Below are 72,089 nucleotides of genomic sequence, written 5' to 3'. Positions count from 1 at the left end.
GAGGATGGAAAGCCTCTAGTCGAAAGATGACATAAATAGATCCATTATCTATAGAGATACAATATCAAGTGTCTCATTTGTGCTTGAATTTTATTTCTATTCTTCAATCTAACTTCCATTTTTGTGTCTATGATTGGATCTAATTAGTATTCTGCTAATACTTTGGTTGTAGTTTTCATTTAGAAACAATCATTTTATTGTTATTTATTTTGTATGAAATATTGAAAATAGAATCAAATATGAATTCTAAGATTTTCTTTTGTTGATGATTTTAATTGTTTATCTTTATCTTATAAGTATTCATAAATTATTATTTTAAATTTATTAGAATACTTGTGTCAGAAATTGGAAAAAAAAAAATCCAATTGGGATATTACAATTGTATCAAAGTTACTTTTCCTACCATCCTATGAGATTTTATCAGAGAAAAATTTACATAGATCCATCATTGTGTTGGTTGAAAATATCACATTAATAATGTTGAGGAAAAATTAAATATCATTTGTTATAGAACTTAATATTATATTCTGAATATTTTTATTGCGTACAAGTTCTTAGAGAAGCTATATTATTTTCTTAGTATGAAATCTTACAAATGAATTGTTGGCCCATATGTGGTTGGAAGGAGATTATATTATATTCTAACAAGACAAATTTTTTTTGCCAAAGTTATTATCCCAAAAACTATTCATCTCTTTAAAGTTTGAGTTCAAATTTTCAATAAATATTTCTTTATCAAAGATAAGGAAATATTTTTTCTTGGTTGTCTTGAATGATATAATTATTATCCCTTGTCAATTATTAATAATTGTAGGAACAAGGATAGGTTTATCTTTTAAAATAGTTTTGTATCATACAAGCCAAACTCAAAAATGTGTTGTGTGGGGTAAAATATTTCATATTGGACAAAAATTATATATGATATTTTTATTATTGGCAGTTCATCTTATTTTATAAGACTATGGAATATCCACAAGAAAATTATTAGAAAAATATTTGCAAATGGACCTGATTTGTCAATAAGCTGAAGAATTTTTTTATGATTTTAACCCTAGATTTTAAAAGGATGGTCTTATTGAATATGTATTTTTCCCCCAAACATTTGAAACTAAGGTATGCATTCGAGTTTTTAATTGAGAAGTAGGGTGTGATTAATAACTGTACTCATATACTATTAAACATTAGAATATGATTAATAACTTTACTCATATAATGTGTCATCAAAATTACAATCAAGAGATCCTATAAAGCTAGTGATGGAAAATGAACACCTAAAATTAATTGACTACAAAATTGCCTTAGAGTTTAATGAAATTTGTGTGTATTTTCCTAGGTTGTAATATTTGAACACCACTTGAAGGATTTGCAAGAAGGTGGTGTTAATCTGAACCTACCATCATAAGAAGAAGGAATTTATTTAGAATTTTATGTTCTAATGCAAGTGTCATTTTTAGAGAGGTCCTAGGTTTTAGTAAAGAATATAACCAATCATCAAATTTTACTAATTCTAAAAAGCTCATAGAGGCTTCACTATATTTTCCATCTCATTCAATTATATGTTATTGGTACCTAATCCTAATCAATAATTATGTTTTTTTTTTTAAAGACCAATGATAGGATTTTTTGTATAATTTATTGAGTGTTTCTTATGTATATTCCTGATGACATGCATTTTTAGAATAATACAATCTTTAGATATGTAAAAAAAAAAAAATTACAATATCAATTTGGTGTTCCCTATTTAAGTGTGGTGATAGTGTTGGTGGATCTCATTAAAGATTCAAGTTAGTCAATTGTCTCTTCAAGATTAAACTAAAACTTATGGTTTATTTTGAAAATTGAAATGCAAGTGAATTAGTTGTCTGACAGAGTTTCCTAGTATTCTATTTCAACTTAATTATCTTCTATATATTGTTGTAAATTATTAAAATATGTTATTTATACATAAATCAAGTATAATTAGTTTTGATAATTCAACCTACATTTCCATTGAGTATTCAAGTCACTAATGCATTTTTAAGGTGTAAAGAAACATACAATTAACAGTCCAAGCAATCTATTGAGAATAAATTCAAAGGAAATAGGTGATTTTTGTTAAAATATCAAGGATCCTATTATTGATATAGGATTAGGTATTGATTTCTTAAGGATAAGAAATATCAAGGAGGGGATACAATAATTTCCTCTTTTTGAGAAATTAGAAAATTTAAATCATCATAAAGTATTAAAAATGCCTTATGGGAGATTAATGTTGATTTATTAAAAGGGAAATCTAATATAATTAGGTTTTATAATTGAGAAAAAGTAAAAGAAGACAAGGAGATAGGTAGGGGAAGATGAAAAGTCATGATAATGGATATTAAAAGAAGGATATTTGGTTTCATTTGTGAATTCTTGGTTATTGGTTTGGATTTTTAGATTTATTCTCTTGAATAATTAGGAGCTCAACTTTAGCTAACATTTAGGATGAAAACCCTCTAGAGTCTAGCCTGAAGATGGTAGATGAAAACCCATTGTCCATGGAGATATCATATCAAGTGTCATACTTGTTCCTAAACTTTATTTCTATTCTTCAATTTGACTATTATTTTTGTGTTTATGATTGGATCTTATTAGTTTTATTATGAAAGTTTATATTTAGCTTTCATTTGCAAAATATCATATTGTTGATGGTTATTTTGTATGAACTGATAAAAATAAAATGAAATAGGAACTAAGATTTTCATATGATGGTGATTTTATTGGTTAATCATGTAAGTATTTTCATGAGTTGTTTGTTTAAAATTATGAGATTTCTTGTGTCATACATTCAGAAAATGTAAAACCAAGATATTATGTATTTCTTATACACATCCTATTCCCATCATTTTTTAACCTAGTGTGGCTCTTTCAATTCTTCCTCCTAAAGAATAAAAATACTTGATTTTTATTGATCATATCTCATCCCAAATATCTATCAAGGCCAAATGTTATTGTTATTCTCATAAAAAAAATTCCACAAGAATTGTTCTAGTGCATGTAAACATGCTTCTCAAAATGTTTTTTCACCGCATATAAACCTCCTCATACTTCACTTCCCTTTGAATAAACCATGCTTGACCCTCTAGAGAAAGTGAATTTAAATAAAGTAAAAATGAATAAACATGAAAATTTGATTTCTATATTATATTATATTATAGTTAATATATATGGTAAAGATATTGATCATGATTTACTAATTATGATTTCATAACAATTATCTACCACTCTTGGCAATGCACACAATTACCTATTTTTATAGCACGGTCCTTGTTTGGAACTAGTAATTGTTCTATTTGTTGTCTTTCAAGTTTATCCTCTTTCAATTTTCCCACCTTCGCTAAACACGATATATTGAGATAGGGGGTAGGAAATGTACTTTATTAACTCTTCTTGTGTGGTAGTTTTTGTATTTTTTTTTCTTGTATTGTGGTTCCCTCATGATGTGCTACTTGTTATATGTCTCATTTTGAGATATTTAAATGAGTCTACCACTTCTTCTAACTTGAATGCTATACGTTAGACCCAAAGTGATAAAGCTCATACATAAAGGAATAGAAGAAAAGTAAGATGTGATGCGGTAAATAAAATATAATGAATATAATAAAATATATGATAGAACTAAAATGTACATTAAAGAGATCTAACTACCAAATCAAAATGGGAAATGTCATAAGTTGGGATCACCAAAATGTGACTTATAAAATATGATCAATGGTAGACCACAAAATTATATATACATTTGGTAAAAGAGAGAGGTCCTCAAATGCAACCCCTTGGTGAAAAAAATAAGATTAGAACAACCCAAATGGATGTAAAGGTGCTAATGCAAAATTTAAGTCATTTTAGGTATTTGCATTTTTGAGGTCTATTTTTCTCATTTTTGTGTTGATATATAAAGGATGATGTGCAACTAAAGTAAGAAAACATAAAATGACAAAAAAAACAAGAGATACAATCTAATAAATAAAATAATTTATATGAAATTAAACAAGGTAAATGTACTTACCTTCAAGGTTAGTAGAAGATGCAAATTTAGATCTATAGAAGTCCTGAAAAATTGTATCAAAATTAGAAATGGAATAAGATCTAGACATTTGAGAGTTGAAAACTTATACTGTGACAATGTCAAAATGTCAAGAATTGATCAAATTGTGGTGACCTATATATAGGTCTCAGTACAATTACTAAAATTGTATCTTCATATGTTACACTCTCAAATCTAAAATTTTGTAATCCTACACCCACACACAAGAGAACGTTTTTTTTAACAAAATTTTTTGTGGAAAGGGGCTCACCTTGGTAATTACTATGCATATTAATTAACCTTAAAATAAAGTAAAGCTTCTAAAGAAAGATAAATGTTCATAGAATTTTTCTTGTCGAACCCTTGTAGATGGATCTAGATCTCTTACACCACAAAGATGTCCACTTTCTTTTTTGTGTTGAACATAGGAATATGGAATGTAGGATATCTTTACTTATTTAATAGATCAAACACTTGTCAAATTCATAGATCATTGTTGTATGAATGTTTAATATGAAGAAGGATGAAGAATGAGTGGTATAGATCTCCTCCCTTGATAGCCAGCTCCTTAGCTTCCTATCGAGAAACAAAATAGATCTATAGAGAAAAATGTTTCAATTCTTGATGGATGGATGGAATGAATGTTGTATTATTTAAATTACTTAAATATATAATAGCTTTCATGTACATGGTTTTCTTGCAATTCATGAATTTTGGATATCATGGAATTGATGGTTTTCCAAAATGTAGAGAGGAAGCCTCCTTTTATTGTGATTTTAGAGTTAATATCTTCAAAGGTTAATTGTGATAGGTGGTAAAATGAAAATACTCTATATCAAACCTTGAAACACTTAGAACTAATGCACAAGAGTTTAGGTCACCCCACTTGTATATGTACCTAGAAAGGATAATTTTGAGGTTAAGATATGGGGTTTCAAGAAGCATTTGAATTTCAAAGGAAAAATGGATAGATAAGAAAGAAAAACAAGTACAAATACACCAGAGATAATGAAGAACACTAAAATGAGGCCTAAGTTCTCCTATAACTTTCAAATTAACGGGTGTTAATATTTGAGGACTATACATCATATGATCATACTGATCAAATAATTAGTAGAAACCTTATCTATTATATTTTATCATGTGCTCAGTTCCCTTAATTTTTCTTTCTTTAGGGCATCTCATAGTTGAGAAATTTGGTATGCATGCATTTATGCTCTATAAATTCATTAGATCCCTTATAGAAATCCAACTCTTAAGTATGTATCACTCTTTGTTGGATCCCATATTTGAAAAATAATCCTTAAGGATAGGTCCTCAATGGATTAACTAGCATGACATAAAATGTACTAAAAATTTCAATGCCATCTTTTGTAGTGTTTTCTTTGTATCATTTACTCTAAGACAAAAAAATTATTGGGCATAATGATCACACTTCTCTGTCTTTCTCTTTTGAGAAATGTTTCTCTTATCTTAGTTTTAGATTTGATGAGGACTGAGCTTGATGTTTCCTCATCTAATTAACCTTGATAAGATTATCTTATGCATTTGATCTATATTTCCATGAGCATGATTTTCCTCATATTCCTACTAAAGTGGGGTATAAATATGAATTCCTAAAAAGGTAGCACCCATTAATTTGGAACCTCTAGAATATATTGGGCCCCATTTTAGTGATTTATCACATTTTTGATGCATTTATGCCTGATTTTCCCTTGTATATTTATACTTTTGTCTAAAATACTTAATGCATCTTGAACGTCACAAATTTACCTAAGAATTAATTCTCTCAAGGTAAGGGTCAGACCTATCTTGATTCATACTCAATATAGGTTGATCTTACCCATACCTCAAGGGTTTCATCTCGATGGGTTAAGCCACAATGTAACATATATTTTTTTCCCAAATAGTGTAGTTGGACTTCACAAATTTGGACTCTAAGAGAACTATAAAATGAGGCCTATTGGTGCAGAAGAACTCATACACTTCATGGAAGCCAAATGATGAATTGGGATAGGATAGATGCATCAAAGTTTTAATAAGACCCAACATGCAAGGCTATTGTCTAGATTGGTAGTTTATAAGCCAACTAGTCAAGTCTAATTAGTAGGGTCAATTTGAGTATAGGAGGATTAGAATGAAATTAAACAACTAAATAATTATTTTACATGGGTTAAAGCAATGACACTTTACGACTTCTTGTGTAAAATATTGCCACCAATGGTTGGAAGTTTAAAAGTTTGTTGATGAAAGTTGCACAACATTTATGAGGATGATTTAAGGTCCCATAAAGGATTTATAAAGGGGTTGAAGAATTGAATTTGAAAGCAATACAAATTATTATTTTCTTGGAAAATTAGGTTTTTTCTCTCTATAATTGTTCTCAGTTTGATTCATTCTTGAAGATGTTTGTCATGGAAATGTAGAGGAACAAGTTAAAAAAAAAATTTCTTTCTTTTGATTATCTTAAAATATTCTATAAGATAGATCATTTTACTAAAAATAGTCAAGAAACCATCTATAACCTAGAGTCCAACTAATTTAATTTGATTTAGGACACTTTCCAACATAGAAATATTATGGCCCTTAGTAGAAAGTGAGGCTTAAGGATGTAATATAGAATTTATGTGGTTATAGGCCATGATGATGAGGGGTTAAGGATAAATTTGAAGCCCTAGCCAAACATTCATGTGTGATTGGCTAATGAAATTGTGCAAATAGTGATAGCAATAAAGGAAATGTGTGTGTTGGTCATAACCAAAGGGTAGATTTAGTGGTTTGGAATAGGGGAAAAAGTGTTCCATATGTTGGATTAGTTAGGATAGTAAAACCAAGAATAGTTTCTTTGGGAAGAAGACCTAATAGGCCCTATTAGGCCTATTTGGACAAGTATATTTTGGAAGGTAGGATACAAGTTAAAGAGCCAATGCTTTGATTAGCTGTAAAGACCCTAAAAGAGTAGTAATTCAAAATTAGATTTATTTGATGGAATTCTAGGAAGAATCTAAATTTGTGGGGGAAAAACTAGGAAAGAAAACCTAATTGAGAATTAGGCCTAATTAATCCTATCATGCTAAACTATATAGATAGAAAGGTGAAAGGTTTGGGAACTATTGGGATGGGTCTTATATGCCTCAAAGGAGACAAATGTAACACATGCATAGGAATTGAGGAGATCCATTTATGACCTATTTTTATGCCATATTTTAATCCATTTCATGTACCTTCATACTCACTTCTGTAATTTATTTCCATCCTATTCTACCATTTTATGGTGCATATGATTTAATAAATATGTAAGTAGTATTTAATATAGTTTTGGGATTTAAATGTGGAAATTAATTATTGATTAATTTTACTAATCTTTATTATTTATGTCATGGCATACATAGCAATATTCTAGTGTTTTCAATTAGGTCTTAGAAGTTAGATTCACTTTTATGTTATCTCTAGTTCTTTGAGTAATTGGAAACAAAAAGGGAAATTTGAAGAAACAATGTTAAAAACAAAAATGTTTCAAGGTAATTCACACACATCAATTTTGGAAAAAAACTTCAAAAATATGAAATGTGAAGAGGATGCAAGAAGCAAGGGACATTTTTCCTTGACCCAACTATGGGTTTCTGTCCCTATACCCCTTCTTTCAAATTTGAAAACAAAAGAAGAAATTGGAGGGGGTTTCAAGTTGAGAAAAGGTGGTGTTTTTATACACCGTCTACCTAATGCATGCAACTTAAATGATCTTGATCTTACATTGTCATTGGCATGTCCAAATTTTATTTCTATGTTTGAACAAGAGCATATAATTGATGAAATTTTAGAACAATGTGATTTTTTGAATGATAATTTAATCATTTGTTATTCTATTTTTTATAGACAAGGTGATAAATCTATATGCTCAAATAGAAAAGAATATAAGGTAAATGAAGTACAATATCTTTGTAAGCTGCATTGTGCTAGGGATAGGATTGAACATGTATTATTTGTAACAGATGAATAATTTCAAACACTAAATCAAGAAGATCGAGGTATTAATCATAACTCTTCTACATTACAAAGACAACATTTTTCTTCAAAAGATAGCTTTCCACCTTATATACACAATGAATATAATCATGCATACTCACAACAACCAATATATCATCTTATATTCTACAATGTCCATTATTCCCATCGTACTCATATTTACCTACTATATATCCAATACAACCATTTCCATTATCTTATTCCATTAATTTCATCCATAATTGACTCCAACATATCCACCAAGAGAAATCAAAATTCCTCATAAAACATCACATAATAAGGCGGTTCAAAATTTATATAGCAATGAGACTTTAAACATCCTTTTACATCCTATTAATGTACATGAAATAGGTGATATGGGTAAAGAATGTGATTTTTTTTAAAGAACTAAAGGAAGATTATTTTTGAGATATTTCACACACATAAGGAAGCTAAGCATTTTGATTTCATCATTGAAGAGATATCTATGTGTGTTAGAACTAGTCATGCTCTAAGAGGTGATCTATTGTGTACCTTAATCATTCAACAATTGCATGTAATACCAAATGATATCTTAAAAGATCTATTCTTTAAAAATGTTTTAATATTCAAACATATAGATCTTGGAAGACCTATGAAAAAATGCATATTCCTCACACACATATTGATGTGGGTCCAATTGATCAAAAAGAACTTGAAGGATTTTAATGGACATTAATGACCAAACAAATTTTGTGCAAATGGATTATTATTCTTCCTCAATGTCAATTCTTTGCATTGTCCTAAGCTAACCAAATAAAGTATGGATGATTCATTTATTTAATAAGGATAAAGGTATTTATATCTATATATTTGTAATTCTTGGATCTTATATCTTAATATGATCATACATTGATAATAGGTTTTAAATCAATCTATTGATCTATTGGATGATTTGAATGTCTCATACTTTTGTAATGTGAAATTAATTTGGGATTACTGTTAGAATATATAGTCCACCAATATAACTAGGGGGGTGGGGTGGGGTGGCAGGGGGGCAGGGGGTGGGGGTGGGGGTGAATCAGTTATCCAACTAATATCACAAATATTAACCTTAACCATATGAGAAATGTAATCAGAAACAACAATAAGATACACATGCACAATAACACCATATATGTTAACTAGGGAAACCCTTGATGAGAGAGAAAACCTAGTGGGGATGATACCCACAAGATGATGTACTAATATAAATATTCCTTGTTAGAGGATGGACCCTATTAGGAGTCTATAACAACATTTAGTACATATCAACCCATGTTAGGAGACTTGGAATCCTTGTTAGGAGACTCCAACCCTGTTAGGAGTTGAAGAAGATATCTAGACCCACTGCCCAAAAAACTTCAGGGGAAAGACCAGTCAACCCACTATCCAAATGATCTATGTATTATTTCTTGCAAAATAATATAAATTATTACTATTGCTTCTTCCTCTTTCTCTTTCCTTTCAACCAGAATTCTTCTCCTTCTAATCTTGTAACCATATCACAAATCTTGCATCCAATAACCCCTTGGATCTCTTACTTGCATTTAGTAAACACTCTGCTCCTTTTTTCACTTTCTTAATTACTTTACATACAACTTACATTACAAAAAAGGAAAACATCTTTCCTTTATAACATATCTTTAAAATAATTCCTTGAGTCGGCCTTGAGGCTTTCCTAGTTAATTATAATAAGACAATTAATTAATTTACAATTATAATAGTATTGTCGACTCACAGTCTATAAAAATTCTCACACATGTGATACTAGGGCTTGTACATTCATTGATATCATCATCAGACTATCTTATGTCATTGGCTAACTAGGCATCATCAGATTATATCTTTGTTAGAAGATATAATGTAAACATTAGAAACCACTTCTTAGGTACTTTGTCTTTGTATTGCTCTCTGTAAATTAGGTACAACTTTCATATGATGTCAAATTATTTTTTGTGCATTGAACCACATCATTAGGATATATTGTATAACATGTCCATGACCACACATCATCAGATAAGAAAAACCTTGTCTGTACAAAAAAGGTCTATGTCTACTACTTTGTTAGTCTTCACAGATTTACTACTATGTTGACATCAATGACAAACATAGTCATGAATGCAACATGTCAATACTCTCCAATACTTAGGATACTCCTCCAAAAGAATATCATCAAAATTCATGTTAAAAATCTCTTATTTTGGCATTGATGGAAACATAGATGAAAAACATCTAAGTTCCAAGAGTACCAAATAGTACTTTGATGTTTCTAATGTTTTTCTCATCTTTTCAAATCCTCTTCATCAATCAAATCTAGAAACCTCTGGAACACTACTCTATTCTACATTATATTAGCATTGGCAATAGTTGTTCACTTTAAACAACTCACCATACATATCTCCCCCATAGAGATATTCTTGCTTTCTTCTCACATGAATCTTTCTAAATCTCCCTAATAAATATCTCTACCCTGTACATACTTAGGAGATGAACTTAGGAGATGTTTTTCATGCATTCTCTCCCCTACTGAAATCAATTTCAAAGGCCTCATTATGTTAATTCAATGCTCCAATGTATGACCAAATCGAGTGTCAAAAGACACTATTCAATTACCAAATACCAAATACTAAGAGTCCTCAATGCCTCGGCTCATCACAGATACTCCCCCACACAGGAAGCATCAACATTTAGTCTAGTCTAAGAATAGTGCTTTGTACCATCACAGATACTCCCCCACACAGGAAGCATCAACATTTAGTCTAGTCTAAGAATAGTGCTTTGTACCACTGAACTGATGCATTCTCTACATCATCTACTTAGAATTAGGCAAGGGAATCACCCAAAGTATACCTCTCAAGTACTCAAATGTATATTTAGGTAAGGGCTTCACAAAGATATCTGCAATCTGATCTTTAGTACTCACATATTCCAATCTAATCTCTTTTTATGTTGCCTTCTCTCTTAAGATGCGATACTTAATAGATATATGCTCCATTTTAGAATGAAATACAAGATTCTTAGACATACTTATTGTACTTGTGTTATCATAGTAAATGATAATAGGTTCAATAAACTCAATCCCAATATCTTATAGCATTTTCTTCATCCAATGAACTTGATTATAATGATTTGTTATTGCTACATACTCTACCTTAGTTGTACTCTATGAAATAAAATCTTGTTTCTTTCTCAACTGTACTCTTTGAAACCAATCTTCCTCTAAGGAAAAATACTCCACCATTGGTGCTCTTTAGGTCATCCATACTACCTTCCCAATCTACATTAGTATAAGAACATAGAGTGAAATCACTTGATCTATCATACCATGTTTTATAATCAGATATTCCTTACAAATATCTAAATATCCTCTTTACTATTGCATAATGATACTCCTTAGGACCATCTTGAAATCTAGGTACAATTGCAACTCTATTTTCTATATCTGGTCTAGTCTAAGTTAGATATTGCAAACCTCTAATCATGGATATATACTTCTGCTCAACTATAGGTGTCTCATTTGTGCTAGATAACTTGTGACCAATTATCATAGGTGTACCAACATACTTACAATTTTCCAATCCAAATCTCTTCAACAAATCTTTCAAGTACATAGCTTGTGAAATGAAAATACCATCACTATTTTGTATAGTCTGCAAACTTAGGAGAAACTTCGTTTCTCCTATCATGCTCATTTCAAACTCATTCTTCATCTCTTAATAAAATTTATCACTTTCTTCATCATTACCTCCAAGTATTATGTCATCAAAAAAATTACTATTATCAACAAACCATTTTTAATTTATCTCAAATATAAGTTACTATATGTCATATGTTTAATGAATCCAAGCTTTGTCAAATACTTATCAACCTTGCATACTAGGTTCTATGCACTTTCTTAAGACCATATAGGGCTTTCTTCAATCTGCATACCATATCTTTTTCTTCTATCAAAGGGAAACCTTCAAGCTACTCAATATACACCTCTTCTTCAAGTTCTCCATTTAGGAAAGTTGATTTAACATCCATCTGATATAATTTGAACTTCTCATTTTCTGCATATGCTAAGAAAATTCTTACCACTTTCATTCTGGCTATGGGGGCATATGTCTCCTCATAATCTATTCCTTCTTGATATGAATAACCTTTGCACACAAGTCTAGCCTTGCTTCTAACAACTTCACCTAGTTCATTCATCTTGGTTTTGAATACTCATTTGGTTCCTATCACATTCTTTTCTTTAGGTCTACGAACTAACTCCCATATTTCATTCTTCATAGTCTAATATAGTTCTTCCTTTGTTGCTTGAATTTGATGATCATCCTTGCATGCTTCATCTATACTTGTATGTTAAAATTGAGAAATCAAACATAATTCCTCATTAGTTCTATTTCTTGTCATCACACCTTTGTCTTTGCTTCCAATTATCTACTTTGGAGGGTGATTCTTTGTCATGTTCCTATTAGAGGTAGGAGTTTCCATCTCAAATCTTATCTCATCTCTAGGTCCAAACCTCTTTTCTCTATAATTTTTATATCATTTTGCAAATCATTGTCAGTCTCAAAGAAAATTTCAACATTCTTCCTAATAATTCTAGTGCTGTCTTCTTCATAATCATCAATGATAGTTATCAATTTTTTTCCTACTTTCTTAGCCAATTCAAATTCTTCACCTTTATCAGGAAGTGAACTCTTTCTAGATTTTCTTATTCTCTTAAGACATCTGGATGAAAAATGACCTAACTCTTTACATGTCCAACAAATGAAGAATTTCATACCTTCTAGTTCTCTTTTCATAAGAATATCAATACCTTCCTCAATCTTTTTGTTTTCTTCACATAAGGATTTGTCTTTGCTTCTATTCTTTTGTATGCAACAAAAGGATTCTAGATTAGGAAACTCAATGTCCAGATCTTTACACATATTTGATAATTCACCAAGAATCTCTATCTTCTATGAGGTGAAATTTCTTTCATTAGACTTAGGACTAATCTTTCTTTCCATGATCTCCCAAAGCTGTTAAGCTTATCCTTCAAGGACTTGATGCTGTCATACCAATTGTTAGAATATATAATCCACCAATATAATTGAGGATAGGGGGGTGGGGGTGGGGGGTTGAATCAGTTATCCAACTAATATCATAAATATCAACTTTAACAGGCTTTAACCATATGAGAAATGTAATCGAAAGCCACAACAAGATACTTATCCATAATAACACTAGATATGTTAACTAGGAAAACCCTTGATCAGAGGGGAAACCCTGATGAGGATGATATCCACAAGATGATGTACTAATATAAATATTATTTGTTAGAGGATGAACCTTATTAGGAGTCTATAACATCATTTAGTACATGTCAATCCCTATTAGGAGACTTTGAATCCATGTTAGGAGATTCCAACCCTATTAGGAGTTTTAAAAGATAATTAGACCCACTACCCAAAAAACTTTAGGGGAAAGACCAATGAACCCACTATCCAAATTATCTCTGTATTATTCCTTGTAGAATAATAGAAATGATTAGTATTGCTTCTTCCTCTTTCTCTGTCATGTCAACCAAACTTTTGCTCCTTCTGATCTTGTAACCATTGCATCCAATAATCCCTTAGATTGCTTACTCACATTCAGTAAACACTTTGATCCTTTTTGTACTTCTTTAATTACTTCACTTGCAACTTACATTACAAAAAAGGAAGCATCTTTCCTTTATACCATATCTTCAAAATAATTCCTTGAGTTGGCCTTGACACTTTCCCAATTAATTATAATAAGATAATTAATTAATTTACAATTATAATAGATCCATTGGCTCACAATCTATACAGCTTCTCACACGTATGATACTAGGGCTTGTGCATTCACTGACATCATCATCATACTATCTTATGTCACTAGTTGACTATGCATCACTAGATTATATCTTTGTTAGAAGATATAATGAAAATATTAGAAACTACTTCTTAGGTACTCTATCTCTATACTGCTCTCTGTAAATCAGGTACAACTTCTATACGACATCAACTTACTTGTTGCGCATAAAACCATGTCATCAAGATAGTGTAGAACATGTCCATGACTACACATCATTAGACAAGAAAAACCTTGTTGGTACAACAAAGATATTTGTCTACTACACTATTAGACTTCATAGATTTACTACTATGTTGACAACAATGACAAACGTAGTCATGAGGCAACATGTCAATACTCTCCAATGCTTAGGAGTATCCCCCAAAGGAATACCGTCAATGTTCATGCTAACAATTACATCCATTAAATTATTGAATATTATATTTATCAATCATTCAATAAGGATCAAAAAAATCTAATAATATGTTATTCACTTTATTTAACTATTTAGATTATATTAATGTTATCATAGAATTGCACTATGAAGTTAAGTTGGGAGAAATCCCTCCATTTTTGTTGATTCTTAGCTGATTTTAAATAAAGCCTCTTTAATTATTTCATTAGCCCTTCTAGTAAACCTTCACATGTGAGATCTCAACCAATTCAAGGTATTTGTTCTTATTTTTTTTGCACACAAGTATTTTTTGTCATTTTATTTATCTATTTTTATCAAGTATCTATTCATATTAATAACTTTACATATAATTTGTAAACATGAATTAGTTACATAAAGGTAGATTTATTGAATGGATGATACTTCTTTATTATAATTCATATGTTGTTAGCATGAATTCTAATGATACTACTTTGGGGGAGTATCCTGAGCATTGGAGAACATTGACATGTTGTATTTATGACTATGTTTGTCATTGATGACAACATACTATGGTTTTTGTAGAGACTGGAAGAGTAGTAGTCAGAGATCTTGTGTTGTGTAGTAACTGAGTAAGGGTTAAGTGATGCACACTTAAGGATATGTTCATGAGAGCATCCTAATGATGTGGTTAAGAGGAAAAAGTTTTGAGTCAAAGATGTAAGGTTGTTGTGTTTGATTTACTGAGAGTGGTGTAGAAATAGAGCATTTGTTTGGCAGTTTTTGATGTTTGCATTATATCTTTTAGCCAAAATATAATGAGGTGATGTGTAGTCAACTAGTGATAGAGGACAGTCAGGTGATAACATTAGCAAGTGCACAACCCTTACTATTGCACATGTAAATTTTTGTATAGATTGTGAGCCGACAGTACTATTGTAATTGTAATTAATTAATTATCTTATTTTAATTAATTGGAAAAGCCTCAAGAAATTCTCAAGAAATTATTATGAAGATATAGGATAAAGGAAATATTTTTTCCTTGATTGTAATAGGTATGATGTGTATTGAGATCATTTCTGAAGTGCAAAGTGTGAAAAGGAGCATAGTGCTTACTAAATGCCTGTAAGCAGTCCAAGGGATTATTGGATGTACAGTAGACTATATATTCTAAAAATTGGTATTAGAGCTTGGTCACAGGTTTGAATCCTTAGACCCTTGGGTAACACTGAAGAGGAGATTGTTAGAAATTTGTTTAGCACTGCCCTTAGGATTTGTGACAAGGGCATAACTGCCTCATGTGAACTATAAGTTGAGTGGTTGTATGGGGCATTGATAGATTGGTATTTTGGTGCAATGACAACCCCACTCTAACATATGCTTGGTCCTAAAATTTTGGTTATAGGCCTTTGAATATGGTGAGCTAATATTTTTACATTGATATCATTTGGTGATGCTTCTTTATGAGAGAATTTGATAATGTCTTTTCTAGATATATGGAGCATCTAAGTTTCCATTGTTCTTCCCTCTTGGAAAACTCAAGAATATTTTGGCATGATATGTTCACCACTTTCGTGTTAATTTTTAATCCATGTTTCCTATTAATGATAAACACTTAGTCATTTCCTAGGTAGAGTTGGTTCGTCATCACTACGATCAAGCCATTTAATGAAGGCCAAATGACTATGGACTTTTTTATGTTCAAGAGTGAGACAAGCAAGTCTTAGGTTGTTGAGCATTCTAGTTTGGATCGAGTGACAGTTTTTGTTGAGTCAGATAGTGGATGTTGAGCTAAAATAAGATAACTACATGCAGAGCCACATAGTATGTGTCAAGCATCAAGAAGTCGAGGGACATCATGAATATCAATATGGAATGAGCGTCAAGATATTCAAGTGCCAAGTATTTACCAATTTTGACACATGTATTTGTGATGGCACACACTTATGTAAATCATTTGTCATCAACTTCTACACGTAATTTACATATTGTAAAGATAACTAAGGAGGTAATTACGTGTTTGTTAGAGATCATTGATTCCTATGTGAGGTGATCAACCAATCAGAAAAATGGAAGGACTAAATGATAAAAGGGATGACTCTACATTTTTGATCTTGATCTAGAAGGTTCATCAATGGGTTATTTAGGGAGGGACCTAAACACTAAATCACAAGGATGTGAAGATAGATGAAGTGATATCAAAGGTGGCTATTTTTGTAGAAGCAAAGTGATCAGATAGAGTAGTTAAATAGTGAAATGAAGGGAAAAAAAAGTATATCAAATAAGGAGATAAAATTAGAATTGAAAAGAGAAGATTTGTAACCTAGCAATAAAGTTCTAATTGAAGGATCAAGTATTGAAACATTCTAACTAGTTTATCAAGGAAAATTTCTTTAAAAAGTGGTTTTAACAGGTATGTTCAAATATCCTAATATAGTTCTTACTTATTTGTAAGTTTAAATCCTTTAATCAAGGTAGACTTAATAAGTCTTGTAAGATCTTAATGGGGCATACCCCTCATAGGGAAGATCACCAGAAGTGATCAAAAATTGTAGCCTTAACAACACTTTATTACTGTAGTAGTGAAGATTTGTGGGTGTCATCTCCACCCCATTTTTATCTTCACCTTGAAGGGTTTTTGGGTAACCAAATATCTTGTGTTATTTGTTTAAATTTACTTTCATGTTTGTGGATGCGATGCATACTTGATCCATTAGTGAATAATAATTATATGGTTAGTGCTCTAGATTTGAGATGGGTTAGTGTTGAATGCATTTAATTTGTATGAAGAAACTAAAAGTTATAGATCCTGATTCACCCTCCTAGTATCTCACTTCCCTATAAGACTTCCAACAATTGGTATCAAAGATTTTTCCTCTTGGAAGAAGTCTAACAGCTTGAGAGTTAAAGATCTTGGAGATGTAGGCTTATAAGTTAGGAAAGATCATTGAGAATCAGAAGCTTGGCATCCAGATCATAATACAACATCTTGAAGCAAGAAGAGAGGATTTGAAGAGATCCTTAAAGAAAAGGAAAGATTTGGTTATTCAAAAAAATGATATACTTTATCAAGGAGAAGACATTGAAGGACTATTTGACAATGGAAATTCCAATGAAAGTGATGTAGCCATACTAGAGCTATTAGAAAAGAATAACATTTTGAATGAAGAAGTCAAAGAATTGCAAAGAGAACATGAAATCCAATCAGTAAACCTATGTGAAGTGATTAAATATAACATGAAAGATGAGGAATATAAATTCATGATAGGAAAAGACAAGAAAAGAATGGCTACCAAACTTGATGAAAGGACATAATGTGTAGAAGCTCACAAACAATCAACTAGACATGATGAATCAATTGCTACTTGTAAATCAGGAACTAAACAAAAAGGATATGGAAATTGCAAATTTGAGATCACAAAATGATCAACTCATGAGGAATAAGTTAAGATATGAGAAAGAAATAGTGGAAAGAATGAACAAACCTAATGAAGCTATACGATACATATAATAATTGGTGAGATCACCAAGAACACTTAGTGACACCTTTGGACTAGGATATTCCAAGCACGTATCATCTACTAAAGAAGAAGAATCATCAAAGAGTGGACAATAGAGGATTGCAAATCCAAAACACAACAAACCTACATGTCATCATTATGGAAAACTTAGACATATAGCCAATGTCTATAGAAGCAAGAAAGGTAAGAAATATTCTAAACCAAAATTCAATGGACACTATTTTAATTGCAAGAAATAAGGACACCAAGCTCATGAATACAAGTCAAAAGCTAGCTATACACAAGTTTTATCTAGATTTAAAAGTCATTGCTACATTGTTAGAAATATGGACATAGAGCTTAAGAATGCAAATTCAAGGCTAAATCCAATTAGACAACTAAAAGGCAAATAGATGCATCCAAAAAAAGTAACTAGTATAACTGGGATTACAATTCATGGTATAGTTTTCATTATTATGGAGAATATGGTCACATTGCAAAAAAAAATGCATTAGGGCACATTTCAGAGGCAAATCCAAGAGTTGGATGAATGGATGATTAGTTTTATATAGTTGTCACAAGATTGGACATGTAAGCAATAATTGTAGTACCCAAGCATCAACACCAAGTAATGAACACATCAAAGAAAAAGTCAAATTTGATGTTGAACAAACAAACAAAGAGATAAATCAAACTTGGAGAAAGAAGGTAGAAGCTAGGTTTACTTGAACCAATGAAGGTGAGGTCACCCAATCTAATGGATTAGGTGATCACATCACCTCAAACTAAGAAAAGTAGTTATGTAAGGAATTGTATATTTGAATGTTACATCCTACATTAGTTCCTAACATAAGATATGTTAAAATCCATATTTGCATGAATTAAGTTGCATTAAGACAGATTTGAGAAAAAGAATTTGATCAAATAAATAATATGCATAATAGATCTTGAATATCAGTATTAGTGTCTATAGTGGTTGAATATCACTATATGGAACAAGCTCCTATATAAAAAAAGTTGATATGTTGATCAAGCCAAGCATGAAAATGGTAATGGAGACAAGTGGTGGTTATGATAAAGTGATAAAAAGAAGGTATTGTGAACAATGTATTATATGATGACTGGGTTATTCGTAATGCACCTACCCATGTATGGAGCATTTATTGAAAACCTATTTCAACTTGAAGTCTATTTTTTCTCACCTACTGATCAGAGAACTTATAGGTGATTTGGGTGATTAACGAGAGTGATTTACATGAAGAAGTGTAAAGATTTATTAGTGTTTCCTTAGAAAATTTAGTAAAGTATTCAAGCTATTGTTGTTTTCAAAATAGTTCGAATCTATTTTTCGAACCTTGGTGAGAAGATATGGCAATGAGTACATCTATTGAGATGAAGGAAAGTAAGGGGATCAAGAATGTTTAATTGGTGACTAATGATGCTTGTCCGCTCCCAAAATTTTGAGCTTTACTAGAGATTGCATTAAAGGGAAATCCATCAGGCACCCTATCACTAACACCATCAAAGATACTCATGATTCATGGTGTAAGATCATGTTTTACATGCAAAGTGGTGAAATTGGAGATTGTGAGTTGAGGTAAGAATAGAAAAATTTATGCAAAAATGGAGTATTGAAGGATGAGTACAAAATTATTGCTGAAAAAGGGTTAGTCTATGCCCTAGATTTTCATCATGACTTCAAAATTGAGTGGATAAAGATAGTCTTAAGCCAAATTCACAACATGAAACTATGGTTGGAGAATGCACTAATTAAGATTACCAAGGAGATCATCCATCAAGTCACAAGGTATCCTACCCTAGATCGGGTGAATACCATGTGTTGCCAAGCCAAAAACCTCATTGAAGAACAAAGACCAAGTGAATGATTAAGGAATATTGTTTGACGGTATTGAAGATCATGTTATTAACTTGTAGTTCATGTGATAGCTCACAAATTCTACCAATTGAGTCAACTAAATAGTGTGTCATGTATAGAAGTGGGCCTAGGTTACAAGATTGTGAAGAAAGACCATAGCTATGACCTTTCCAAGTTACAACTACAATATTTATTTGAGAATCTTGGAGCAATTAAGAAGGCCAAAAATATTTCATGTAAGTTTGGCTCACTTCTTATGTGTGTATTCTTCTATGTGCAGAACACTTTTGCTACTTTTGAAGATTTTTTCTAGAGTATAACCCAACCTGTGATAGAACAAATAGGTGATTTTGTTCAACAACTAGGAGAAAACTCTAAGAGTGCAATGAGTAGTTGTTTTGATAAATTTAAGAAAAAGATGAGGAAGAAAAGCATAATTCATGTATCTCTCATAAGAAATATTATGATGGTTTTTTTTTTCTTATTAACACTAACTTTACTTATGTACAAGATATAATAATAAGGGTAGGATTGTTAAGGTCATTTCCCTATGAAGTAAACATTGATGAAGCATCTACAAATATTACAACAGTAGTGGTAGAAGAGGTAGATAAGAAACCCCAAAACATTTGGTAATTATGAAGAAGCCAAAAAAGAGTTGACCATTAGTTTGAAGACTACCACCTTAGAAAGGAAAAAGAAGAAAATGATAAAAAATCTTGAGAAGGCCTTAGGTTAGGGTGAAGAGAAGAATGCAACACTTCAAATTACATGAGTTCAAGGTGAGGACCAATCTAGTGATGAAGAGGACAATGAGGATGAAGAATAAGTTACATAAAAGAAGGGTAAGGAGATAGTAGTGGCTAAGTATAAGATAAAGAAACCAAAGCTTATTACTATTGTAGATTTATCAGTGAAGCTTGAAGAACGCTACCACTCCTATTACTATACCAAGAACAAGGGCTACAATGACTATAGATTTAGCCAAGCCACAAAAGAAGAAATAATAGGAAAAATGAGCTAGCTCAGGAAAAAGAAATCAAATACAAACAAAGACTGAGCCAAGTCGACTTGTTAAGAAGCTAAGGAGAAGAATAGTTTTGCAAAAAGAGGAAGAAGATAAAGACAATATTGACTCTTATTATGTTAGCCAATTCAAGGTTTCTACAGAAAAGAATCTAGCTAATGTGAATGAAATTTAAAAAATCATTAAAATAAGTACAGGTTTGTTAGGGTTCAAGTTCATAAAGTATGAGAAACTAACTCAGAATGGAAAAATACATATAAAAGAAACAATATTAGAAACAATGGGAACTTTCAAGATGACTCCAATCAAAATTGGAAATATCATATTTGAGGAGTTGTATAATAAAGATAATGAATGAGGTAAACCTACCATAGCCACTAAAAGGAAAATAAGGGAAAGGACTTTAGCCAAAGTAATGTTTGAACTAACACCAAAGAAAATGGAAAATTTTACTAAACAATATAGAAATAGATTTGTTCCCAAATATAGAGCATTCTCTATATTGAAAAATAAAATTGAAGAATTTGTTCAACAAAGCACTTTAATGTGGAAAGTGATTTGGACTTGTTAGAAACAATAGTCCACCAAGATAATTGGGGGGGTGGGTTGAATTAGTTATCCAATAATTAAAACATTTATCTTCTTTAAACAAACTTAACTATTCAACCAAAGAAAACAACAACCATAATAAGATGCACATAGAAAATTACACCAGATATGTTGACTAGCGAAACCCTTGATTAGAGGGAAAATCCGGTGGGAATTATGCCCACAAGATGATGTACTAATATAAATATTCCTTGTTAGAGGATGGACCCTGTTAGGAGTCTATTACAACATGTAATACATATGAGTCCCTATTAGGAGACTTTGAATCCCTATTAGGAGATTTTGACCCTATTAGGAGTTGTGCCAACCTTGTTAGAATTTGTAGTACAATGTATACAAGAAGAGCCCACTACCCAAACATACAATTTCAACTACAAGAAGACCTCACTACTCAAACATGCAATTTACTGCTATGTTCTTCTTTCCTTTGTTCTATCAACCAAATTAAACACTGTTAGACCTTTTAGAATAGGTCACAAACCTTAGATCCAAATATCAAACCTTAGATCAATCAAAAAAACCTCGGCAATGAAGTTTCCTTCACTTTCGCTCTACTCTGTTTAACTTCGCATTCTGCTCTTTCTATTGCTTATAATTCCATACAAAACCATACTCATCCATATCATGATAAAGTAAAATTTCCTTCCTTTATACCAAGTCCATAAAATAATTCCTTGAGTTAGTTGTTAGACCTTAATTTATCATTATAGGACCACATTAAGAACATGTTACACTTAGCGATAACATAAATCTTCTACCTTGCAACTTGAATATCTTTCTATACATGTAATATTATGATGAGTGAACTTAGCCATGTCATTACCAACATGTCTTCTTTACATCCTCAACCTTGATTCTCAAAATTACAATTTTACTAAGAGATATAACAAGTTTATGAGAACATGCCTCTATAAACTCTACCTCAGAACAAACATCACCAAAACTTACATAACTTCTTCCAGATTTATCAATTCTTCTTTCAACATTAACTACATATACTAGATACTTAGAAGTATCTCCCATAGCCTTGAATAGTTAGAATACTCAACTAGCTATCCATACCAATTTGATCTTTCTGTTGTTCTTCTGTCAAATACCATAGAAAACTACTATGCTAGCATCAATGAAAAACTCAATCATGAATGTAACAAATCATCATAATAACATATCTACAATACTCCCTCATAGTAATATCATCAACATTCATACTTCCAACAATCTCTCAACAATCTCTCTCTTTGGCATTGATGACAATATAGATAAAAAATATCTAGTTCCAAGAATACCAACAAAAGCCTATTCATCTTTCTTCAAATCCTCTTCACCAATCATTCTCCCTCATTGATATACCTCAATGTACTTTTTGTCAAACTATCATTCCATGATTTACTTCTTTTAAATATATTGTTCTTCCTCATGATGTTTTTCATGCCAAACTTCTCTCCATTGGCATCAATGTTAAAGGTTTCAACAACCATCAAACTCAACAATTGATTCTTACTAGCTCAAGTATCCAAAGACACTATTCAAAACAACATCCAACAAGAGTCCTAGATGACTCTATCCATCCCAAATACTCCCCCATACAAGAAACATCAATATCGAGTCCAGACAAACAATGGTGCTTTGTTACACTAGATGATGCACTCTTGCATCTTCTACACTGATGTAGGAAGGGCATAACCCCTAGCATACCTCACACATACTTAAAAGTCTCTTTGGGAAGAGGCTTAGTGAATATATCTACAATCTTCTCTTTAGTGCTCACATACTCCAATCTAATTTCCTTTTTTGCAACTTTCTCTCTCAACATGTGATACTTAATAGAAATGTGCTTGGTCTTTGAATGAAACACTAGATTCTAGAGATATTTATCGTGCTTGTGTTGTCATATTCTATGACAACAGGTTCATTAATTTTTATCCTTATATCCTTCAACATTTGCTTCATCCAAATAACTTGATTGCAATTGTTTACTGCTACAAAATATTCTACTTCTGCTATACTTTTGAATGTACAATCATGTTTCTTTCTTAGCCATGAAACCAATCTTCCTCCAAGAAAGAAGGCTCCACCATTGGTGCTCTTTCTATCATCCATATTGCCTGCCCAATCAACATCAGTATAAGCACTTAGAGTAAAATCATTATATCTATCATATCACAATCCAAACTCTGATGTTCCTTTTAGATATCTAAATATCATTTTGACTATTGCATAATGTGCTTCTCTGGGATCATCTTGAAATATTGCAACAATTCCAACTGCATTTTCTATATCCAACCTTGTGTGAGTCATAATTTTTTGCAATCCTCTAATCATAGATCTGTACTTCTTTTTCCAAACAATAGGTGTTTCATCCTTTCTAGATAACTTGTGACTAGTTACCATAGGTGTTCAAATAGATTTGCATGTTTCCAATCCAAACCAAACCTTTTTAATAAATCCTTCAAATACTTAGTCTGAGAAATATAGATTCCTTCTTTATTTTGTACAATCTGTAGACCTAGAAAATATTTCATTTCTCCTATCATACTCATTTCAAATTATTTTTTCATCTCTTCAACAAATTTCTCACTTTCCTCATCATTTCCTCCAAATGTGATAGCATCAACAAATATTACCAAAATTATCAAACCATCATCAATGTCTTTCCATTATAGATTACTATCTACCATACCTTTGTTATATCCAAGCTTTGTTAAGTGTTTTTCCAACCTTGCATACCAAGTTTTGGGTGCTTGTTTCAAGCCATACAATGCTTTCTTTAGTCTACATACTATGTCCTTGTCAGCTATCAAAGGACAACCTTCAGGCTATTCAATGTATACCTCTTCTTCAATTTCTCAATTTAGAAATGTTGATCTGACATCCATCTGATATACTTTGAATTTCTTTGTGTTGCGTAGGCTAAGAATAATCTTATTGATTCTATTCTAGCCATAGGAGCATAGGTCTAATCATAATTCATTCCTTCTTGTTGTGAGTAACCTTTACATACCAATCTTTCCTTGTTCCTTACAACTTCACCATGTTCATTCATCTTGTTCTTCAATACCTATTTAGTTCCTATCACATTTTTGTCTACTAGTCTGGGGACCAATTCCCATGTCTCATTCTTTACTATCTAATCCAATTCCTCTTTTATAGCTTGTTTCCAATAATCATCTTTACGTGCTTCATTTTCATTCTTAGGTTTAACTTGAGATATCAAGCATAGTTATTCATTGACTTTGCTTCTTGTCATCACACCTTTATCTTTACTTCTGATGATCTACTCGGATGAGTGATTCTTTATCATATTCTTTCCTAAAGTAGGAGTTTCTATATCAACTCTTGGCTATACTAAAGGTTCCAAGCTTTGTTCCTGCCTTAGCTATCCTTCATTCTGCAAATCATTGTTAGTCTCAAGAAATACTTCATTATTCCTTGGCTTAGTAACAACATCATCATCTAAATTATAATCAACTATTCTCTCTTATATCTTGAATTTCTCATCAATTCTCACATTTGCACTTTCCATAATAGTCTTAGTTCTCAGATTATAACATCTATAAGCCTTGATTTACAATGAATAACCAAGAATCATACCTTCATCAGTTTTAGCATCAAACTTACTAATATCATCATCTCTTTTGATATAGCACTTACTTCCAAAAATTCTGAAATACTTAATTGTAGGTGAGTCACCAAACCATAGCTCATAAGGGCTCTTGTTTGTGTCTTTCCTAAATTGTACTATGTTCATAGTATAGATTGTTGTGTTCAAAGCTTCTCTCCCAAAGATCTTGGATGCATCATTCTCAGCTAACATAGCTCTTGTTGCTTCTATAACTGACCTATTCCTTCTCTCTTTAATACCATTTTTTTTAGGGGTTCTCAGAGTTGATAACTATCTTTTGATTCCATTTTCTTCACAAAACATGTTAAACTAATTTGAAGTAAATTCTCCTCCTCTATCTGATCTTAAACATTTAATCTTCATACTTGATTTATTCTCAACTCTATTCTTGAATATCTTAAACTTATCAAATGCCTCAAATTTCTCTTTGAAAAGTGCAACCTATGTCATTCTAAAAAGGTCATCAACTAGAATAATAAAATACCTTTCACCATAGAATCCTTTAGTCTTCATAGGACCATTGATATCTGTGTGTACAATCTTTGACTTTTTTGTATTAGTAAAATTCTTGCAGTGAAAATAAGTTATGTTATGCTTAGCCAACACACATTCTTTGCAAATTGTGTCAGTAGGCTTTACAATCTTAGGCAAATCTCTTACTACAAACATACTACTAGTCTTCACAATACTGTCAAAGTTTATATGACAAAACCTCTTATTCCATAACCAACTATCATCTACCTTTGCAACCAAACATGTGATTTTAGTAGGATTTAACTCAAATACATTACCTCTAGATATGGTTCCTATTCTAGTTACCTTTCCATCTTTGTCTCTAATTATGCATATCTTCTTTGTGAACTGCAACTAATAACCTCTATCCACTGGTTGTCCAACACTCAAAATATTATGCTTCAAACCATCAACAAAATATACATCCTCAGTGTTGGTTTTACCATCAAGAGTTATAGATCCAATACCTTTAACTGGGCATGCTGCATTGTTTCCAACTTTGACAATGCCTCCATCCTAAATATTGAAGTCAACAAACTTGTTCATATCACTAGTCATATGATTTGAACAACCACTATCAATTATCCAATCAAATTTCTTTTCAACCTGTGACACCAATGCTACTTTTTCTAGACTTTCTTCTTTAATTGCCACAAATCCTATTTCATCATCACTAGCACTCACTAATTGTTCATTGGAATCATTTTCTTCCTTTGCATACAAACACTCTCTGTCTTTTCTAGGTTTGTAATTTCCTATATATTGTTTCTCTCTTTTGGGATACTTAGATGCATAATAACCATATTCATCACAAGTCCAACATTTAAAGCTTTTCTTACCTCCTTTTTCTCTTCTCACCAGAAGGGCTACTCCATCAATCTTCTTGCCCTCCTCAAATATGTTGCTACTAGAAAAATCTCCTCTAGCACTTGTGCTACTTGATAAACTAGGTCAAATATTCAAGGCACTAAAATTTGTCTCTATTCTGGTCAATTCTTCAGACTTTCTAAGCTCATTCTCAAATACTACAATTTTTCCAAGCAATGTTTCCTTTGTGAATCTTTGGTACAAGATATCAACAACTATATCATTTGAACTGCTAGCATAAATGATGGTGTTAATCTCTTCAATATCTTCCATATAACCTCATCATCTTCTTTGGTTCCTCCTTGAGATCTAATGCCTATAGTAATTTCTAATATTCTACCTAAAAATGCTCTTATAGATTCATCTTCCATCTTTTGAGCATCTTGAAATGCACGAATCCAACTTCGTAGCCTTACTTTCTTAGGATGTCCATCACCTTCAAAACTATTTTCCAAAGCTTTCCAAATCAAATGAGAAGTACCAAGTGACTTTACATTATTTTATTCAATTTTAGGAAGTTCAATCAATAGGGCTTCTCTAGTTCTCATGTCAAACATAAAAAGTTATCTTTCTACCTCGGTACAAGTTTCCAAATCCTTTTTAGCAATGATTTCCTTTGCTGATTTTGTCAAGATCTAATATCCCAAACCCAAACACAACACATGTGTCTTTATATTTTTTTTCTAGCTATCATAATTTTTTCCATCAAACTTTGGACTATCTTTCTTAAACATGCTCACCATGGACCTCCCAAAGTTGTTAAACTTTATCCTCAAGGACTTGATTCTTTGATACCAATTGTTAGAAACAATAGTCCACCAAGATAACTGAGAGGGGGGTGAATTAGTTATCCAATAATTAAAACATTTATCTTCTTTAAAAAAACTTAACCATTCAACCAAAGTAAAAAACAACCATAATAAGATGCACATAGACAATTACACTAGATATGTTGACTAGGGAAACCCTTGATTAGAGGGAACACCCTAGTGAGAATGATTCCCACAAGATGATGTACTAATTTAAATATTCCTTGTTTGAGGATGGACCCTGTTAGGAGTCTATTACAACATTTAGTACATATGAGTCCTTGTTAGGAGACTTTGAATCCCTGTTAGGAGATTCCAACCCTATTAGGAGTTGTGCCAACCTTATTAGGAGTTGTAGTACAATGTATGCAAGAAGAACCCACTGCCCAAACATGCAATTTCAACTACAAGAAGAGTTCACTACTTAAACATGAAATTTACTATTATGTTCTTCTTTCCTTTGTTCTATCAACCAACTCAAATACTATCATACCTTGTAGACCAAGTCACAAACCTTGGATCCAAATATCAAACCTCGTATCACTCAACAAAACCTTGGCAATGAAGTTTCCTTCACTTCTGCTCTTCTTTGTTCAACTTTTCATTTTGCTCTCTTTGCTACTTACAATTCCATATGATACCATACTCATCCATATCATGATAAAAAAAAATGTCCTTCCTTTATACTAAGTCCATAAAACAATTCCTTGAGTTAGTTATTAGACCTTCTCAATTAATCATCGTACGACCACATTAAGAACATGTTACACTAAGCGATAACATTAATCTTTCACCTTGCAACTTGAATATTTTTTCGTACACATAATATTATGACAAGTGAACTTAGCCACATCATTATCAACATGTCTTATTCACATCCTCAACTTCAATTCTCAAAATAACAATTCTAATAAGAGATATAACAAGTTTACTAGAACATGCCTCTGTAAACTCTATCTTAGAAAAGACATCATCAAAACTTACATAAATTCTTCCAGAATTATCATTTCTTATTTTGATGTTAATTGCATATAATAGATACTTAGAAGTATCTCCCATAACCTCAGATAGTTAGAATACTCAACTAGTCATCCACACTAATTTGATCTTTCCACTATTCTTCTATTAGATACCATAGAAAATTGCTATGTTGACATTAATGACAAACTCAATCATGAATCTAACATATCATCATAGTAACATATCTACAATACTCTCCCATAGGAATATCAATAGCATTCATGCTTCCAACAATCTCTCAATAAGACTAATGCCAAAAAAAGACACAAACAAAGATGAAGCCAAATCAGGCTAGATAGAACTAGACAATACATGAGACATGGATGAGCCTAAAAGTTTGGAAGAGACAATGAGAAAGAAGGTTGGGGAGAGTGAACAATAGGATGTTGTCCTCATTGAGGATATTCTAGAAGACAATCAAAAGAATGTTAATTTTTTAATAGAGAAAGAGCTTAAAAGTGAAGCACTCACTAAGGGAACCTCTTATTCACCTCTTCCATGCACTCATCATGTACTTATTCAAATTCAAGAATATCCAGAGCTAGAGAGTTTTTCAATTGAGTACTATATCAGATAGTTCCACCATGCCTACGTTAATAGTTGAGATGAAAGAAAAGGAAGGGAATCCAATGATTACAATTCATAATTCTCCTATTGAGGCCATGACTATCATTGACAAGGAAGGAGGAGTAGAGAAAGATCAATTAGATACATATGTACATGAGACCTCATGACCTCACATTGAGGAAACAAAGGAGGTCGAGAAACAAAAAAATGAAGAGTCTCATAAGTAGTAGGAGACAATTCAAGCCTTAGTACAATTATTGAGTGTTGTGGTAGAATCCACTAAAAAATCAAAGGCCATAACTAGTCAAGAGATGCAAAGACCAAGTACCAAAGAAATAGCTTTGTAAATATCATTGTTGAGTACTAGTACACCAAGGTCTAGGAAGATGAAGAAAAAGGCTAAGCCACCTAGAAATCCAGTGACATTAGATAAGGTCATTTTTATTTCAAAATATGGCCCATACATAATCACTTCTGATAAAATATTAACTTTGCAAGATTTATTGAAAAGAAAGACAAAATAGGAAGAATTAAGAAGATAGCATCAACAAAGACATGTATTACATGAGAATAAAGACATTTTCGTAGAGCATTTGATATTCATATTTTGAATGAGAAAATGCTAATAATAGACCAACTAGTTCATATTGTTGAGAGAATCAATAATGAGGATATTGAGGCCAATGAGACATTGATAAAAATAGTCTGAAAAGAAATTTGAGCACAAATTTTTGGAGAAAGTTTCAATAGAGATAGAAATCAAGAAGGTTGAACTTTCAAATTTTAAAAATATTTTAGAAGCAGTTTTGAAGAATATGTATTCTTTGTATAGAAAGCTTTGTCATATTGAGTTCTTCACATTAGAGAATTAACAATCTATTGATAAACTTCAAGAATTTTTGAAGTGATCAGGACATTCTTTGATCATGGATGTAAGTTCAATCTCTATTTATTTTAATAGATTAACTTTTTCTCAAGGGAAGTTAGCCAAGTTATAGGCTAAAGATTACAACATAAGAGACAAATTTTGGTGGAATTCTTTATAATAACTAGGAGGGGGTGAATTATTATATAAGGTCCAGATGTACAAATAAGACTTTTTAGTACTAATTAGATCCATATCCATAAAACCTTAACATGCATGCATCCATTAGATCATACAATACTTTAACTTTGTAGGTTACTATCCTAGGTCAAAATAACTTTGCAGAAATGTAAACATGAAATACCATAAGAACATTCATGCAATTTGACACAATTATTTTACATGAAAACCCAATTTGGGAAAAACCACTAGTAACATGCTACTAATTCTCACTCTTCTAAAGTGATTCCCTATGAAAGGCCAACCCTATTAGAGGTTACAATATACACTATTAAATGTGACCTAGTTAAAGGATTTCAATCACCCTATTAGGAGTGAGCCTTGTTAGAGGACTTTAGACCATTCTATTAGAATGACACTTGGTTATAGGATTTACAAATGACTATTAGGTCAACCTTAATCCAAAGGATTTTATCCACATTGGTACAGTTATTAGAAAGTAATAGTAGGACTTGATCTGATAAAAACTTACAACTCACTTGCAAATTATAAATCTCTATTTTAGTCCTTCATTCTACTTGACATTCATACACTTCAACTCTGATAGCATGTTCACCCTTCAAGTATTCATCCCCGTAAGCCATTTTTCTTTGTATGCCAATTGTAGTCTCTTCTGTTTGGCCACTAGATGAAGCAATACCCTAGACTCCTTGTCTTCCTTAGGTTCTTGCACATGACAACCTTTGTTTCTGACTAGCTATCTCTATAAATAGATAATTTAGACCTTTTTCCACTTAACCACAATTTTTCCTTTTAGGGTTAGGTAGGATTCAATGAATCTACCCATTTTTCCATTTGGTTCTTCTAGAAATTTCCTCTACAATCTTCCTTGACAACTGTACCACCAGATCATCATAGTTATCTTCCACATGCTTCACATAATTCAAGAAATCAAATTAGTTAGCTTAGATTCATCAAATATTTGATTTAACATTGTTTGTTGTCACTCAAAATCTATACTATTATGTCACTCAGCCAACACTAGTTCACTCAAAAAACACTAAAGTTTATTGATACTCAGAACCAACTAAACTTTACTTGGCATATACTAACATTCACTTGGCTTGCACTTTTTGTCTTCTTTGCTTGGCACCTCTTGATCTTTACTTGGCTTCCACTAATTTCTATTCAGCTTAAACTAACTACTCGGCAAGGCTTGGAAGACACTTTTCCTATTTGATCTTCTTTCATTCTTAACTTGAATAATCTTCCAATTCAGACTTTAAGTAGATAAGTAATAAACTATAGTAGTAATATCTTACTTGGTCTTAGTGCTCCTTCTATACACCAAATAACTCAACATTTCTCTAGGTTCTCTTGTTATCTCCTCCTTTCAAATCCTCTTCATCAATCAACCACATTATAGCATGTAGACCAAAAATAAATTATCTCATGAGCAGGTAGTAGGTTGGACATCATTGAAAAAATAATGATTGTTCCATTACAGGTTCTTCACTTCAAAATAATATTTTTTCAAAAAATCTCTCTCTATTTAGTCCATGTTGCTACCTCATGTGGAGGTAATGTAAAAAGAAATTTTCAGATGCAAAGTATTTGGTTAAGAGAGATCCTTATCTCTCTATAATAGATAGTTTGATTGATCTAGCTACTCAACTAGAAATAAAGATACAACTTTTAGAATATGTCATATCTAGTTGGAATCATGCACTGGCAATGATTTTTAGATTCGTAACACATTTTTGGACAAGTATAACTTGACCCCTACAACCCTAAAGACATTAGTGGAAAAAAAAGAGGGGGAAATAACGATCATGTCATATATTCCAAGGGGAAATTAGAAGACCATAGCTAGATCAAAGGTGTGATAATTTGATATTCATACATTTTTGGAGATGTGTATATTTGATGTATATAGACCAAGTCACAGTCTAAGAAAGAGTGCTATTTTGTAATTTTGAAAAGAATGATAAGTCATGAAAAAGTGCTTTTGTCACTAATGTCAAAGAGGGTGATTGTTGATCTCTAATCCATGTTGCATATTAGTGTTAAACACTTAATCATTTCCTAGGTAGAGTTATTTTGTCATCACTATGACTGAACCATCTAATGAAAGCTCAATTATTATGGAGTTGTTTATATTCAAGTTTATGTTGAGTAAGTCTTAGGTTTCTGAGCATTCCAATTTGGACCATGTGATAGTTTTTTTTCAAGTGAAACAGTGGACATCAAGTTAAAAAATGATAAGTTCATGTCAAGTCACAGAATATGTGTTGAGAATTTAGTAGCTGATAGATAACATGAATTTCAATATGGATTGAGCATTGGGATATTCAATTGTTGAGTAAACTAGTTTTGACATATGTATTTATAGTGGCACAAACACTTATGTAAATAATTTTTGGTGGACTTATACACTTTATTTATGGATTAAAGTGACAACTTAGGAGGTAATTGTGTATTTTGTCAAAGATCATTGATCCCTATGTGAGGTGATCAACTAATCAGAAAAATGGATGAATCTAGATCAATGATCTTGATATAGAAGGTTCATCAATTGGTTATTTAAGAAGGGACTAAACCCTCAATCACAAGGATGTGAAGATAGATGAAGTGATAACAAAGGAATCTATGTTTGTAGAAGAAAAGTGATCAGAAAGAGCAACTAAATAGAGTAGTGAAGGGTAGAACAGAGTATATCAGATAAGTAGATCAAATCAAAATTGGAAAGAGAAGATTTGTAACCTAGTAATAGAGTATGAACTAAAGGATTGGGTACTGAAACATTCTAACCAGTGTATCAAGAAAAATCTCTTAACAAAGTGGTTTTAATAGGGCCTATTCAAATATCCTAACATAGTGCTTACTTTGTTGTAAGTTTAAATCATTTAATCAAGGTAGGATGAGTAATTATTAATAAGCTCTTAACAGAGTAGACCCCTCATAGGGTAGATCACTAGAAGTGATACAACATTATATCCTTAACAAGCATACTTTATTACTATAGTAGTGAAGATTTGTGAATGTCATCCTCACCCCATTTTTACCATCACCTTGGAAGTTTTCTAGGTAATCAAATATCTTGTGTTATGTGTTTACATTTACTTTCATGTTTATGGATGTGATGCATACTTATGAAGGGTACTTCCCTTAATACATTAACCACATAATAGAAATAAAGAAATAAAAATAATTTATGAGAACAAAATATAGGCTTCTTATTATTACTGCAAATGCGAAATAATAGAATCCATAATTACAATAAGCTAACCCACATGGGCACCTTCATTACAGTAATATGCAAGAAAAAGCTTTGAATTATCACCTAGAGTTATCCTAGATAATGTTTAGGAATTTCTTAAATAGGAAATTTTATGCCACCCAGGAAGTTCTAGACACTCAAACTTAATATCTAGGGCTGAAAAACCCTAACAATACATGTATAGTCAACCAAATACATTTTTGACATTTACTTTGGAAGTTTTGGTCAGCCCAACTTTGGAAAGCCACAACTCTTGAATTGTTGCTCCAACTGGCTATTATAACCACTTATCAAAATCCTCAACTTCTGATCTATAGGCTCGGATCTAAGAAAGTACCCATCAATCAAGTTTTTGGACCTCATCTGGGCACATGTAGTCCTTCAACAATAATCCTGAAGTTTTTATACCAAAATTGCACAACAAAAATCTATAATAAATCCATGAATATGCATGATATGGAACTAATCCTAAACTAGTAGGTTGATATATCTAAGATGAGCATCCACCTCTGAAATTAGGAAATTATGAGCTCATGTGACTAACTTACTAAGTAGTAAGCCTCCAGAAACAACAACTCTACACTAAGACAATCCTTATTCAAGAAACAAAAAGAAAATATTTTTTGGGTGATGCAAGATTACTCTTACACCTAAGAAGCTCATGCATCACATACATAGATCTATTACTATATAATAGTTATATGTTTAGTGATCTAGATTTCCGATGGGTTAATGGTAAATGCATTTTATTTGTTTGAAGAAGTTGAAAGTTTTATAAAGCCTAGTCACCCCCCTCCCCCCCAACATATCACTTCCCAATAAGACTTCCAACATCATGAATATGAATTCTCTTATTATATGTTATATCATGAAAAGGATGATACAACTTTTTCAATGAGATCTATGAATCTTAGAGTACAATTTTCTAGATCTATACATCTATCTCTTTTGAGGATTGTCATCATTATGAGTAATTCTTGTATCCAAGTGTGCTAGTCTTTATTCCAAAGTTCTACAAGAATATTCCAAAATTAGTGGCATGAGATACATGGATCAAGATTTTTTCTATGAGAAAATGGTTTTATACTCATGTTACTCTTGGTTATCATTTCAAGTTCATTATGAAATTCAATTTCAATAGTGGTTTTTGACAAGACATAGAAAGAAATTAGGTTTTTGATGATATAATTCTTCCTCATCCATATCAAGATTTATTGTTATTCAATCATTCCATGTAGCTATTCAAAAAATTGAAAAAATATACAGTAATGAAAACCTTCATGCATTATTGCCTGGTTAATATCTAAAAACTAGTTTTTAGTTAATACTAACTGCAAAATTAATTCTTAGTGGTGAAAAATATTTTTGCAGTGTCATTTGATGGTAAGTGATTGAAAACTGGCTTGCTGGTGGTCATTTGTCATTAAAAAAAATACAAATGAAAAAATAAAAGAGAAAAAAATCAATAATTGGGTTGAGCTAACCATTTTTTAGGGATACTAAGTTGCTTCTTTGGCTCTTTCTCCCTCATTTTTCTTGCATCTCCTATTGTTGTGCTTTAGTTTCTATTGATTTTTATGACTTTGACCACCTCTACTACATGTTACACATTCAATCAAGATGTTGAAGAAAATAGATTCAACTCCCTTGAGTGTGCTCTATATCTCTTCCTTCAAATGGTGAGCTTTTATGTTGCAACAATTCTAGTCATTTTTTCTTGTTCCTTCTTTGTTTGTGCTTCACAATTGCTGAGATCTTTTGGATTCTAGCCTTTGCCTCCTTGGATATGCATGTTGTTAAAATAATCAAATTATATTTTCATTTTTTTATCTCTTAACTTTATTAATATTTCTTGTTATATTTATCATCGTGCAACACCCTAGCCTCTCCCTATTTCCTAAGGATCATCAACCATTTATGTTCAAGGGATGTATATCATGTTTATTATATATTTTTTTACCAATTATCCTTTATCCTTGATCATCCCATCTTAAAACCAACTATTTCCTACTTTGTATTTTCCATACCATCCTTCATGAACCCTATTATTTCCCCATTGCTAATTGTTTGTATTGCCTACCATTTTTACTCATGTTGACCAAGCTCATGTGTACTCATTCCTATACATCTACCATTGTATAAATATAATACTATGCAAAATGAAAGAAAAATAGATCATATTGAAGCTATAATTTTGGAGTTATGCATATTAAAATAAAAGTCACAAAATGCAATGAATTCAACATGAGCTATATAAGTTAAAAGTGAAGAAGAAAATTTCTATAAATCTAAGGTTCCATTTCAAAAAAAAGATTGCACAAGGACACATGGAATGTTAAGTTGGGGGGAACAATGAGAGCCATTTATGACCTATTTTAATGCCATATTTTAATCTATTTCATGTACCTCCATACTCACATTTTAATTGTATTTCCATTCCATTTCATCCCATTTTACCATTTTATGTTGTATGTGTGTGTGTGTGTGTGTGTGTGTATTATTTAATATAGTTTTGGGATTAAAATGTGGAAATTAATTATTGATTTCTTTACTATATTTATTGTTTTATGTTGTGACATGTGTAGCTTGCAACATGCATATTTATTAGTGCAGATCTTCTTATTGCCATACACAATTTTTGTCACCTTCAGACAAGACTTAGCCTTCTTTTCACCAGTCAAACAGGACGCATATCTCTTTACACCAACCAGATTTTCCTTATGCCTATTTTACAGGAACTGCTATATGTGATTGGTTAATACATATTATTTGGTAAAAGTTTGTTGGAGAAGATTTGAACACACAACCTCCCTCATTCTATTTTATACCTTCACCGCTCAACCAAGAAATTATTTTGGTAACAAACCCACATCACTTCCTATTTAATAAGATTGACACCCATTAAAGTAAAGTGGAAGGTCTAGAGGCGTTTGAATCCATGACCTTCCATTCGTAAGAGTTTCTCCTCCACCACTATTCTATGCATATTTTTTAGGAGTTGTTATAACAACACATTTTCATAGATGGGAATGTTAAAAATAGAGAATTTAAGATCTCTTATATTTGAGAAGGATATGTAAGAAGGAAATATCAAATATACAGACTGATGCATGTGATCTTCCTATAGAATAATTAAGTGTGAATTCTATATTATTTATGGATGAATAAAATATTTCCATTTTGATTACAAAAGAGTATAAAAAAGAGTATAAAGTTGTTTAATTTTTTATCACCAGACATACTAGAGAGCCAAGATCCACTTCTTGGATGACTAGTGACTTAGTTTAAATTATTTGTGTGTTTTTATTTTATGTGCCTTATTATTTTTATTTGATTTTATACATATTATTAGTGTGTGATTTTTGTACTTTAATTTATGTAATCATATTGTTGATTTTTTTTAGATGTATTTTTTATTATTCATGTGTTGTTATTTTAATTCATACATATAATTATTAAATTAGTTTAAATATTTTAATTGATTCATCTTTTGTTTAGATTTAATTGTGAATTCATATTTGTGTGGTCTGCTATTTAATTTATACAATATTGTGTTCTAGCTTAAAATTTCATCCTTTATGTTTCCTTTATATTTTTGGAATAGTTTTAGTTTAGCTCCCGATGCGAGGAAGTGACGGTTAATGCTGCCAATTTTGTTTTAGTTTGTTGTAAGTTTTTGTTGGTGAAAAAATTTTTCTTTTAGATTAAAGAAAAAGAATAAAATATTCTATTCCCAAGTTCATAATACAAATACAATTTCCCAACAGTTGAGGAATTTTCAAATTCACAATTTTTCTCTGAATTTTAGTAAGATTTAGCTTCCTTATTGGATTTTCAATCAAAACCACTTTTCAAAAGAAGATTACTTTTAACCCCAAAGTAATAAGGCTTCCCATCTATTCTTGGATAAGAGGAACAATCTAATTAATAACAATATGATTAAAATAAATGCATACACAAGAGACAACACATAGTTTCTCTATCAATCACATTCCAGAAAATAAACAAAGTTGAAATCACCATGAGGGAAGAAATATCCAACACATAAGGAATCATTCAATAATCCATTACTAATTCAATACTAAACCAATAATGAACTAATTCAAATCATACATCTTTGAACATTCAATCATTTCCTTTCAAAAAGAACAATACTATTCAGATATGATACTGGAAAAACTTAGAAAATTTGCATAAACATAAAGCTTCAAGTAAATTGGTCACAGCATGATATCCATCAAAAACTACCAACCCTGAGCACTACTAAGTTTCAAACTTAAATAACAATCTATTCAAGAATCTCCCTAAAAACCTAATTCTTGGATAGTTATAAGTAGTTATGAAAACTAACATTAAAATAGGGTACGCAGACCCATAGTTTAACTAGTAAAAACCATAACTAAATTTTTTTTCAAGCAATTTAACAGAAAACATAAAATAATCACAGATTGGTCAAGCGATTTCCTCCTCCTCCTCATCTTCAACATCTTCGGCATCACCCTACCCATGCGCTAGCTTCCATGTCCTAAATGCATTCATAAATTCAGTCATGGTGATCATGTTCAAATTCTTGATGCTTTGAAGCTAAGGCAGTTTTTCCAAATGTCCTTGTCCAACTTCATTTTATTCATAGTGTCTAGGAAACTTGGTAGTTGCAAGATGTAGGTTCCTTACATCACTCATTCTTGGTCACTTTGGAGAAGTCAAATGATGTGAGATCAATTTTTTCTTTTACAGACTTCATAAGTTCTTCATGTTGCTTGACCATTTTCTCTACATCAAAGCCTCCTTCTTTAAGGGGAATAGGCAAAGGTGAACCGATGGACTAGAAATCTCTACCTACCTACTCCAACAATGCCTTGAAATCCTTTTCACATGATTACATTCTTGAAATCGCAAAAGTATAGTTGGACCCTCTCTAGGAAATGTTTTTCCTCTGAACCTAAATTAGACCTATGTCTACATGTTGTAATGGGTTTTCTCATAGAAAATTTTTTGGTCCAAACTCTTCTAGTTCCACTAGTTGAGACACCATGGCTAATAGTTTTTCAACTTTTGTTTGTCATGTCATAGATTAAACATAGGATTCATCAATAGCAATCACTGCTAGGGAAACAATCTCATGAAAATTTTGCATGAGTTTGGCAACTTGACTTGTTACCATGTTGATCCAATTGGATACTGTGAACACCATCATTTTTCCTTTTTTCAAATCCTCTAACAATTATTGATTTTTAGGGGCATTGGAATCAAAGGTATTTTGTAACTAATTACCAAGAACTAAGTTTTGTTCCTTCAATAAGTTTATGTATTCAGCCATTGCATTATTTTTGGCTTTCAGCCTTTTTTTCTCAATTCCATCTTTCTGTGATTGCAACACAATTTTTTTATGGACACCTCTACCCAGTGCTCCTTTGTCTCATGATTCATTACCCCTAAATTCATGTGTGTAACTTCAAAGTTTCTCAAGTCTAATTTGTCAACTCCCTCTTTATGGTTATAAGTTGCTACTTCAGCAATGCTCCTCCCAGTTGCACTATCAAAAGTTATCCTAGCAGTACTTTTGATCCTTTTAGGTTTGGGAGCCTTCTTAGTATATTTATTCACAATATCATCAATAGGAATAGAAACTAGAACCAGACTCTTTTTCCTATTTACTGAGGCCACAAGCCAGTTAGGAGTGACAACATCCTATTGTGATCTAGTAGCCCCTTCCAAAGTAGTTGCAATCTGTACCCTTGGAGGAGATGAACCTATGGTTATTTGAACCCTCTGGCTATTATCAATGAGTTTTCCACCTTGATCTTTGTCTTTCTCATTGTCAACTTGAATAACTTGGTGAGGGCTTATTGGAGTCAACATTTTAGTCTTCCTACTAGAGCAGTTTTCTGCACAAGGGGAGGATTGTGAACCTTTTTCTCAAAAATTCTTGACAACCTTCTGGTACATGCAATGGGGAGACCAATATTAGAAACATAATCAACCTTGACATTAGCATAGGTGGCCTTTTTCAATTTCAACCAAGACTTTGTCTTTTTAAACACATTAGCTATTTTTTCAAGAATATCATCTTCTTTCTTAGAATCCCAATCTATGGCAAGGTTTACAAGTTCAATTTCCTGGGAAGTTGGAATGTCTATCCCATCCTCCTCTATATCTGTAATATCTATTCCTAACTTCAATTGAAAAAGGATAATTTGGAAAATGCTAAACTTGGATAAACCTCTTCTTTTCACTTGTAATTCATCAGTACAATCTTCCCAGAAATCTACCACAGTGGGAACATGTGTAATTTTCACCTGACTATTAAACAAGCTATGGATGATGCCTTTCCTATCAAAGTTTGGTCTAGCTTGATAAGTACCAAAACCAAACTTAACCAAATCAGAGCTTATACATTTTGCATGTTCCATGCTTCCACATGTTAGCTTGCCTAATTTAAGCGGGAAAATGATATCACAAGCTTCCTTAGCAAAGAATTTATTTATCATAGAGATTAATTTTCATGCTACTTCTGCTAAGATGAAAGAATCAAAGGAAAATTTGGGAAGATGCATAGGTTCTTCATCAAAACCTCCTACTCTCAAATAAGTGAACTTTGGGAATTGAATATGTAGGCTACCAAAAGATTGGATAAGTCTTTAAGACTTGGGTGAAAATCTGTGTTGCAAAGAACTTTTCATTTCAAAACACAATTTTCCAGAGAAAGTATCATGAACCCTTCTAAAATAATCTAAAACTTTATCTTTATGTAACAAAGGGCAATAACTATATATGTTGATATCCTCAGTCCAGGGTTCATGTGGAAAATATTCCAAATCTTAAGTGGTAGCTAACATTTACATTGAGTAAGATGACATGAATAAATCTTTCTTCAAATTTAGGGCACCTTTCAACTAATCTCTAAGACAATTGGCAATTAGTTCCACCCAATCTAAAAATTGTGAACCTGCTAACACAATTTGAATATATAAGTACATCCAATTTTTGAAAATAGAGACATCAAGGGAACCACAAATCCTGTGGAAAAGAAACATTATGTCTTGAACTTGAGTAGTGATCAAGATTTTCTTCAATTTTTCAGGTAACCTCGAGCCATCTTTATATAAAGCTTATGTCCAACTTTTTGCTATGACATTCTTATATTCACTTGCCTTTTCAAAAAATCTAGCTATATATAAGGTTGGGGTAAGATCAAAAAATTGTTGGTCTTCCAGGTGAAACAAGCTAGACATAGTCTTGTTGGATACAATTATCTATTTATGTGTTGTCTTTGATGTCACACAAATTTCATATCAGTTTTCAGTTAGTGCTTGCTAATCTCAATTGGTTATCAAGATATTTTTCCTTGTCTACCAAGCGTTCTTGAAGTTTAGTCTATGAAGACAGTGTCTATCGAGCTCACTCGAACGTCAAAGGAAATTATGGTGAAAATAATGTTAACCAAGTTCATATGGTTAACAAAGGAAAGTTGGATAGAGTTAGTGCTAACTGAGTTCACTTGATTACCAAAGGATTTTTGCAAGTTCATAATGTTAACCGAGCTTCTATTGATTAACACAAGAAATCATCTCAAAACCAGTGTTTACCGAGCAGGGTTGACTAATGAAGGATTTTGTTATTTTGGCATATGAAGCTTAACTATTCCAAGTATTGGTTCTAGCCAACTATGGTAATGATTATTGGTCACTCTAATTTGTAATGAGCTGACTTGATAATCTGGATGATATAAATATAAGGTCAAGTTGTGATTTTTAAGTATGTGTGCAAGTGTGTTGATTAAATTGAGAAAGGAAAGAGAGGGAGCGAACTTGAAGGACAAGCAAGTATCCTTGTGGAGCAAAAAAGTAATATTTAAATAGGAAGGATCAAAGTATAAGTATAACAGAGATCTAGATTTAGCAATTTAGTTGCATCACAATCAATTCATTTCATTGTTACTCTCTAACCATTGTAGCAGTGATCTAAAATCTCTTAACAGAATTGGTTTAACAGCCAGTTGTAAATCCTCTAATAAGGTGACAATTCCATTGAACTATTTTAAGACCTCTTGCAAGGCCACTTCTAATAGGGTGATTAAATTATCTAACAAGGTCACACCTAACAGTGTGTTTTGTAACCTTTAACAGGGTTGGCTCCTAACAAGGCTCACTTCAGAAGAGTGAAAAATAGTAACTAGTTACATTGGTGATTTTTCCCAAATTGGGTTTTCATGTTAAATCCTGGTGTCTCATGTGTTCATGTTATTTCTCTTATGCTTGAAAATTAATTATAGTTAATGTTTTAAGATCTTCTAAAATTAATTCATACTCTGCATTTACTGAGTTATAGCATTTTCTGTGTTCTTACTGAGTAACAATAGTAATCAGTTTTTCAGTCTAAAATCTATTGTTGACATCCAGGGGATTTGGGATTTATTTAAGTAGTAATTGATTCACCCCCCCTCTCAGTTACTCCTTATATATTTCCAACAATTGGTATCAGAGCTTTTGGTTCTTGCAAGAAGGTTTTCAAGGACCTAAGCTAAAGATTAGGATGTCTTACAAGAGAGAAATTCCAAATCTTAACAAAGATAACTTTTCAACATGGTAGGGATTCGTGAGACTTCATTTGGCCACCATTAGTGATTTAGGTTGCAAATACCTTGATGAAGAATACAAAACTCCTACTACTACATTATCTATTGGAGACCTTGCTAAGAAAAAGAACCATAACATCATGATGATTGATATTGCATCTACTCTCAACTATGATGAATTTTTTGAGATCAAAGATTGTAAAATTGCTTTTGATATGTGGAACAAGCTAAAGGACATCTATGGTGGTGATGAAAATGTAAGGAGATCCAAAGAAGAAAGCCTTAGAGTTTGATCAGATAAGAATGAGAGAAGATGAAAACGTTGCCGAATATGTGGAAAGAATCAAAGCTAGCGTCAGTGCAATTAGAGCTTCTGGAGGAGAAATCAAGGAAGAAATTGTTGTAAGTAAAGTTTTTGGAACATTGCTTCCTATTTGTGCAATTAGAGTATCTAGTATTCAAGAAAAGAGATGTGACCCAAATCACAAATTAAGTTTGGATGCCTTAGTAGGAAGATTGATAACTTTTTAGCTAGACAGTTTTTACAATTATATTCCAACTTCCAAAAATGTTGAATATGCATTTGAAGCTAAACTTTCACTCAAAGAAAAAGGTAAGAAAACAAAGGACATTCAGTTAGAAAGTGAAGAGGAAATAGAGAAAAGTTCATATAGTGATCTTGAAGTTGTTGAAGCTTTACTTGCAAAGGAATATTCTAGAGGAAGATGAAAGTACAAAGGTAAAGTTACTTTAATCTGCTTTTCATGTGAAGAAATTGGTCATATTGTTGCCAGGTGCCCAAACAAAGAAAGAAAGGATGAAAAAAAGAGCCACAAGTACAAAGGCAAGAAGGAATCCAAAAGTCGCAAATCCTTCAAAGACAAAGGTAATAAGACTTGTTTTATGACTAAAGATTTTGATAACAGTGAAGATGAGATAGTATACATTGCTGTAAAAGATGAATTTGATGATGAAGGAGATAAGATGGCACTTATCTCTCATGTTAGTAAAAATGACACATGGATCATGGATAGTGGATGTTTACATAATATGACTAGAGACAAAACAAAATTTGAACACTTTGAACACTATGATGGAGGTAGTGTAAGGTTTGGAAACAATGAACCTTGTTGCACAAAAGGGAAAGGTCGCATATCATTAACTAATGAACTTGTATGTGGCAATGCCTATTAGGTTGAAGGACTAAAACATAACCTACTAATTGTAGCACAACTAATCAACATTGGATTTAAGGTAGAATTCATACATGGCAAGGCAAGACTATTGGATGATAAAGGGAATCTAATTGGATCAGGCAAACAAACAAGAGGTAACCTATTTTATCTTGATCTTGGTGATTTCTCATATTTTATTGCTCAAATGGAAGAAATTTGGTTATGGCATGGAAGACTATGTCATGTAAACTTTGATAATATGGTCAAGATAAGAAAATTTAGAAAAGTAAGAGGTATCCCTAGTTTGAAGAAACCAAATGTTGGATTATGCAAAAATTGTTAGATTGGAAAAATGGGAAAGACTAGTTTTAAGAGAAAAAACTATCAATCTGAAGATGTCTTGGAAATTGTGCATACAGACCTATGTGGACCCATTGGAATAGAAAGTTATAGTGGATAAAAAATCTTTATTCTTTTTGTTGATGACTACTCTAGAATGATGATTGTTATGTATCTCAGAGAAAAGTCAAAATTATTTGAGAAATTCAAATGGTATCTAGCAAGAGTAGAAAAGAAAACAAGAAAAAGATCCAAATGCTTAAGGTCAGACAGAGGTGGTGAATTCATCTCCAATGAATTCAATAATTTTTGCATTGAAAGAGGAATCAAAAGGAAATTATCATCCCCTAATACTCCTGAGTAGAATGGAATAACTGAAAGAAGAAATAGATCCATAATGGATTGTGCAAGGACTGTAATGATTGAAAAGAATGTTGCTATCAAGTATTGGAAGGTAGCCATCAACACTGCAATTCATACTTTGAATTGAGTACAGTTGAATAAGGACTCACATAAAAATCCCTATGAGTTATGGTATGGCTACAAACCCAATGTAAGTTACCTGAAAGTATTTGGCAATAAATGTTATATTTTGAAAGAGTCTAGAAAAGGAAAGTTTGATGTGAAAGGTGATGAAGGTATATTCTTAGGATATTCTTGTAGAAGTAAGGCATATAAATGCTTGAATTTGTCTACTCATAAAATCATAGAAAGTGTGCATGTGAGAATTGATGAGTTTGTAGAAAAGACTGAAGAAGAAAGCAAAAGGGAACCAGAAGATTACAAAAGATATGTTTACTTTGAATCTGATACATTACCAGGCACATCTAACAATAAGGAGATTTCACCTCCTGAGTCCTCCATAGCTACCAAGTTGCAAGAAGTACAAACTAAGTCATAGGAACTCGAGTCACATTTTGAAGCTACTAAGCCAATGCCTACTGAGTCTGAATGACCTGAGCTTGAAGTTGAAATTGAAAATGAAGATAGTACAATTCATTCAAAAGGAAAAGAACCTATATTGGCCAAATATGTCAGAAGGCATCATGCACTCAATCATATTATTGGAGATAAATCAAAAGGTACTATGACAAGAAGTGAATTGAAAAGTACATGTTTACTTGCTGATTTTGAACCTAGAAGTGTTAAGGATGCTATAGAAAATGAAAGTTGGATTGAGGCAATGAATGAAGAAATAGAATAGATAGAAAAGAACAAAACTTGGACTCTTGTTCCTAGGCCTAAAGATAAAAATGTGATTGGAACAAAATGGGTGTTCATAAATAAGCTAAAAGAAGATGGACAAGTATCAAGAAACAAAGACAAATTAGTATGTAAAGGCTATTCTCAAGAAGAAGGAATTGATTATGGTGAGACTTTTTCTCCTATTGCAAGATTAGAAGGTGTTAGGACCCTACTTTCATATTCAACACACAGAGGATTCAAAGTATATCCAATGGATGTTAAATCTGCATTTTTTAATGGAATTCTTGATGAAGAATTCTATATTGAATAGCCAGAAGGTTTTTTTGATCCTGACAAAAGGGACATGGTCTAAAAATTACACAAAGCACTATACGGTCTCAAACAAACTCCTAGAGCATGGTATGAAAGACTACATAACTACTTAATATAGATTGGTTTTCAGAGAACAAATGATAATAGTAGTCTATCCATCAAGGAAGGACTAGATAACAAAATTGTATTGGCAGAGATATTTGTGGATGAAACTCTGTTTATAGGAAATGATGATCTATGCAAAGCATTTTCAGAACAAATGAACAAAGAGTTTGAGATGTCCATGTTTGGTGAAATAAAATTCTTTGTTGGATTACAGATTCAACAAAACAAGAATGATATCTATATCACCCAATCCAAGTATGTAAAAGAGATACTCAAGAAGTTTGGTATGGAAGATTCTAAACCAATTGGTACCCCTATGTGTACTAGACTCAAGCTTACCAAAGATGATGATTCCAAAGAAGTAGATCAGACCTTATATAGATCAATGATTGGAAAATTATAGTGTGCAGTTCACACAAGGCCTGATATAGCCTTAGCAGTTGGGATAGTGGCAAGATTCTTAGCTAAACCTAGAGAAAATCATATGATGGAAATCAAAAGAATTTTGAGATATCTGAAAGGTATTGAGGACTATGGCTTATGGTACAAATTTGGATGAAACCTAGACCTAAAAGTGTTTACTAATGCTAATTGGGTAGAAAATCTTGATGACAAAAAAAGTACAAGTGGTGGAGCTTTCTTTCTTGGTAAAAGGTTGATATCTTGGACAAGCAAGAAGCAAAACTACACATCCCAATCTATAGTAGAAGCAGAGTATGCAGTGACAAAAGTGAATTGTTCTAACATTATTTGGTTCAAACAATTACTTGAAGGAATGAAGGTTGAAATCAAAGAGCCAGTAGTCATGTTTTTTTATAACACCAACGTAATTAACATATCAAAGAACCCAGTGATGCACTCAAAAAAAAAGCACATTGCTATTAAATATCACTTTGTTAGAGAATTGGTGCAGGATAAAAAAATTAGATTGGAATATGTCCATACAAAAGACCATATTGCAGACATATTTACCAAGACATTACCTAAGGATGCATTACTATATCTAAGAGGTAAGTTAGGGGTCATTCTCCTATCTGAAGCTCACTAAATGAAGTTTTAGTGATGCATCAATAGGAACCAAGTTGAAGATCAATCAGTTGATGCACATAGTTAAGAGAATATTGCATATGAATCAGTACTCAAGGTACATTGATACTAATTTGGTATGTGTTGTCTTTGGCTTGGGTTGTCAAAGAGGGAGAAGATTACTATCATATCTTTCTAAAATTTGTTTTTGTCATTTCAAGAGGGAGAAGATTACTATCATATCTTTCTAAAATTTGTTTTTGTCATTTCAAGAGGGAGAAGTTATGTAATTCCTTCACAGAGGGAGATTACTACATGAAATAAGAAGTTCTTGTGTAAAATCAAAGAGGGAGAAATGTTCTGTCAAAATAATCTTATTCTCAAATTTCATTATGCTATGACATGTTGTGTTGCCATCAATGCCAAAGAGGAAGATTGTTGGATACAATTGTCTAATTGTGTGTTGTTTTTGATATCACATAAATGTCATATCAATTGTTAGTTAGTTCTTACTAAGCTCACTTGGTTAGCAAGATAGTTTTCCTTGTCTACCAAGCATTCCTGAAGTTTACTCTACGAAGACAGTGTCTACTGAGCTCATTTGGGCGTCGAAGGAAATTATGGAAAAAATAGCGTTAACCAAGTTCACATGGTTAACAAAGGAAAGTTGGATAGAGTTAGTGCTAACCGAGTTCACTTGGTTACCAAAGGATTTTTGCAAGTTCACAGTTTTAACCAAGCTTATGTTGGTTAACACAAGAAATCATCTCAGAACCAATGTTTACCGAGCAGGGTTAGCTAATGAAGGATTTTTTTATTTTGGCATATGAAGCTTAACTATTTCAAGTATTGGTTCTAGCCAACTATTGTAATGATTATTGGTCACTCTAATTTGTAATGAGCTAACTTTTCAATCTAGATGATATAAATATAAGATCAAGTTGTGATTTTCAAATGTGTGTGCAAGTGTCTTGATTGAATTGAGAAAGGAAAGAGTGGGAGTGAACTTGAAGGACAAGAAAATATCCTTGTGGAGCAGAAAAGTAATATTTGATCAGGAAGGATCAAAGTATAAATAGAATAGAGATCTAGATTCAGTGATTCAATTGCATCACAGTCGGGTCATTTCATTGTTACTCTCCAACCATTGTAGCAGTGATTTAAAATCTCTTAATATAGTTGGTTTAATAGCTAGTTGTAAATCCTCTAACAACGTGGCAATTCCATTGAATTGTTTTAAGACCTCTTGCAAGGCCACTCCTAATAGGGTTATTAAATCCTCTAACAAGGTCACACCTAACAGTATGTTTTGTAAACTTTAATAGGGTTGGCTCCTAACAGGGCTTACTTTAGAAGAGTGAAAAACAATAACTAGTTACATTGATGGTTTTTCCAAATTGGGTTTCCACATTAAATCCCACAATCTCATTTGTTCATTTTATTTCTCTCATTCTTGAAAATTAATTATAGTTAATATTTTAAGATCTGGTAAAAGTAATTCACACTCTACATTTACCAAGTTACAACATTTTTTGTGTGTTTACCGAGTAACAACAATAATCAATTTTCTCAGTCTAAAACTTATTGTTGACATCCAATGGATCTAGGATTTATTTAAGTAGTAATTGATTCACCCCCCCTCCCCCCTTCTTAGTTACACCTTATATATTTCCAACAGGTCTCTCTATTGACATCCAACAAAATACTTCCATCTTTCTTCAATATATGGCCTTTAGACACATTGTACGTATGTATGCATTCCTGAAGTAACTCTAGGCAAGGATAAGCTAGAGGGAAAGTGGAAGCCATGAGCAAGTTCATGTCTAACACTTTAGTGGAAAAAGGTTTGGCTAGTCTTTCACACAATCTTTCTAAAACCCCTCCCAAATCAACCCCTAGCAAGTCTATATCAACTATAATGGGGGACCCATATTGCAAACTACAAGTGTTTCCAAATATGTGTAATGTAGACTTCATGATTTTAAGAGCTCTATTTTAAATATAAAATCAAGGAAACAACCAGAAATATGATTCACCCCACGAGGAGGAAGAAATAACTAGAAGATAGAAGGATTGCCTAGAGTTCAACTATGAAAGAAGGTTGGTTTTCTTCGTTTCTCTCTTGCGACTGCTTGTTTTGAGCAGAAAAAGAAACTTAATGTCTTTCTTGTAAACTAGAAAACTTTCCTTTAATTGTATTTTGAAAAGGACATGATCATTAATTTCATACAGGATGGAAGTAATTTTTTGCATGCCGTGAAGAAAAGGTGACAAGGTGGAATAGGTACTAGCATTAAATTAGGAGCCAAGTACTTTAAATGATTACTCCTCTTTACACATGCCAAATCTTTGTTTTCGCACCCTTAAATCAAAACTCAAGCACAATTATTAATGAAAATTTTACTTGATCATTAATTGTCTATACTCACTTTCCAAGTCATGACATTACCTACAACTAGTTGTTGTGTGCCGCATGTGCCACGTGTGTGAGCAGCATGTCAAGTGGATCCTCCAAGGAAAGCTGCTTTGAGAAATGAAAGAAACATTGGACCTGTGAACTAGTTCCTTTGGTCAAGAGTTTCAATACAACTTATCTCTCTTTGAACTTGGTACAAAAGGAACAAAAGGTTCAAAGAGTACAAGAAACTTGTCTATTATACCAAGATACCTTCTGAACCACAACAAGATGATGTTTTGAAATAAGACACTTTCGATTAAAGCTAGCTGTAAGGGAGGACTTGGTCAACTATTTAGCTTGAGGGGGAAGGTTGGTAAAAAAAAAGTCAAATAGATATGAAAATGTCAATACAACTTCATTTTTGAGTTGGACAATTTAACAGAACCAATGGTTCAAACTAAAAACATGAAAACTAGAGTAAACCAAAAATAACGAATAAAAATGGCGACTCTAAAAAACATGAACTAATAGTTTCCTTCTATATGTCCTAGTTGCACCCATCCCCACTTGGCATGCTATCTTCATCCCTTGAGTAGACAACCACTATACCTTTAAATAGTTTACAACCAAGATTGACATTTAGATGCAAGAGGAATTGGCTTATAAAATTTATCATTTATTATCAATATTAGAACCATAGTTCATCCTGACAAGAATATGAGAGTAAATTTAAAAACTTTTAGGGAGAATGACCAATAGGGAAATAAGTGGAAACCATAATGGGAAAGATGGAAGTATATACTTGATAGTTAGATGTTTGTTACAATCACTTGGGAGTGTCTTATAATTGCAATGGATTGTAGGGACTGGGAGTGAGAATAAATTTGAAAAGGGAAGAATTTTTTCAAATACTTGAATCATTGAAAGGGAAGACACTTGGTTGGGTTATCCTTATAGTCTCTCTACATCTAATTGATATTAGACTTTGATTTGATTGATATTAATTGGGATCTTGGTGTATGTCAACAAAGGATCTAAAATGAGAGGCAAATACCATTCCTCCTCAAGGAATATCTTAGGATGCAATCAAATAGATGTTTAAATAATGGAAGGAAGGGGAGGAAGGTGAAGTAGAATCCCCTAGGAAGGTAGTAGAGATATGTGTAGATCAAAATGCATTTATAGAATCCCTAAAGTCTATTAGGAGGGATGTAATAGAAAATAATTCTACCTTTAGAGGGAGAATGGATCCATAAGAAGTTAGGGATTGGGTAGAAGCCCAAATCAACTACTTTGAATGAAAAGAAATTCCTAAGAACAAAAGGTTAATTATGGAAAAGGTCAAGTTGAAGGGACTTGAATTGTCATGGTAAAATTTTATACAATGGAAAAGGGTTAAGGGAGTGAGAGATATGATCTCATCATAGGATAGGATGATAGGAAACATTAAAATAAAGTTCTTACCACAAAACTATAAGATACAAATGTATAGAAATCTATAGAACCTAAGTTAAAGGGACATTGATGCCAATATTTATACTAATGAATTTTTATAAATTAAGTCTCAAGGCCAAGTGACATGAAGGAGAGGAAAAAAATTTGGCAAGGTATTTGACTAGTCTAAGGGTAAGTATCTAAGATGAGATAAGAATCCTAGCACCATAGAATTTTCTTGATTTTTGTGCACCCACCTCGTTCCTTTCTCATTTTATTCACACTTGATCTACAATCTTACCATTTTTTTCCCATTATATCTCTCATCCTAATGATGGATTACAAAGTGTGATCTGAAATGTTCATGCAAACATTAGAACACAATCTACCAAAAAAATTAAACAAATTATTTTAATGGATTATGGAAAACTACTACCTACAAATATATTTAGTTAGAATTAAGGGTGGAGGATAAACTAAGGAGAAAATGTGAATAGAGAAAAGTAGGGGGGTGAAGAGGGAGAAATTTTATAGGAAGAGAAATTTTTGTGGAAGGAACCAACCTTAAAAGACACAAGGGGAGTCCAATCAAGGAGAAACATCTACGGCTCCTAACTCTAGGGAAAATTGGAGAGTAAGTGGAGCAAAAAGGGGCAATGTGATATTTTTATGGGAAATACTTTAATTATGGGCAAGAGTGGCACTCTCCAAAGATATGTCCAAATATGAGTCAATGCAATTAAGGAGAGGATAGAAGGATGCATAATTAGTTTAAGGATTACCTAATCATTCATTCCAATTCAAGGCTTCAAATCCAAAGCACATAGATTGTCTAGTTTAATGCAAAAAACATTGTTGAAAGGGACTGATCCTAAAGAACCACCTTAGAGGAAGAGCCTATTTAGAACTACTTGCAAATTAGGAGGAGAGGTATGTAAAGCGATAATTGAATCAGGATCTACTGATAACTTAGTTTCAAATTAAATGGTTCAAAAACTAAAGTTAAAGATGATTTCTCATCCTCTACCTTCCAATATCTCTTGGTTAACAAAGGGTCAACATATCATAGTAGATAAACAAGCTTGGGTGAATTTTTACATAGGATAATACAAGGATATGATTATTTAATATTTTTAATATAGATGAATGTGATTTTCTTCTTGGGGGTCCATGGAAGTATTATGTAAATGCCCAACATGATGGGAAGAGGAATGTGTATAGGATCACAAAAGTAGGGGTAAACTTCACCATGAGTCCATTACCAGATAGGAAAGAAGACAAACATGAATTAGAGTTATTATTGGTGGGTGAAAAGGGTGATGTGATAATTAACAAAGGAGGAAAATCTAAGGTATTCTTTCATTTTAAAGTCAAATAGAAAGGAACATTAGTCTAAAAGGGAAAAGAGGGATATTGCATCAAAAGTAAATATGCATGGGTTGTGGAGGAAATTCCAAACAACTAATAAGAGATACCATTCACTATATTAACTTCATCCATGGAGAAATACTACCTACATATAAAATAATACCTCAACAAAATTAGGAAATTTCTAACTAGGTCTAGTAGCTATTTTACAAGGAATCATAAGGAAAAACCTTCGCCCATGTACAATTCCAACTATACTTGCAACTAAGAAAGTGGGAAAATAAAGAATTTGTATGAACTTAAGGATCATCAAAAAATTTATAAGCATTTATAGATTTTCAATTCCTAAAATAGTAGATTTAACAAACTACTTGGGGGTGAATGTTTCTTTTCTAAAACTTATTTTAAAAGGTGCATATCATTATATTACAATAAGGGAGGGGCATGTAATGAAAAATATACTTTAAGACTAATAAATTCTTATATGAGTGTATGGAAATTTCCTTTAGGCTTAGCAACTACCCAATCAATCTCATGAGGTTGATGAATGAAGTGCTTAAGCCTTTTATAAGAAAAATTGCTATAGCCTACTTGGATGATATCCCCATCTTCAGTAAAAGCAATGAAATTAAAGAAAGTTTATTAGGAGTAGCTAATAATTAATTTTTACAAATATAAATTTATGTACCAAGGGATTGTATACTTCGGTTTTATCATATCAAAGGGAGCCTTCAGATTGAACCACAAAAAGGTGAAAGCCATCTTATTCTAACCAACACCTAGAGTATGGGGGAGATAAGAAGTTTTTATGGAATGTCTACATTTTATAAGAAATGTATGAGGAATTTTAAACATGTGCGTATTAGAATAATTAGAATAAATTAGATGGGGGTGAATCAATTATCATCATGTCCAAATGTACCAATTCAACGTTTAATAACTTCAAATAACTTTAAAAATCTCATTCAAATACTCGGTCCTTATAGCATATCATAATTTTTTCATTACTTAACTCTTTATTTAGTATATGTGCTGACCAATAATAAATAAACAACTATAGAAATAGCATGCATAACATAACATTCACACAAGTAAATGACACTAGGATTTAATGTAGAAACCCAATTTGGAAGGAAAAAAAGCTACCAACTTTTCACTCTTCTAAAATGAGATCGGTTAAGAGCCAACCTTGTTAAAGGATTTAATCACCTTGTTAGGAGTGGTCTGGTTAGAGGAATTTGGATCATTCCATTAGAATGTCACCTTAAATAAAGGATTGACAAATGATGTAGGAGTATCCTGGGTTTCTTTATAATCCTACACTTTTGTTTTTTTTGTCAGTTGCTACCGAGTCTTAGTTATTGTCAAGTGCCAGTTTTCTATTGGTGTCAAGTTCCTAGTGGATGTCAAAAATTTGGTGGATGTTGAGTTCATTGTTGTTTCTGAGTGATCTTTGGTTGTCAAGTGATCTTTTGGTTGCCAAGTGGTCTTTGGTTGCCAAGTGATCCTTTGGTTTCTAAGTTTGTGTGATTGTCGACTGGTCTTTGACTGCCAAGTGATCCTTTGTTTTTCAAGTTTGTGTGGTTGTCGAGCATTCATTTGGATGTCGAGTGCCAGCATTTTGTGGAGCCTTTGTTTGTCATTGCTTGTGTCTAGTTCCAGTTTAGGCCAACCTTACACATATTTAATTTCAATATAGGTAGTTAATATCTGATGTGAGTCGACTTGTGTCTATACATGAATTTAATGTAGGGTTTAATTTTATGATAGGCCAACCTATGGTCACACAAGTATTAAAGGAGGTCTAGGATTGAGTTTTAAGTAGGATAGGGAAGGAGGGGAATACAAGACTATGTGTTTTTGGAAGTGTGAACTTGAAATTAGATTGCAAATCTAAAAGTTGTATTTTGTAATTAGTTGTAACCCAGAAGACCTAATAGTTGGGCATGTATGTTGATTATCTGATAAATGTATAAATATCTTGTTATCCCTCTCCTTGGTGTTGTTCTTGTGTTGTGTTTTTCATTGTGTTAACTCTTGAAGGGTGGTTTGGATAGTTGGGTGTGCCTTTGGCCCTAGTTATTTTGTTCATCCCTACACCAGGTGGTATTAGAGCTTGAGGTTCATCCTTATGGTGATTAGATCATGTAGAAACCTAAGTAAATTTGGTTTTAGGGTTGTAGATGTATAGATTTGACCTATAACTTGGAAAGGGTTACGATCTTCAAGGAACTAGATTTGAAAAGATGGTTCGAGGTAGAGGAAATGTTGATAATGCAATATTGGATACATTGAGACAAATTGTAGCCAGATTAGTTGCTATGGAAATAGACTAGAGAAGAGGAGCACATCTTGATGATGTAAGTGATGATGAAGCAGTAGCACCAAACCCTAATCTAGAACCTAAAGAAGACCAAGATTAAGCAAGGTTGTTGAGAGTATTATGTAGGTCAAATTCAAATCCTGATGTAGAAGTTGTTCCTTATAATGGGAAATTGGACACCAATGCTATGTTAGATTGGATCTCTAAAAAGGAAAAGTTCTTTGAGTGTGAAAAGACTTCTGATAATAGAAAGGTGAAGATTGTAGTTACAAGGTTGAAAGGTCATGCCTCACTATGGTGGGAGCATTTGCAAACTGATAGAAAAAGGAGAAGAAAGGAGAAGATCAAAACTTGGGTGAAGATGGTAAACAAAGTGAAGAACAAATTCATTCCTTCTGATTACCAAGTTAGATTGTTGAGAAAGATGCAAAATTTGAGACAAAGAGACATGAGTGTGAAGGAGTATACTGAAGAATTCTAGAGATTGGACATCAGATCTAGACATGTGGATGATGATGTTGAGAATATTGCAAGGTATCTAAATGGACTGAGATGTAGAATTCCAGATGAAATAAGTTTTTTGAAATTAAAGTGTGGAAGAATTATATTAATATGCCTTGAAGGCTAAGGATATCTTGACAAAGAAGCATGAACAAAGACAAAGAGGTAGAGGTGGTAGATTCTAGAGAGGCAGAGGTAGATCTTATGGAGAAGGTAGCATATATGACAATTTTGTGAAAGATAAGGGTGAATTTGAATGAAAGAATGATGAAAAAGGCAAGATTGAGTGGAAAGGTGGTGATCCCTATCAAGGAGGTACTAGTTCTTATTGAGGAAGAGGTAATTCTTATTCTAGAGGTGGTTTTCATGGTAATTGTTTTAGATGTGGTAAAGAGGGACATAGATCTTTTGAATATAGATCCTCTAAAAGTAGACAAGGTAATCAAAATGTTTTGATTCAAGGAGATGATTAGGGTTCACCAAGTGGACCTGAGGTTGATGAAAATATGATGGTGAGAAGAACCCTGTGTAATAAGGGAAGTGATTAGGAACCTATCCTTAGAAGAAGTATTTTCAAGATTAGATGCAAGATGGCTAGAAAATGTTTTAAAGTGATCATTGACAGTGGAAGTTCTAAAAATTTAGCATCAGAAGAGCTAGTTACCAAGTTGTAGTTGTAGAGACTGAAGCATCCTAAACCCTATCATGTTTAATGGATCAAACATGAGCATAAGATATTGGTAAGTGAACAATGTATTATGAAGTTCAAGATTGGACATTACTTGGATGAAGTTTTGTGTGATATTATGCCTATGGATAGTTGTCATATTTTTTTGGATAGACCTTGGCAATATGATAGATATGCTATACATGATGGAAGATTGAATCAATAGACTCTTTGGGTGAATGGGAAGAAACAAATATGTTGCCTTTGGTTGAAAGTCCAGATGAGGTGAATTGTACTATTGTAAAAATTTGCATGGTTAATGGGAAACAATTTGAAAAAGAAATGAAAAGGAACCAATTTTTTTTTGCTATAATTCTTAGAGGACTGAGTTTTGCTAGTCATGATCAAGTGACAATAGAAACTGGTGGAAGCTGAGTGCTAGCAGAAATTGAAAATTTGTTGAGTGAATATAAGGATATTGTTGCAGAGGATATTCCTAATGGTTTACCTCCAATGAGAAGTATAAGTCATTGTATGGATCTGATTCATGGAGCTAGTTTACTGAACAAAGCACCATATAGATTGACACCTACAAAGAATGAAGAACTTAACAAATAAGTGCATGAATTGTTGCAGAAAGGTTTGATTAGAGAATGTTTGAGTCCATATGTTGTACCTATTGTATTGGAACCAAAGAAGAATGGAGAATGGAGAATGTGTACTAATTCTAGAGCTATTAACAAGATTATAGTGAAATATAGGTTTCCTATGCTGAGGATGGATGACATAATGGATTGTTTGAGTGAGAAAAGTATTTTACCAAGATTGATTTGAAGAGTGGCTATCATCATATCAAAATTAGAGATGGTGATGAGTAGAAAACTACTTTCAAGATAAAAGATGGTTTGTATGAATGGTTGGTTATGCCTTTTGGTTTGACTAATGCACCTAGTACTTTCATGAGGTTGATGAATCAAGTTCTAAAAAGATTCATGGGTAAGTCTGTGATTGTTTATTTGGATGATATTCTAATATTTAGCAAGACCAAGGAAGAACATCTTGAGCATGTTATACAAGTAATGCAGAGGTTGAAAGAGGAGAAGTTGTTGATTAATCTGAAAAAGTGCTCTTTGATGCAAGAAGAGATTGTGTATTTGGGATTTTTGATTTCAGCTGATGGTTTGAAGATGGATCCTAAGAAGGTTAAAGCAATTTTGGAATGGCCTACACCTGAGAATGTGGGTGAGGTAAGACCATTTCATAGTTTGGCTAGTTTTTACAGAAAGTTTATAAGGAATTTTAGTTTTTTTTGTAATGTTATGATTGAGACAGTGAGAGGAGATAAAAAGGAATTTAAGTGGACACATGGGGCAAATTTTGAGACTTTGAAACAAAAGATTATTGAGTTACCTGTATTGGCTTTGCCTGATTTCAATAAGGTCTTTCAAGTTGAATGTGATGCTAGTGGTAGTGCAATAGGAGTTGTATTGAGTCAAGAAGATAAACCTGTTTCTTTCTTTAGTGAAAAGTTGAATGATGCTAAAAGGAAGTATTATGTGTATGATCAAGATTTTTATGCTATTGTTCAAGCCTTGAAGTAGTGGAGACATTATTTGATTCCTAATAATTTTGTGTCATATATTGATCATAAAGCTTTATAGTTGTTGGGAAGTCAACATAAATTGAATCAGAGACATATGAAATGGGCTGAGTACTTGTAGAGTTTCACATTCATCATTAAGCACAAGAGTGGAGTTACTAACAGAGTTGCTGACGCATTAAGCAGAAGACATTCTTTATTGACTAAGATGAAGGTTGAAGTTCTTGGTTTTGATGAAATGAAAGAGTTGTATGATACTAACCCTAATTTTTTTTAGGCATGGAGAGAGTGCAAAGCACCAAATCTGATAGATCACATAAGCATGATGAATATTTCATTCAAGAATGTATGTTGTTTAAAGGAATTTAGTTGTGTATCCCTAGAAGTTCTATGAGAGTCAATTTGATCAAGGAAAAGCATAGTGGTGGATTGGTTGGACATTTTGGAATTGATAAGACATTGAGTTTTCTAAAGGATAAGTATTATTGACCGCAAATATATAACGATGTTCAGAAATTTGTGAAGAGTTGTGGAGTTTGTCAAGTTGCAAAAGGAGTAAGTTAGAATACTAGTTTATATACACCTATTGTTATTCCTGAGAAATCTTGAGGTGACATCAGTATGGATTTTGTTCTTGGATTTCCTAAAACAATAAAGGGGTATGATTCTATATTTTTTGTTGTGGATAGATTTTCTAAAATGGCTCATTTCATACCATGTAAGAAGACATCAGATGTTGACCATGTTGTTGAAATTTTCTTTAAAGAAATTGTGAGATTGCATGGACTACCAAGAAGTATTATTTCTAATAGAGACAATAAGTTTGTTGGTTATTTTTGGAAGACTTTGTGGAAGAAGATGGGTACTAAATTAAGGTTTAGTTCTACATTCCAGCCATAGATACATGGACAGATAGAGGTTGAAAATAGAATCTTGGGTAATTTATTGAGATGCTTAGTTGGGAATAAGCCAAGTACTTGGGAGATGGTATTGGCACAAATTGAATTTGCATATAATATTTTTGTGAATAGGAGTATAGGGAAGACACCTTTTGAGATTGTTACTAGAATGTAACCTAGAGGAGTATCAAATTTAAGAGATGTTGCTAGTGAAGAGAAGAGAACTATTGTAGGAGAAGAATTTGCTAAATTTATGGAATCTTTGCATAAGGAAGTGAAGTTGAAGTTGGAACAAACTAATCAAAAATATAAGGAGAATGTTGATAAGTCTAGAAGATATAATGATTTTCAAATTGGTGATGAGGTGATGGTTCATTTGAAGAAAGGAAGATTTCCTAGTGGAACATACAGTAAGCTGAAGATGAAGAAGCTCGGACCTTGTAAAATATTGAAGAAGTTTGATAGCGATAATGCTTATGAAGTTTAGTTACTTGATGGCATGAATATATCTCCTATATTCAATGTTGTTGATTTATATAAGTACTATGAGTTAGATGATGGAGTTTTTGTATCAGAAGATTATCCTAAGAAGCAGATTGAAGAAGTTGAATAGATATTGGATCGGAGAGTTGGTAAAAGCACAAGAGAAAAATATTACTATGAGTATCTAGTGAAGTGGAAGAATAGATCAATTAAAGATGCTACATGGATTTCTCAATATTAGTTGGATTTAGCTCAGGTTGTGACACTTGCATGATTCAAGAGAATCATTTCTTCTAACCCTAGTTGTCTAATGCAGGAGGATCCTGGGTTTCCTTATAATCCTAAAATTTTGTTCTTTTTGTCAATTGCTACTGAGTTTTAGTTATTGTTGAGTGCCAATTTTTTGTTGGTGTTGAGTTCCCAATGGATGTCAAATTCATAGTTTCTACCAAGTGATCTTTGGTTTTTGAGTGATTCCTTGTTGCCAAGTGGTCTTTGGTTTCTGAGTGATCCTTTGGTTGTTGAGTTCATGTGATTGCCAAGTGGTCTTCAATTATTGAGTTCATGTGCTTTCCAAGCATTTGTTTGGATTTTGAATGCCAGTGTTTTGTGGAGCCTTCATTTTTTGAGTTTTTTGTGTCTAGTTCCAATTTGGGATGACCTTGTACATATTTAATTTCAATATAGGTAGTTAATATCTAATGTGATTCGACTTATGGTTGTGCATGAATTTAATGTAGGAACAGGTATTTAAGGAGGTCTAGGATTAAGTTTTAAGTAGGATGCGAAAGGAGGGGAATAAGGTGATATGTGTTTTTGGAAGTGCAAACTTGAAATTAGATCATGAATTTAAAAGTTATATTTTGTAATTGGTCATAACCCAAAAGGCTTTACAGTTGGGCATGTATTTTGATTATCTCATGAATATAAACATCTTGTTATCCCTCTCCTTAGTGTTGTTCTTGTGTTGTGTTTTTCGTTGTGTTAACTCTTGCATGGTGGTTTCGATAGCTAGGTGTGCCTTTGGCCCTAGTTATTTCATTCCTCCTGCACCAAAAAATGATTGTTAGATCAACCTTGATTCAACTATTTTAACTACCATAATGGTTAGAAGGAAATAGTAAGTTTGATCTATTAAAATACAACTCACTTTGAAATTTTAGATCTCCATTTAACTCATTTGTTGGTTCATTAACTGGCTTTCATCATGTTCTCCTTCTCTGATATGCTTGGCAATCCTTCAAGAAATCAAACTTTGTAAATCTTATCACTTTTCCTTTACTTCCCTTTTCTTCATAGGTTTTTCATAAAATCATCAATAACCAAACTAAAACATTCCTTTTTCCTTCTCAAATAGGTAGCTTTGATCTTTTATCACTTAAACATCATCGTAGATCTTGGGGTTAGGTTATATCAATTAAATATATCCACCATTTTATCCTTCTACTTATTTCTTGATGCTTCTAGAAACTTATATTTAAATCCTTATGTTTGATCAGATAACAAACTTAATTCATGCATTAAATATTCCAACTCAACAATTCTTATGCTTCACATGTTTTGACGATCACAAAATTTTAACTATGTTAGCCTCATATCTCAAATATTTCATAAACTAACAACTTGGTAACACTTAGTCATTATTGTAATCTTTTGCTAGGTCATCACTAGATCTCTTAGTCATTGTTGATGCTTGGTCAATACTAACATTTCATTCATCAACTTTCTCATCCATAACTATCACTCAGCTAATATTGTTTACTTTGCTTCTTCTTAAGTTCCTTAATCTTCTACTTCATTTTCTTTATTGACCGACCAACACTGGTGCTCAGTCAAGCTTAGATTTTTACTCATCTTTTGGTCTTCTCTTAAGAACATCAAGTCTATTGTATTCTCCACTTCATATAATGATTAAAAACACATTATCTTTTCAAAGACTAACTGCTCAATTTCCCATTATAACTCCACCATACTTAATCCTCATTACTTTTCAACCTCACTAGTTCGTGTAGTTATCTATCTTTTTAAATCCTCTTCATCAATTAACAAATATGACACTCAATATTTTTATCAAATGTCTCACCAATAGGTTTGACATCAATGACAACATAACAATTGTTCCAATTGTAGTTTCCAACCATCTCCTTATTTGGCATTAATGGAAACACCTCTAGTTATCATGCAATTCAAAAACCTTCATTATGTCTTCTCTAAATCTTATATTGTCATTATGATCTCACTCTTTGTGTGTGTTCTCTCTTGCTTAGTTTTATTCTTATTTGCATCTATGCACTCACTTACAATTATCCCACTGATTCAACTTCTAACTCTGATCAATGGAAAAAAACACCCCACAACACCTTTTATTATGGTCTCCCTCTTTCTTGGCACATACTCTCCCTCTTTGATATGAATTGGTAACTTCAATACATTCTTCCTATTTGACAACAATACCAAATACATCAACCATTCTAATATACAACATCCTCATACCATTGTTCAACTAACATAGAAATATCATTCCATATTTCATCTTTCTACATGACTTCTTGCAACTTCATTTTATCATATCACTTTTCTTTCTTTTCACATCTTTAGGTACTTCCTAAAGTCTGACCTCCTACATCAATGTGTAAGATATTCTAATCATAACATTTTATGCAATTTTTCGTCTCTTCTCAACTTACTTCACATTGGGGAGTCACCCCTAATTTTCCTCTTCGGTGCTCAAAAGAATCCTTAGGTAATGCTTTAGTGAATATGTCAGTTATCTTCTCCTTTGAGTTCATGTACTCTACTCTCACTTCTTTGTCTTGTACCAAATCTCTCAAGTAATGATACTTGATGGCAAAATTTTTTTGTCTTTGTATGCATCACAGGATTCTTAGATATGTTTATAGAACTTGTATTATCACAATATATCACCATAGGTTCAATGATCTCTTCCTTCATTCCTTTCAACAATTATTTTATCCACAAAATATTTGAACAATTAACTGCTACAACAACATATTTAGCCTCTTTTTTAGATTGAGAAATTAAAAATTCTTCTTTCTTGTCTACGAAATCAATCTCCTTCATAGAAAGAAAGCTCCTTCACTTGTACGCTTTCAATCATAAATGTTGTCATCTCAATCAACATCTATCTAAACCTTTAGCTCAAACTTATCACTTTTCTTGTACCATAATCCATAGTCTTCTATTCTTTTCAGATATAGCAAGATCCTTTTCACTTCCATCATATGATTCTCTCTAGGATTAGAAGAAAATATAGCAACAATTCCAATTGCTAATGCAATATCAAATCTTCTATGTACAACATATTGTAGAATTCTAATCATTGACCTTTATAATGTTTGATTCACCTTAGTTGAATCATCATTCTTTGAAATTTGAAGTCTAGTCACCATAGGTGTTCCAACTGGTCTTTATTCTTTCATTCCAAAGGTCTTTAATATCTCCTTGACATACTTTGATTATGTAATGTAAATACCTTTCTTCATCTAATAAACTTGCAAACCAACAAAGAACATGATCTCTCCAAACATTGACATCTCAAATTCCTTCTTCATTTCATTATTAAATGACTTACACATAAAATCTCATCCTCCAAATATGATATCATCAACAAAAGAATTCAGCTAGTAGTATCTTACTCTCATATTCCCTTTACAAGTACATATTGTTATTGTCATTAGTTCTTGCAAAACCAATTTTTACCAAATAAGTGTATAACCCTTCATAACATGCTCTAGGATATTTCTTCAAACAATATAATACTTTATGTAGTTTCCATACCATATTCCTTTTGCTAGGATCAACAAATCCTTTAGGTTGTTCAATATGGACTTCTTCCTTCAAAAATGTGGATTGTCCATCCATTTGGTATACTTTGAATCCTTTGTAAGTAGCATATTTAAGAAAAATTCTCACTCTTTCCAACCTTATAGATGGGGAAATTTTTTCTCCATAATCAACTCCTTCTTGTGCATATCCCTTACAAACTAGTCTTTCTTTGTTCCTTGTGACTTCACCTTTCTGATTCATCTTGTTTTTGAAAACCCACTTGGTTCCAATCAAATTCTTGTCCTTTTGCCTAGGTACCAATGTCCATGTCTTATTTTCCTCTATTTTATCAATTTCCTTATTCATTTCCTTAATCCAAACTTAATTCTCCAAAGCATCTTTAATTGATTTTGGTTCAACCTCTCTCAAGAAACATGTATTACATTTCAACTTACTTGTTTTCATGACTCCAAAATATTTTATTTCAAATATTTGTTCTGGTGTATGATTCCTCCTTACATACTTTTCTAATATAGGTTTAGGTCTTCTTTCTTATTCATGTATTTCACTTGGTTTTGTGTACTCTTCTTCTAAAAGTATCTCTAGTTGTAACTTGTCTTGGTCTATCTATTGTCTAGCTTCTTCTCTATGATGTTCATCTTTTGTTATCTATGAATTGGCTCCTATAGCCTGATGCTTAGAAAAACTCTTATGGTGAACCTCGATAGTGCTTGGTTGTTGATGCTCAGCAACCTCCTTCTCTAGTTTAGGTAAAGTACTAGGTCCACTTTCATAGATATAGGAAAAAAATTGTAGTCTTTAGGTTACTTCCAGCATTCCTCTTATTTCTTTTCTGCAAATTCATCAACTCTAACATTTTCACTTTAGAAAATTTTAAGTGTTAGAATTCAAACACTAGTATGCCTTTCTTTTAGTAGGATATCCTAGAAATCTACCTTGATGAATTTTTTCATCAAGTTTTCCTTTCCTTGTATCCTTCAATATGTAACATTAACTTCCAAATTTATTTAAATAATTGACATTAGGTGCATAGCCATACCAAAGTTCAAAAGGTGTTTTTTTGTTCCTTTCTTAACTTGAACTCAATTCAAAGTATAGACTATAGTACTTACAGCTTCTCTCCAATACTTTTATGAAACATTTTTCATCATTGGTGTCCTTGCATAGTCTGTGATTGATCTATTCCTTCTTTCAATTATACCATTTTTTGGTCGAGTCCTTGGTGCACTCATTTATCTCTTGATTCCTTTATCATTACAAAATATGTTGAACTCATTTGATATGAATTCACCTCCTCTATTTGATCTCATACATTTTAGACTTTCCTGTTTCCTTCTTAACTATAGCCAAATATCATTTAAACATTTGAAATGTATTAGATGTATCTTTAAGAGACATCACAATCATCATTCTAAAGAAGTCATCAAAAAATAAAATAAAGTTTTAATCACCATAATAAATGTTGGTCTCTCTAAGCTTTGTTTTCTATTATGCCAAACACTTAGTCATATATAAGGCATATTCAGTCAATCATCACTACAATCAAGTTATTTTAAATAGGTTGAGTCGTGTATTTTTAAAGACTTGTAAATAATCATGTGTATGTCAAGATCTATAGAAGCTGAGAAGGTCTTTCATCATTGACTATTCCCATATAAGTTGAGTTTAGTAAATGTTGAGTAAACAAAATATATAGAAGCTAGGTCACATAGAAGGATCCAAGCTAGTCAAGGTTGAGTAATAGCAGGAAAACTAATTATAATAGAGCGTCAAAGATAGTATGTGCCACCTAACATAGAGTGAACAAGAATGTTTTCAATAGTATAAACTTTGAGGTAAACTATTTTGAGTTGGCAGGTAAATAACATTTAATGATTGTAGATTTTTTTACAATGGTTTTTACATGTTTTGACATGGATAATCAATCCCTATGAAGGATGGACAACCAATCAAATGAAGAGGAAAAAAGGGAAACATCTAGATCATTGATTTTATTCTAGAAGACTCTACTAATGTCTTTAAAAGGGTAGATTCAAACCCTATTTCAGATAGAGAGAGTGTGAGTGAGTGTGAAGAAGAGAAAGGAAGTGAAGTAATTATGTGAAGGAGTTAGGTTTTGGAGGCTACAAGCAAAAAATTGTGAAGTAACAAAGTTTAGTGACCTAGTGAAGCAGTGAAGGATAGAGAAAAGATATATCAGATACAAGATCATATCAAAGATTGGAAGGAGGAGAACCATATTCAACATTGTAAGTACAGAACGAAGGATCATGTACTTAATCAATTTTGGTAGATTGAATCATGGTAAATCTCTTAATAGAGTGGTCCTAACATGCCTATGTAAATCTCTTAATAGCGTCCTTACTTCATTGTAAGTGTTAAATCCTTTAATCAAGGTAGATTTAACATTATTTATAAAGCTCTTAACAAGGAAGACCCCTTACAAGGTAGATCATCAGAAGTGATCAAATTTGTTTTCCTAACAGGATAACTTTGTTTTTGTAGTAGTGAAGATTTGTGGGTGTCATCCCCACCCAAATTTTACCTTCACCTTGGAGGGTTTCTAGGTAACCAAAATCTTTTTGTTATGTTTTTACATTTTCATGATGGATTTGATTCATAGTTAGATCTATTACAACATTTGAAGTTCTATGTTATGCTTTACATAATCTAGATATGAGATGGATAATGTGGTGAATGTAGTCAGGCTATTTTAAAAGTTAAAAAATTCTATTGATCTTGATTCACCCCCCTACCAATATCTCAGTTTCCAAATAAACTTCCAACACATATCTTTGCACTCCAATAGGACCACATTAATTAGTATGAACTAATTCCAATATATCATTGAAACAATAAGTATTTCTCATGAAACTAGACTTTGTCATTTTCCCTTTTGACATTGTTTGCACATAACTTTATCAGGTTTTCTCAATCTTAGTAATCCTCTAACTCTTTTCATCTTACTAATGTTTTCCAAATTATCAAAATGCACATGACATAGCCTCTTATGGCATAACCAAGTATCTTCAAATTTTTCAAATTGACAAGTATCTTCGAATAGGTCTAGATAGAAAAAGTTACATCTTGTTTGATCCCCACTTTCATTTAGTGCATCAATATCATCATAGATATTTACCTTCTAGTTTTGGAAATCAACTCGGTAGCTTGAACTGATCAATTATGCCACACTACAAAAATTATATTTTAAACCATCAACCCAATAGTCATTCTCACGTCTTATCTTATCATTCAATATAATTGACCCTTTACCTTTCACACAACATGGTGCATCATTACCAAACTTAACACTGCTTCCATTATAATGTTCTATCTTTTTAAACTCACTTGTATCACTAGTCATTTGATGTGAGAAACCATTGTCAACTATCCATATATCATTCTTGCTCACATGTGAAAGAAATGTAGCTTTCTCATCATCATAGTCATCTTTCATAGATACATATACAATTTCTTCAACATTATCATTAGAATCACTATGAGAACTATCTTCTTCAACAACATAACAAGATTTCTTACCTTTTCCTTTATAGGCTTTATTGTTTTAGATGTCTCTATTTTCTCTCCTTCCTCGGTACTTGAAGTCTTTCCTTTCTTCCTTCTCATCCCTATTAGGACATCTTGTAGTAATATGACCAACTTTGTTACATGTAGAGAAAATAATAGGGAGTTTACCTTTGTATTTGTCTTTTCCTCTTGATATCCTTATTGCCAATAATGCTTCAAGATCATCATTTGATTCACTATCACTATCCACATATTTTCTCTTTTTCTTTCTCTTAGGTCCATCAAGAGTTAGTTGAGACTTGTAAGCACATAAACACTAGCATGGAAATAATCATCAAAATTTGACAACTCAAATGTAGTAAGTCTACCAATTATACTATACAAGATTGGATCATTACTAGGTGTACATCTTAGTTCTTGAATTGTAGATACTCTAATTGTATAGATAGGAAGTACAATCCTTATTACCTTACTTATCATAGTTTCATTAGATATAATTCTTCTAGAACCTCTAATAGCATTTACAACTTCCTTGATTCAACCACAATACTGAGCAATAGTTTCACCTTCTTTCATTCTCATGTCATCAAATTTTCCTCTCAAGCTTTCTTCTTTAGATTTCAATAGATTCGTATCGCCTCCATAGATTTGTGCCAACTTGTCCCACATTTTCTTTTTAGTAGTACATTTGTTCACATCATCAAACTTATCATTACTCAAAGAAGATGCCAAATCTATCATCATTTTGTTTTTCTCCTAGTTTTCTTTTATTTGCAAAATAGTCATGGGTCTAGAAACTTCAATGTATTCATTTTCTAGGTAGTATAATGTGGAACCCAAAACTCTAGATAGATGCAATTTTATTAGGTGTTACCATGTTGGGAAGTTCTTCATGTTCAACTTAGGTACCTCTTTCTTTTACATCTTGAACTTTGACTTGATTCCCCTTTAAACTTTCTTACAAGAACCAAAAGATTTTATACCAATTTTATAATATTTAGAATAACTAAGAGGGGGTGAATCAATTATCCTCAGGTCTAGATGTACCAATTGAATAGTTAATAACTTAAACAATCTCATTCAACTACTCGATCCATAAAGCATATCATAATTTTTTATTAATTAACTCTATATTTATCATACGTGTTGACCAACAGTAAATTAAACTACTATAAATAAATCATGCACAACATAAAATTCACACAAGTAAATGATGCCAAGATTTAACATGGAAACCCAATTTAGGAAAAACCACCAATAACATGCTACCAACTTTTCAATCTTATTGAGTGAACTAAATTAAGAGCCAACCCTATTAAAGGTTACAAAAAACACTATTAGATGTGACCCTATTAACAGATTTAATCACCCTAATAGGAGTGACATGGTTAGAGGAATTTGGATCATTCCATTAGAATTTCACCTTGATTAAAGGATTTACAAAATTATTTTTAGGTCAACCTTGATTAAAGGATTTTGACTGCCACAAAGGTTAGAAAGTAACAATAGGTTTGATCAATTAAAATATCACTCACTTTGCAAATTCAAATATCAATTTGACTCATCTATTGGTTCATTGACTAGCCTCCATCATGTTTTCCTTCTCTGATCTGCTTGGCAACCCATTAAGAAAACACACTTCACCAATCTTCTCACTTTTCCTTTTCTTCTCTATTCTCCACATGTTCTTCATAAAATCACTAATCAACTAGAAAACAACTAAACTAAAACATTTATTTTTCCCCCTTAAATAGGTAGCTTTGATCTTTTCTTGCTTAAAAATCATCATAGATCTTACACTTAGGTTAGATCCATTGAATCTATATAGTATTTTTTCCTTCAACTTCTTTCTTGATACTTCTAGAAACTTCTCTTCAAATCATTTCCTTTGATCGCATAGAAAAATCAATTCATTCATTAAATATGCCAAATCATCAATATTTATTCTTCACCTATTTTGACCACCTCAAAATCTCAATTATGTTGGCCTCAAATCTCATGTATTTCATAAACTGTCAACTTACTAACACTTAGTTATCATTATGTTCTTCTTATTCATCACTAGATTTTTTGGTAGTTATTGATGCTCAATCAATACTAGCATTTCCTCATCAATATGCTTAGCCATAACTATCACTTAGATAATACTATTTACTTGACTTCTTTGCAAATTCCTTAATATTTTGCTTCACTTTCTTTATTGACTGACCAACACTAGTACTTGATCAAGCTTAGATTTTTACTCATCTTTTTATCTTATCTTCAAAGCATCAACTCTATTGTCTTATCCACTTCATATAATGATTAAAAAATATATTATCTTGTCAAATGCTAACTAATCAAGTACCCATTATAATTACATCATACTTACTCCTTATTACTTATCAACTTCACTAGTTCATCTAGTTATCTCTCTTTTCAGATCCTCTTCATCAATCAAAAGATGTGGGACTAAACATTGTTAGTAAGTATCTCACTAGTAGCTTTGACATCAATGAAAATATAACAATTGTTCCAATTGTAGTTTCCAATAGTATGTGCACCTATATTGGATACCATAAAAGGGGGTAAAATAAAAGTTTTCTTAGAAAGAGGTTGCAAATGTATCTTTTGAATATCTAAAGGTAGAATTTTCTCTACAACCAATTTTTGTACTCCCTAAATTCCATAAGTTGTTTACAAGAGTGGAAACCTTCAAGAGTAATGCAATGCAAATAATATGGGGATAGGAGCAGTGTTGATTCAAGAGTGGAAATCGGTAGCATTTTTTACTGGAAGATTGAATTAGTAAAAAAGGAAGTATTCTTCTTATGAGTTGGAGATGTATGCTTTGGTGCAAGTCCTTAAGAAATGGAGGCATTACCTTCTTCCCAAGGAAATTTTTGTCTATAAATCAAGATTTGAATTTTCCTGAATAGTCAGGAAAAGTTGAGCCACAGAAACATGAAATGGATGAAATTAACTTAGGCATGTACTTTTACCATAAAACAAAAAAAGGGAGTGAGTAAAAAGGTAGTAGATGCCTCAAGCAGGAGGACAATGAAAGTGCAGGAGACCCAATTTTCAAAGTGCAAAGGTGGAATCATTAACATACAAGATTAGTATTGATTTGACTAACTCTTTTTGTGTGGAATACTCTAAGTTATAATGCGGGAATGATTATTCTTCAATTGATCTAGTTGTGTGTGCCAAGATGTTGCATGAGCGAATAAGGAAAAATCATTAAGTGAGTTTTGGGGGTCATTTTAAGTTGGATAAAATTCTTGAATAGCAAAGGAGACACTACCTTTGGTCAAAATTGCCAATTAATATTAGAAAATATGTGGTGTCATGTGTCATATGCAAAAGGGGTAAGGGAAAAACCATAAATGTAGGACTATACCATATGCCAAAGATGTAAGGGAACATCCTATGTTATACAACACAAATTAAAGGAAGTATTTATTACATATTTGTGGATATAAAGGATTTGTATCCATCTATGAAGGCTTGACAAGCAAGGTGGATACCCACATTTATATTTATTTACATGCTTCAATAATTTCATTACAAATTTAATTGTTGTACATGTGTAGATTTATGGATCTTTGGATTCAGATTTAAAGGTGTAGGTTTACATAACCTTGGATTCAAATTTGTTGACTCATGGATATAGTAATAGTCATGGTCCAAATTATGCAGACATGTCCCTTCTAGATATAGGTCATACATATTTTAACCTATACCTAGGTAGAGGTCAAACTTATTACAATGTATTCCTGCAGCCTTGAGATTTTTTATAGTTGGCAGATGTAGTCTTAAGGTTTTTAAATCCTAAATATATTTCAACTTTTATAGTTCATGATGTGTTATTTAAAGATCTAAAGTTCCCTCCTCTACTAACCCTCAAGGTAAGTACTTTATCATTCTTATTTATTCATAGAACTTACATTGATACATTAGATCTAATATATTTTTATCTATCATTGCATAAGTGTTTCTTTTATTTCACTTTATATACACTACATTTATGCATGTATAGGAAAAAGGGGCCTAGAATCACATCTCCTTTTACTAGATCATGCATTAGCACCCCATGTATCTATTTTTGTTTGTGTTAATCATATTTAGTCCAAAAGGGAGCACACTCTAGGGCCCTCTTCCAATATATGTGCTAAGCGGTGGATTATCTTTGATCATCATTTACTGATATATAGAAATAATGAATGTCAATACCTCTCTAAAATCATACAATACTTTTAATATATCCCTTCCTAAATCTAGTTAGCAAAAGAAAAATTAAACAATGTTAAATCCCAAAGATCCAATGTCTCTACTTAGATTTACTTTTTGTTCCTTAAAGGTATAAGCAATACAAATCATTAAGTATGAAATAATTTAAGGCTTCTAGTGTATAACATGGGTTTCAATTAGGGATAAATATATGCATTTACATTAAAAACATATTTCTACATATATACATTTGCATTTATGCAAGTCATAAAATTATATATGAATTAAAAGTTAGAAATTTCAAATCATATAATTAATAAATAAATCTCAAGAAAGTATATTTTTTGTGTTTAAGGTTAATAGATGATCTTATAATTCAAAATTTCATTAGAATTAATAACTAACATTACAATTTACATTATGAATATATGAAATAGATTGTTAGATATGACCTATGATAAAGAATAATGGACATTCTCTTAGCTTAACACTACAATATCTATGTCATAACCTATATCTATATTCTCTCATAAAAAATATTTATCTTTTATTAGCTTAATAACTTAATTTTAGTGGCCAATAGTGGCATGTCGTGATGGTTAAGTTGTTGAGTTGTTATCCTTGCCATCAAGGTTCAAATCTAATGGGGATGAGGTCCCGCGTTTGTGGCCTCACTGGTTCATAACTCCAAGTCAAAGCGTTTATCCCTCTTAAAAAAATAAAAAATAAAAACTTACTTTTAGTGAAGATTTTAATATCAAATGATTAGTCACATGAACAAGATATTGTAAAGTACTAAATCACAAAAGCATTTCCTCAGAAATGGAGTATTGAATATAAATATTAAATGGTGAATTTTAATGATAATAAATTAGGAAAACTTAAAAATTAATGATGGATTTTATTTCTTCTATCTTAAAGAACAATTATATTTTAATTTTTTAAAAGGAAAAAGGACAGTAGATTGAGCAAGGTAAATAACTATTATAGTCTAGACTATTTATAAAGGGTTAGAAAAGGAGTTGAACCATTAAAGTTCTAAGTCTTCACTATAAATGAATAATGGATACAAAGTATAAAATAAACTTACTTCCTTGAGTAAGGATTACTATTATAGTGGAAGTCTTATGTTTTCTATTGGACATATTGTTTAACTAAGCACAGTAATTGTTGTCATTTTTTCTTCTTTCAGGAAAAATAATATATTTTGTTACGATGTTTTTAGTTTTGGTTAGATGTTTATTTATTTTATCATAGTATTATTATGTACTTATATGGGAGACACCTTCATTGCACTCATTTCCAAGTTATGTTTTGGGCTAATATTTAAAAAATATGACTCCTTAGTAGTAGATAACTTATTTAAAAATCACAGTATCTTTTAGAGGGATATTTTTCTAGGTTGTTAGGATTGTTATTGTTTTTTTCAAGATAAAGGGAGGATTAACTAACTTAATATAGCATGAGAAGAAATCATTAAATCTTTATCACACTTTAAACCCTAACTATCACATTGGAAGGAAGTTGACCTACTAGACTTAAGGAGGCTTAAGCGTTCATTGAATGTAGTGACCCATCACTATAATAGAAGATGATTGAGAAAATTTGAATAAGTAATGTGAGACATAGAGATAGGAATGTAGAGAAAGGTACTTCCTATAAAATAGACATAGTTTATAGACTAAGAACTTAATTTTTGGACTAGAACTAGTAGGAAAATGCAGAGACTAACTTGTACACCAAATTACTCCAAATTTCCTATCAAAGGTGATCTAGAATCTAGAGTGTGACTAGACTTATACCCCTAATTATGGGATAAACTAATGTGGAAGTGATATATTTGAAGCATATTATTAGTCCTTCATATTATGTAATATTTAACTTTTTCACATCACTTCCACAAAAGTGAGGGTAAAACGGTTGGGGAAAAGGATTTTCCTAATAAAAACTCCCATATAGACATTAACCTTGAATAAAATAAAGATTTCATAAAAAAGGAAGTGTTTTGTAAGTAGAAGAGGCTTGGTATCTTAAATATTGATGATCGGGATGTGCTTGGAATGAGGTAATGTGTTCATGTAGTTGCATCACTCCAAAAAGACCTGCTAAGAAATGACAAAATGCATGTTTTCATGATGATTGTTGATGCTTTCCACAATGAAAGATACGAGAAATGAAATTTTTTGAGTGTTAGATATGCTTAAATGATTGATTTCTCCTTGAATTGTTAATATATATATGAGAGGGGTAAACGCTTTGACCTGGAGCTATGAACCAGTGAGGCCACAAATGGGGGACCTCATCCCCATGAGATTTGAACCTTGATGACAAGGATAACAGCACAACAACTTAATCATCACAACATGCCACTATTGGCTATTTCTCCTTGAATTGTTGAGATCATGAATGAAAGATAATTATGATTTGATTCCATATTATATGATATGTCAAAACCATGGATGTAGGCTTTCTTAGATACCTCTCCTATCCATTTTGGTGCTCAAAACTCAAATAATGTTGACATGGAGTTTTATTCTCACCTAAAGCCAAAAGATGTCTCTTTAATTTAAATTAGTGTCTAATATGAAATGTCATAGTTGTCTTGAATTTCCCATACACTTTAGACCATTTTTTACAAGTGAATTGAGGCTCAAAATTGAATTTGGCATCAATACAGACTTCAACTGCCAAAAATGTACATAAAACTAAGGTTTGATAAGCAAGAAAAGGTGAAATGATCTTCATATAATAACATAGGGCTGATCTATAGAAATGATGATTAAACGAAATACTTAAAGGGGGAACACCTACAATGAAGGATCTACATACAAAACTAAATGAGAGAGGATTTTTATTTGTTGAATTATTAATTAAATTGATTGTAATTGCTACAATCATAGAAGGATAAATACTTTCTAAAATAGGTGCTAACTAAGCATAAATTTCACCTTAGTAAAGTGCTTACAATTTACAATGCTACATAGAAATCAACCTCCAAATCCAAGGTTTGTTATGTATCTTTATTGATCTTTCTTTATTTTGAGAAATCATGGATAGATATTATTGTAGGAAAATTTAGGAGGTTTTAGATTTGTGAAC

Source organism: Cupressus sempervirens, chromosome 10, assembly GCF_028749045.1.
Source record: "Cupressus sempervirens isolate cs-2001-9-10 chromosome 10, ASM2874904v1, whole genome shotgun sequence".
Taxonomy (NCBI): domain Eukaryota; kingdom Viridiplantae; phylum Streptophyta; class Pinopsida; order Cupressales; family Cupressaceae; genus Cupressus; species Cupressus sempervirens.
The sequence above is the reverse complement of the archived record's forward strand: the minus strand, read 5'-3'. Positions refer to the sequence as shown.